Source organism: Rutidosis leptorrhynchoides, chromosome 6 (assembly GCF_046630445.1).
Source record: "Rutidosis leptorrhynchoides isolate AG116_Rl617_1_P2 chromosome 6, CSIRO_AGI_Rlap_v1, whole genome shotgun sequence".
NCBI classification, from domain to species: domain Eukaryota; kingdom Viridiplantae; phylum Streptophyta; class Magnoliopsida; order Asterales; family Asteraceae; genus Rutidosis; species Rutidosis leptorrhynchoides.
In genome coordinates, this window is record NC_092338.1 from 438,203,232 (window position 1) to 438,275,320 (window position 72,089).

The window sequence follows — 72,089 nt, forward strand, 5'->3', positions numbered from 1 at the left end:
CATCGCGGTACGGGCGCCCCTGTGGATATTGCTACTCAAATCTGTTCCGAGCATCCTGCAACGCAGCGATATTATCATAAATCGGGTGAGGCGGAGGTGGGTTTTGAGGATCCGTGTAATATTGGGGTGTCAGACGTGTCGTCCCATAGTACTGCTCGGGGTTGGAATAAAACAACTCTGAGTTATGGTTATTCCAATCAATACCATAACTCATCCATCCCTGATCGTGCACTTGAGCAATCTGTCGTTGCTCCATTCGCTGCTGACTATCCCACATTCGATCGTTGTGTATCCTTTGTTCGTTCAGGCTTAACCTCATGTTATTAACACTACCAACCAAACTGTCCCAACTTGATTGGGACGGATGCCACGGAACCTGTTCACCAACATTAGTTTGTGCCTCCATTTCCGCCTCCTCTTCCTGTTGCTGCTCTTGCTGAACACCACTGCCACTTGCGCCACCTGCACCAGCTGCCACAAAGGGTACCAAATGCCCATTTCTGTCTTTCATAATGATTTCGGCATTAATATAAAAAACCTTTTTTAATGGTTTCATCACACTCGTAAATTCCTGTAATCTGTCGAAATCAATGTTAAAGTGTCGGGCAAATCGGGTTATGTAGTGCCCCCCCAGAAGTGGCTTCCGTAGCCGTGTCTCAGTCGCAATGGCAAGGAAATAATTACCGATTAGCCCAGGAATGTCGGTATAGGAACCCCGCTTGATTTGATCCATAATCCACAAATCTAATGTTTTCACCTTCTCATTACCCTCAATCCTCGCATTAAACGTGCATGCGATGAGTCGATGAAGCAGCCTATCATCCCGGGCTGCGATTTCGTTGTACCGGTGTTTGCTTGATCGAAAATGTGCAGGCGCATTATTTGGCTTACAAATTCTGCGCCAATAAGAAGTGTCATCAAACTGATGTCGGCCAACATAATCAGAAGCCCTCAAGTATTCACCTAACTGTGTGTCGGTGAGTTCCTCAAAAATACCCAGAATTCGACAAAGCTGAAAACTGCTCAAACCCCTGTCTTGGCCTCCTAGACGAAACCGTAGAAACTCAGTCGACAAATAATCACTTACATTGCTAAACCGCATAGTAGAGTAGAATTCTTTAAGAAGCACCGGGTAGATTGGTTCATTGATGCTAAAAACATGTTCCCAGGCGTGGGCTACTACTCTACCGTAAGGAATGGTGAGTAAATTAGTAACATGTCAGCGCATGCCCGCCTCCTCCAATGGCCCCCAGAAAAAATACCAAGTGGCATTAATCGGCCTACGGTTTATTCTCTCAAAAGTTTCGGTGTAGTCTTCGTCATTCTGTACCTGTGTTAACCAAACTCGAGGATCGTTTAGATCCTCCTCCGCTTCTTCTCCGGAAGACGATGATGAATGATGTTGTTGTTGTGGAGGTGGTGGTTGTCGTGGAGGAGCCAAACCTGCTGTCCTTCCTCTTTTTACCGGTCCTCCTCTGCTTGATTGTCCCTGCAAAACATTATACACCAAACCAAAAGAACATAGAAACCGTTGTGTTAATGTTAGCTAAAAACATAACCGAGTAGCAGGAGAACTTCATCATTCAATTCCTAGTTCAAAAGCATTATGATTCATTTACACCAAAAGTGCATGTTCACAAGTTTATACCAGAGTCAACCAAAGTCAACTTGAATTCATTAACACACTTTCAAAAACGAAAATCACAACTTAACAAAGTAGCACAAACTTAGGACCTAAAGGATTCAAGTATGTTGTGTCATAGGTCATAGCATTTAACCTTGCATACTAATCATATTCATCACAAATCATAATACAATTTTCACAACTTTTAGCTCAAATGACCTTATAACATCATACATTATGGCATTCCATTCCCTTATTTTGATTCAACAAGCCCTTACAAATGAAAAACAAGCATACACATTTCATAAATTCATTACAATTCAACAATATGCTTAGAAATTCACTAACATTCAAAAATGACCCGGCCAAGTTGACATCAACATCACCAACACAATCATATACTTCACAAGAATCATAAACATCATACATAAACTCAACATCATAAATTAAGCATTCCAAATTCGGATTTAATTTCTACAAACCCTATAATCATGAACAAACCCTTAAAAACATGTAATCTTTGCAAAATAAACACATTAAGGGCAATTAAACTACTAAGGTATGTTAATCTTAACAATAATCATGCAAATCAAACACCCCACACTTATTCTTCACCAATTTATAGATATAGACATACAATTCAAGTAATGGATAAAGAAAAGTGTAAAAATGGAGTATCCATACCAAAAAGTTCATGATTTGAAGCTTGAATTTGAAGAGGAAATCGCGAATTTGAAGTAGAAATTAGGGTTTTTGGAGTGTGGTTCGGGTTAGGGCAGAGAAAAATAGAGAAGAGTGTATTTTGTGGATGAAAAATGAGTGGGTAGGTCTATAAAACGCGTATTATTTTTCTGACTCGGGGTTCGAGACGGCGTCTTGTGAACCTAGACGGCGTCTAGACTTTTAAAGTGGGACGGCGTCTAGGTCAGGAGGACGGCGTCCCGGTTTGTATAATGGGACGGTGTCTAGGTCAGGAGGACGGCGTCCTGTAACACTAAAACTCACTGACCTGATTTTCTGAGTCGTTTGCGTTTCGGGGTCATACGTTAATCATTTTGTACCAAACAAAAATTTATAGCACACACAATACAAACCTAATTACAAATGTGAACCATTTTTTTACGAGTCGTTCACCAAACTCGTCCCCGTTTTGATTTAGGCGTTTTTCTTGAAGTTGAGGCTAACCTCATCCTCAATTTCCAGGGGACCATCAACGTAGTGTTTGACCCGGTGGCCATTCACTTTAAAAATATCACCTTTCCCGTTCTCCATTTCGACTGTACCATAAGGGTACACCTTTCTAACAACAAACGGTCCCGTCCACCGGGACTTAAGCTTTTCGGGTGATAACTTGAAACGGGAATTATAAACAAGGACACGATCGCCTTCCATGAATTCCTTTGGACGTTTCAATCTTTTGTCGTGCCATTGTTTGGTTTTTTTCTTGTAAATTAGAGAGTTGTCATAGGCTTCAAGCCTCAACTCGTCTAATTCATTTAGTTGGGTCAAACGTAACCGACCCGCTTCTTGGTAATCCAAATTGCATGCCCTTAGCGCCCAATGTGCTTTATGTTCAATCTCCAACGGGAGATGGCATGCTTTTCCGTATACCATACGGAAAGGAGTTGTTCCAATCGGTGTTTTGTAGGCCGTGCGAAAGGCCCACAATGCATCGTTTAACTTGGTTGACCACTCTTTTGGATTGGCACCAACGGTCTTTTCAAGTATGCGTTTTAATGACCGGTTGGTGTTTTCTACTTGCCCACTCGTCTGAGGATGATAGGATGTCGAAATTTTATGGATTACTCCATATCTTTTCAACACCTTTTCCATTTGCTTATTGCAGAAGTGGGTGCCCCGGTCACTTATAAGAGCTTTTGGCGTGCCAAACCTAGAGAAAAGTTCCATCAAAAAGTTTACCACTACTCGGCCATCATTTGTTGGTAGAGGTTTTGCCTCCGCCCATTTAGAAACATAATCTATGGCGACAAGTATGTAGAGGTAAGAATGAGATTTTGGAAAGGGGCCCATAAAGTCAATTCCCCAAACATCGAACACCTCGCATACTTGGATGCTTTGTTGAGGCATTTCATCCCGTTTAGTTATTTGACCGGCCCGTTGGCACGCGTCACAAGCTTTACAGACAGCGTAGGCATCTTTGAATATTGTAGGCCAATAGAAACCGGCCTCATAAACTTTCTTCCCCGTGATTTGAGGACCAAAGTGCCCACCTGTTGGACCAAGGTGACAGTCAAGCAGAATTTCGGTGCATTCCTTCCCCGAAACACACCGACGGATTATCCCATCGGGACACTGTTTAAAGAGATATGGGTGTTCCCAAAAATAGTATTTTAAGTCACTAAAGAATTTCTTTCTTTTCTGGTGTGACATACCGGTTTCTAGGAATCCACCCGCAAGATAGTTGGCAATGTCTACAAACCATGGATCATTAATTTTCTCAACTCTCATGAGATTTTCATCAGGAAAATTATCTTGGATAACGGTCTCATGTAGAACCCCAAGATTCGGGTTCTCAAGTCGAGAAAGGTGATCGGCAGCTAGGTTTTCGGCACCCTTTTTATCTTTTATATTGATGTCGAATTCTTGCAAAAGCAAGACCCAACGTATTAAACGGGGTTTAGCATCTTGCTTAGAAAGCAAGTACTTTAATGCCGAGTGGTCTGTGTAGACAACCGTCTTTGCTAGCACTAAATAGGATCGGAATTTGTCAAACGAAAAGACGATTGCAAGGAGTTCCTTCTCGGTGGTAGTGTAATTAAGTTGGGCTCCTTGCAGTGTCTTACTAGCATAGTAAATGGGCTTGAAATGTTTTTCTATTCTTTGCCCCAAGACGGCACCAATAGTAAAGTCACTGGCGTCACACATAAGTTCGAATGGTATTGACCAATTCGGCGATATGAGAATCGGTGACTGCGTGAGCTTTGCTTTAAGAAGATTAAAGGCGGTAAGACACTCGTCTGTAAAGACAAATGGAGCGTCCTTCTCAAGAAGTTTGTTCATGGGGGTTGCAATTTTGGAAAAATCTTTAATGAACCGCCGGTAAAAACCGGCGTGCCCCAGAAAACTTCTAACACCTTTCACATTCGTTGGTGGTGGTAATTTGGCTATTACTTCCACTTTAGCCCGATCCACCTCAAGACCTGCACAAGAAATTTTATGACCCAATACAATTCCCTTTTTTACCATAAAATGGCATTTTTCCCAGTTTAGTACAAGATTTGATTCTTCACACCTAATCAACATACGCTCAAGATTTTTAAGACATGAGTCAAAAGAATCACCGAAGACTGAGAAGTCATCCATGAATACTTCCATAAAATCTTCAATCATGTCATGAAAAATAGCCACCATACATCTTTGGAAGGTAGCAGGAGCATTGCATAAGCCAAAAGGCATACGCCGATAGGAGAAAGTACCATAAGGACATGTAAAGGTCGTTTTCTCTTGGTCCTCGGGTGCTATAGGGATTTGGAAATATCCCGAGAAACCGTCAAGAAAACAATAAAAATTCTTTCCCGCTAATCTTTCCAACATTTGATCAATGTAAGGAAGGGGAAAATGGTCTTTTCGGGTAGCATCATTTAATTTCCTGTAGTCAATGCATACCCTCCAACCCGTGATAGTCCTGGTAGAAATTAATTGGTCGTTTTCATTTGTGACAACGGTCATGCCACCCTTTTTGGGCACGCATTGGACCGGACTCACCCAAGGACTATCCGAAATTGGATAAATAAGACCCGCATCTAGGAGTTTTACAATCTCCTTCTTAACAACTTCTTGCATATTGGGGTTGAGTCGCCTTTGTCTTTGTACACACGGCTTATAGTTATCTTCCATTAATATCTTATGTGTACAATAAGAGGGACTTATACCCTTGATGTCATGAATTTTCCATGCTAGAGCCGTTTTATGGGCTTTTAACATGGAAACAAGCTTCGATTTCTCACTTACAGAGAGTTCGGATGAAATGATCACCGGGAGAGCAGAACCTTCTTGTAGATAAGCATATTCCAAGTGACTTGGAAGTGGCTTTAGTTCCAAAACGGGAGGTTCTTCAATCGATGTTTTACATCGGTATTCATTCCCTAAATCCAACTTTCTGTACTCTTCATCATTTGGCTCATACCCGTTAGCCATCAAAGTGGTCAACATCTCCACTTCTTCCACCATTGTTTCATCATCACCTTCCGCAAAAATGCATTCTCCTGTACCTTTCAATTCTGGAAATTCCTGCAATAACTCCTAATACGTGTTTACGGTTTGCAAATAATAACATTGATCATCAGTAGACTCGGGGTATTGCAAGGCATGGTCAACGGAAAAGGTAACCTTCATATCCTCAATACTAAGGGTCAATTTCTGCCCATGAACATCTATCATAGCTCTAGCGGTATTGAGGAAAGGTCGACCTAATATAAGAGGCACACGTGTGTCCTCCTCCATGTCTAGAATTACAAAATCAGCCGGAAATACTAGGGTACCGACTTTTACTAACATATTCTCTAAAATTCCACGAGGGAATTTAACAGAGCGGTCTGCTAGTTGGATTGCCATTCGAGTTGGTTTCAGTTCCCCGGGGTTTAGCTTAACATATAATGAATAAGGCATTAAATTTATGCTAGCCCCTAAATCCGCTAATGCTTTAATGCATTCCAAATCTCCCAGGAGACATGGTATGGTAAAACTTCCAGGATCAGCTAACTTTTTCGGTATTTTGTTCATCAAAATTGCTGAACAATTTGCATTCATGGTGACGGATGAAAGTTCCTCCATTTTCTTCCGATTAGTAAGTAAGTCTTTTAAAAACTTAGCATACTTGGGCATACCTGAGATTACATCAATGAAAGGCATGTTTATGTTAATTTGTTTAAACATATCTAGGAATTTTGACCTTTCGGCCTCTAGCCTCTCTTGTTGTTGTTTTCTTGGGTATGGGAGCGGTGGTTGATATGGTTTCACTACGGGTTTTTCCCGTTCTTCCTTTTCAACCACTTTTTCCGGCTCCTTAACCGGTTCATCATTTTGGTTCAATGGAACCCTGAAATCAGAATTTTCGGGCATTTTTGGAGCATCGTATGCTAGACCACTCCGTGTGGTGATAACATTTGCGTGCTCGTTTCGTGGGTTTTTACTGGTATCGCCCGGTAAACTACCTGGTTTCCTCTCGCTCAGTAAATTGGCTAAACCACTCATTTGTTTTTCTAAATTTTGAATTGATGCTTGTTGGTTTCTAAATTGATGTTCGTTTTTCTCGTTGGTTTGGTTTATATTTGTGACAAGCTGAGTTTGTGATGTAATTAACTTTTCCAACATACTCTCTAAATTTGACTTTTTCTCTTCCTGTTGGGGTTTTTGGTAAAAACCCGGAGTTTGTTGTTGGAACCCACTACCTGACCCTTGTTGAAAATTGGAAGTTTGACCTTGAGGGTTGTAGGGGTTGTTAAAGTTCCGGTTAAATTGGGCTCTTCCCTGAAACTGGTTATTATTTCTTTGGCTTATGAAAGCCAATTCTTCTTTTTGAGCCATGGTTAACCCGGCATCACAATCTTTTCCTAAGTGGAGACCTCCACAGAATTCACAACCTACTTTCATACTATGGATTTCCTTGGTGATTTTGTCCATGTTTCGGACAACACCATCTATTTTTACACCTAGGGAGCTTAAGTCATCATAAGCACCGGCGCTTTGGACTTGAGCATTTCGAGTAATTGGGCGTTCTTGATGCCACTCATGAGAATAATCGGCTAGTTTCTCAATTATCTCATAAGCCTCTTGCTCGGTTTTGTCCATAAGAGAACCACCGGCCGCTTGGTCAATTGAAATTCGGGTTGCTACATCACAACCTTTGTAAAAGATTTGGACCTTTTGAAAGGTATCCAAACCATGGTTTGGACAACCTCTTAGCATTTTGGAAAATCGATTCCATGCTTCGTACAGGGTTTCCATCGGCTTTTGACAGAATTGGGTAATTTCGTGTTGGACTCTCGCGGACTTGGATGCTGGAAAATATTTCTTAAGAAATTTTTCCAACATACCATCCCACGTTTCTATCGTAGCCTCGGCCAATGAATCTAACCAACTTCGTGCTTCCCCTTGGAGTGTCCAAGGGAAAAGTCTTAATAATATGGCCTGGTCAGTTTCTGGTTTAAGTTTAAATAGAAGACATATCTCTTGAAAGAGACGAATATGTTCGTTTGCATCTTCATTCGGACCACCACCAAATTGACACCTGTTATTAATCATTTGAAGAATAGGTCCTTTTATTTCAAAAGTTACCTCACCAGTGGGTGGAGTAATAGCACTACCTTGTCCGGTCCGGGTTGCTTTCATCTTTGCTGCCATTGATTGTCGTGGTACCAACGGTCTTTCTCCTTCCATTTCAAAATTTGGGGGTTGAACGGGTTTACCAAAGTCTGAATATCGAGGCTTGGTCGTACTTGATTCTGAATCAAAGGTTTCTTGCTTTGATGAAGATTCAAAAATTTCAAGTACTTCTTTTGAAATCCTACCAAGCTTTCTATCAGGTTCTGTAAACGGTGTAAGTAATGGAGATTCTGAACTTCGGGTATGTGGCATATGCGACCTATAAACTGTCAATCACACAACTAACAAAAATTATTAAACATACCGATTCTATAAGTTTAACAATCAAAGATTATTAAAAATTTAAAATAATTAAGAAACTACTTAATCACAAATCAGTTAATAATTCTATTTTGACACAAAACTGTCCCCGGCAGCGGCGCCAAAAACTTGATGTGTGAAAAGTGTCGTATAAAATTGTCTTGTAAATAATATGGAAAAATACCGATTTAAGATTGCTACACACTAACGGGCAGTGTACCCGATCGTGTAGTAGTATAGAAACTGGTTTAGTTCCGTGTATCGTTCCAAGGACAGTTATATCAGTCAAACTAGAATTAGAAACTATATTATGATTAACTAAGTGAATTAAAGTAAAAGTACAAGTTTTATGTTTTGTGGCTGTTTTAACGATTTAGCCAAATCAAAGAAGGTTAAATGTAAAAACAATATTTTTAGTCTTTTGGTTTATAAGATACAAATAAATGCAAATAAAGCAAGTAAGATAGTTTTGAATTAAATCAAAGAGATGAAATGTTTATCTAGATATTTTACCCTCGGTATTGGATGTAAATTAGATATTAAGCCCTGATTGAATAATTATGTGTGTAGTTATCTAATAGGTTCACTAAGAGTTCTCTCGGATAAACACGCAAATACAATAACAAGATCAAGGGTTCCCTTTTCACTATAGTTCTTGTATTTGTAATCAAATAACTATAAGTATGCTAATCACCTAAATCGACTCGCCAAGAGTTCTCTTTAGCAAGTACTCAAACTAGAATTACTAAGCGAGGGTTCCCTATAACTTAGACCTTTTCGTTTGTGACTAGTTGATCAACAAGATCAAAGACTTGAATAACAATTGTCTTTGCGTTCGCTCTACACAATTCATTCCTATTTTGTTTAACCGTTTTAATCTAGTTTACCCCCTTGGTCCGGTTTAGCAAACAATCAATCTAAGACAAGTTGATTGTAAATCAATATGATACATCAACAAGAGTTCTCTTTATCATGTAAGACCCAAATATTTATTGTAGATAATGTATTTATGGTGTACTATGCATGTATGAAGTGTACGAAGCATGTACGTGTTGCTTGCTCGAACGTCGAAGGAAACTGGACGTTGTCTGAAGGGACAAGGAGTGTACGTATCTTTTCAACTCCAAATAAAGTTTGTGTTAATGTTTCAAAGCCTTACCATTGGAAAGGAAATCTTATTACGTTTCCAACGATATTTGATTCATCGAAAACGGAGCTACGGTCAAAAAGTTATGGCCAAAACAAGTTTCTGAAATCTGACCTGCAGAGTGGAGCGGCGCTCCACAAAGTGGCGCGGCGCGCCGATTGGTGCAGAAGCAATTTTCAGCCTTTTTAAAGGCTTTAAATGAAGGGTACTTTGGTCTTTTCACTTGGGGACGGTTTGGGGTCATCAAAACTGATCCTTTGATCAGTTTGGATCACATTCTCACCCACCACAAACACTCTCTTCAAACCCTAGAGTGAGAGGAGAGTTTTAGAGAGAGAGAGCTCCAATTGGAGAAGAAGAAGGGTGTTTCGGGTCAAACCTCGGGTATTAAAGTTGTTCCACTCGTCAACGGCATCATTTTGGCGGTATTGGTAAGTTCTAACTCCGAATTTCATTGTTGATTTTGCTATTCAAAGTTAGGGTTTGAACTTGATTTGTTGATAAACCCATTTAGACTCATGAAGTGACTTTAGTGATGCTAGTAATCGGGTTTATTGTTATTGTTGGTGGATTTCGGTTTGGTGAACAAATTGGTTATGTTTAGAACTTGAAATTGGGTTTAATCACTAGGTTTAGTGATTGTGGAAGTATTGAAACCTATTTAGGGTTATTTGGTTGACTAACTTTGACTTTGGGTCAAATTAGGGTTTGGTGGTGATTATGACCCAATTGGCGATTTAACAAAGTTTATAAACTTAAAATGGATTAAGTTGAAGTGTTAAACCGAGTTAAATATGTTTTGGTGTCAAAACTTGCTAATAGCGTGATATTGACTTCTTATGGGTCAAACTAGGGTTTAAGTGTCATTTTGGGCAAGATAGGTGTTTAACACCTATGATCGGGTTTAAGTGGCGTATTAAGACCATTCTCACTTGTGTTAGTGATTATTGGTTAATTTTAGGCGCGTTTTGTACTTGGAAGTGCATTTGGGTCAAATTTGCACTAAGTGTCAATTTGGGTTGATTTGTGAATCCATTCTAAGTGTATTGTTGTAATTATGATAATGGAATAGGTATTTTCCATTGGCGAGTTGCAGATTATTTGGAAGCTTTCATCAAGACTTCAAGGTGAGTGTTAATATCCTATATGCATATGTATGTGTAGGATGGGTGCGGGTCGGGTGAAGTGATTCTCGGCTATAGAGCTCACTTCACATATAGGTGGATTTGATGGACTTGTGCATAGGTCCAATTGGCACGGTTGTGCGTTTTGGTTGACTACCTTTGGCAAAGTACACATTTTGGGTGTACGTTATCACACGTGGTTGTGAGTGGAATAATTATGCGTATGTGTATATAATGTATTTAATTGTGTCGTATGAATGTGGCATTGTCGCGTTGCTTAAGACACCACATTGTAAAGAAGTGGATGTCGCGTTGTTTAAGACACCACATGGTAAAGAAGTGGATGTCGCGTTGTTTAAGACACCACAATGTATTGGAGTGGATGTCGCGTTGTTTAAGACACCACCCATCGTATCGAATGGCATGTGGAATCGTCGCGTTGTTTAAGACGCCACATTGGAAAGGGTGAGTGAGTCGCGTTGTTTAAGACATCACCCGGGGGATTAGTGACTACGCGTTGATTAAGTAGCACTAACGGATGTTATGAACTCCAACGGTCTTGTATGTACCGTTTCCCTTGTTCGAATTGGTTAACCATGGTTGTATGAATTATGTATTGGCATATTTAATTATGAACTATATGCTATTGGTATTGCTAGCTAATGTGGATTTGCGGTTATTGGTATATGCACGATATGTTGCATGATTGTCGAATTGCTAATTCGTGATTAATGTTGTATTGTCGTGATGTAGTTAACCCTCCGGGTGTAGTTATTGGCGTTGTTCACATTGACGTTGGTGAACTTACCTTATTGATGGTATTATTAGCTTGTTGCTTAGTGATCGTACGGTATACTTAGATTAGCTTGCCTTTAGGCTTGGACGCTCCGGTATGCGGTATTTGTTTATTTATGTGGCGTGTCCATTTTATGCATATATATGTATGTAGTATATTATCATTCACTAAGCGTTAGCTTACCCTCTCGTTGTTGACTCTTTTTTTATAGATTGCATGCGGATTGGTGGCTCGGGTAAGCGCGAGGACTAGAAGACGTGCATAGTTGCTTTAGTGACTTACTTTTGGATCATTTAGGATTGGGTAGCGTATTCCCAATCGCCATGCTCGGCTTTGTTGTATTAAAAGTCTTTTGGTCAAATATTGTATTTCGGTACTTAAGGTGGTAAAATGGGTCGTTGTGGGACCCGCTTCGTAAACTCAATTTTATTAATTAAACGTGCTAGTTTTATATATATATGAATTTATGGTTAAAAGCGTTTTGGCTAAAAATGTCGGGAACTAGTCAAACATTTTCGTTAAATTGACTTCCGGGGACAGCGGGCTGTCCAGGTGGTTTGGCGCGCCGCGCACCCACCTGGCGCGCCGCGCAAATGAACTGCACCAGAAATTTTTTTTTTTATGTTGTGAAATTTAACGGGAATTGTCGTGGTTTGGTTTGGGTTGTTACAAGTGGTATCAGAGCATGGTCTAAGGGATTTAGGTGACTTGAGATAGGTGCCTAGACTTAGACTTTTGTGTGTGCTTAAATTGTTGCGGGACTTGTAGGATTTCGGGTCGGAATGGGTTTAGTTAGTGCCTTGTTTATAGGTCGACTAACGTATATATTAGTAATGCGGATATTATTAATATGCTTTTGTGTTGTGATAATAATTCTCGCGTGTGTTTGTATCGCGTAGAATTTTGGTTGTGTTTGTTCTTATCATCGAGCGAGGCGGTCGTTGTACTAACGAGTCGATGCGGCGTGTGTGCGTAATAAGAACTTGCAAACCTTATTACGGGTACAAATCGTGTCTAACAAGTGATGTACGACGAGTGGTTAGCAAGATGGGACGGTGTTGTGCGTGCGGTTTTATACGTTCGTGGACTAATCGTTTTGCATTCTTTTGAATGACGACGCGAAACGAGATCGAGGCGAATAACTTGGAGTTTAACGCTAGAGTTGCGGCCGCCGTTGCGGAGCAAATGAGAGCGTTTCGAGAAGAAATGGATAGGAAGTATTCCGAACTTCAAAGTAGTAGTGAAATGAAGCGTTATCTTAAGAGCTTCATGAGGACTAAACCACCGATGTACGACGGGAAACCGGATCCATTGGTAAGCACAACTTGGATTTCGGATGACGAAGGGCGTTTTCGCACGATTGATTGCCCTCCCGAGAAGAAGACGAGGCTCGCAACTAGTTTGTTGCGGGGTAGGGCAAGGGATTGGTTGGATGGTAAGATTGATCTTGTTGGTGGTGAAACGTTTATGGTCTTATCGTGGGACGAGTTTAAGGAGGAATTCTTCGAGGAGTTCCGGACTTCGGCCGATTTGTGGGAATTGCGTAATGAGTTGCGAAACTTGCGACAAGGATCTATGGATTTGAGTACTCTCAAGACGACCTTTATGGCGAAGGCTCGTTTTTGTCCGGAGTATTTGGGAAGTGATCGTTTGTTAATGGGGGATTTTTATTGGACTTTGAATGACGACTTGAAAAGTAAAATTAGTAGTGGTCAAGCGAAATCGTTTTCGGAATTATTCGACTTGGCTAGGGGTTTCGAGTCGCATACACGATCGAAGAAGGGTGAGCCTTCAAGGGATAGAAGGGTTGTTTCTTATGGTGCTCCGAGTAAGAGGACTAAGGGTCCGAGTGTGAGCACGGGTGGTACGCGGACGAGTATATCGAATTCTAGCGCGTCTAGATGTTACAATGGTGGCATGAGGAGTCACAAGTCTTGGGAATGTTCGATGCCGTTTGAGTTTGAGTTGTTAATGCCTTGTGTTGTGCATATTGTTGTTATGGGTGACGTTCCTAATGGAAGTACCCTATGGTGACGTTTGATTGTCGGGCGAAGGGCGTAAGACTTGGTGCGACCAAGCATTCCTTGATATTTGAGAAATGTTTCTACCAAGCCACGGAAATGGTTTTGGTGTTCGATTGTTAAGCGCGTGTTCGCTTTTATGTTGAAGTGATGAACCATGAGGTTCGTCGGGTGGTTGGAACCCTTGAGATCGAGTGTTTTTAATCTCGATGTGTGTTGGTAATGGAGTCTACATGATGCAACATTAGGTGCCTCTTTTATACCTACTAGCGTGGTGTTCGACTCCGATTGTGTTGCGGTACGCTTTCGTTCAAAGTGTATAAGGATTGGTTAAAATCCTTCGTGAACTCGAGGTTAGAGCGAGATGTGGTGATGGGTCGTGTGTACCCAATCGTTGGTAAAGTCTACATTTGGTAGCACTGTACGGTAGTACGAGTTATGGATATGGAACGTAGTTCCAAGTGGGGGAGTTACACTCCCGCACGAGGAAGTTTTAGGGTGAGATTTCGGATAGTGCTTATGGTAGATCCGAAACTTGTGTTGGGACCTAGTTTTTGGTCGATTTGTGGTGGAGTACAATTTTGGTTCAAGTTGTACTATTGGTTCGGATTTAAATTACCACCGAGGTGGTAATGTGGTAAATCTCATTGTGAGATAATGGATGTGTTTGACGAGCAAGGTGAAATCCCTCGGTTAAGGGATGTGTGTGTGTCGGATTCTCTTTTAGAGAATTATTGTTTGGTTCCTATGTTTAATATAGGTGGTTCTTGCTCGATAGTGTAGACGGTTAGCGGTATCCGTTAGGGTTCACTATAGTGTAGCGGAGCGCGATGTTGCACTACTCGTTGTGTGAGGTATTGTTATAGTGGTGAAGCATGACTTTCGGGGTCCGCTGACTTCATCATGAGGTATTGTTATATCGGTGAAGCATGACTTTCGGGTCCGCTGACTTCATCCGGTGTTGAGTGATCTATCAGTTGTTTTATACTCCTATGGTGGGATCGTGAGGACCGTATTGTGTGATTACTGATGCGATAGCCGTATTTCGCTCACATGTCGTTACGGGCGTGACAATGGTCGATTTTGTACGCCTAGGGTTTTAAGTTGTTATAGTCGATTGGACGCTAGCGGTTCTAGTCGTTCGCTTATGATGTTACGGTAGTTGCGTATTGGTTGTATTATGCGCTACAAGGGATGTTTAGTGATTGATGTTATCCGTAAGGATTCGTTTGGTTCGGTCTTCATTGTTTCGGATTGTTGACTTTAAGTTGAGACTTGGTTGCTTTTAGCGTTGTCCTTGGTAAAGGTACGCTAAGGAATTGATACCTCGGTACGAGATGGGTCGAGTTTTTCCCGATATGGGAAATTGAGCAGGTTTCAGTGCTCGGATTGTGGTTTTGATAAATCACGGTTGACGACTTTAGTTGTTGAAAGTGATCCATTGGGAAGAATGGTCTAGGAAAGTTCGTATTGGGACTTGAGTGAGGATCGTTAAGCAGGTCCGGATTGTTTAAGTGGAGAAGATCACGAGGACGTGATCGAGTTTAAGTGGGGGAGAGTTGTAAGACCCAAATATTTATTGTAGATAATGTATTTATGGTGTACTATGCATGTATGAAGTGTACGAAGCATGTACGTGTTGCTTGCTCGAACGTCGAAGGAAACTGGACGTTGTCTGAAGGGACAAGGAGTGTACGTATCTTTTCAACTCCAAATAAAGTTTGTGTTAATGTTTCAAAGCCTTACCATTGGAAAGGAAATCTTATTACGTTTCCAACGATATTTGATTCATCGAAAACGGAGCTACGGTCAAAAAGTTATGGCCAAAACAAGTTTCTGAAATCTGACCTGCAGAGTGGAGCGGCGCTCCACAAAGTGGCGCGGCGCGCCGATTGGTGCAGAAGCAATTTTCAGCCTTTTTAAAGGCTTTAAATGAAGGGTACTTTGGTCTTTTCACTTGGGGACGGTTTGGGGTCATCAAAACTGATCCTTTGATCAGTTTGGATCACATTCTCACCCACCACAAACACTCTCTTCAAACCCTAGAGTGAGAGGAGAGTTTTAGAGAGAGAGAGCTCCAATTGGAGAAGAAGAAGGGTGTTTCGGGTCAAACCTCGGGTATTAAAGTTGTTCCACTCGTCAACGGCATCATTTTGGCGGTATTGGTAAGTTCTAACTCCGAATTTCATTGTTGATTTTGCTATTCAAAGTTAGGGTTTGAACTTGATTTGTTGATAAACCCATTTAGACTCATGAAGTGACTTTAGTGATGCTAGTAATCGGGTTTATTGTTATTGTTGGTGGATTTCGGTTTGGTGAACAAATTGGTTATGTTTAGAACTTGAAATTGGGTTTAATCACTAGGTTTAGTGATTGTGGAAGTATTGAAACCTATTTAGGGTTATTTGGTTGACTAACTTTGACTTTGGGTCAAATTAGGGTTTGGTGGTGATTATGACCCAATTGGCGATTTAACAAAGTTTATAAACTTAAAATGGATTAAGTTGAAGTGTTAAACCGAGTTAAATATGTTTTGGTGTCAAAACTTGCTAATAGCGTGATATTGACTTCTTATGGGTCAAACTAGGGTTTAAGTGTCATTTTGGGCAAGATAGGTGTTTAACACCTATGATCGGGTTTAAGTGGCGTATTAAGACCATTCTCACTTGTGTTAGTGATTATTGGTTAATTTTAGGCGCGTTTTGTACTTGGAAGTGCATTTGGGTCAAATTTGCACTAAGTGTCAATTTGGGTTGATTTGTGAATCCATTCTAAGTGTATTGTTGTAATTATGATAATGGAATAGGTATTTTCCATTGGCGAGTTGCAGATTATTTGGAAGCTTTCATCAAGACTTCAAGGTGAGTGTTAATATCCTATATGCATATGTATGTGTAGGATGGGTGCGGGTCGGGTGAAGTGATTCTCGGCTATAGAGCTCACTTCACATATAGGTGGATTTGATGGACTTGTGCATAGGTCCAATTGGCACGGTTGTGCGTTTTGGTTGACTACCTTTGGCAAAGTACACATTTTGGGTGTACGTTATCACACGTGGTTGTGAGTGGAATAATTATGCGTATGTGTATATAATGTATTTAATTGTGTCGTATGAATGTGGCATTGTCGCGTTGCTTAAGACACCACATTGTAAAGAAGTGGATGTCGCGTTGTTTAAGACACCACATGGTAAAGAAGTGGATGTCGCGTTGTTTAAGACACCACAATGTATTGGAGTGGATGTCGCGTTGTTTAAGACACCACCCATCGTATCGAATGGCATGTGGAATCGTCGCGTTGTTTAAGACGCCACATTGGAAAGGGTGAGTGAGTCGCGTTGTTTAAGACATCACCCGGGGGATTAGTGACTACGCGTTGATTAAGTAGCACTAACGGATGTTATGAACTCCAACGGTCTTGTATGTACCGTTTCCCTTGTTCGAATTGGTTAACCATGGTTGTATGAATTATGTATTGGCATATTTAATTATGAACTATATGCTATTGGTATTGCTAGCTAATGTGGATTTGCGGTTATTGGTATATGCACGATATGTTGCATGATTGTCGAATTGCTAATTCGTGATTAATGTTGTATTGTCGTGATGTAGTTAACCCTCCGGGTGTAGTTATTGGCGTTGTTCACATTGACGTTGGTGAACTTACCTTATTGATGGTATTATTAGCTTGTTGCTTAGTGATCGTACGGTATACTTAGATTAGCTTGCCTTTAGGCTTGGACGCTCCGGTATGCGGTATTTGTTTATTTATGTGGCGTGTCCATTTTATGCATATATATGTATGTAGTATATTATCATTCACTAAGCGTTAGCTTACCCTCTCGTTGTTGACTCTTTTTTTATAGATTGCATGCGGATTGGTGGCTCGGGTAAGCGCGAGGACTAGAAGACGTGCATAGTTGCTTTAGTGACTTACTTTTGGATCATTTAGGATTGGGTAGCGTATTCCCAATCGCCATGCTCGGCTTTGTTGTATTAAAAGTCTTTTGGTCAAATATTGTATTTCGGTACTTAAGGTGGTAAAATGGGTCGTTGTGGGACCCGCTTCGTAAACTCAATTTTATTAATTAAACGTGCTAGTTTTATATATATATGAATTTATGGTTAAAAGCGTTTTGGCTAAAAATGTCGGGAACTAGTCAAACATTTTCGTTAAATTGACTTCCGGGGACAGCGGGCTGTCCAGGTGGTTTGGCGCGCCGCGCACCCACCTGGCGCGCCGCGCAAATGAACTGCACCAGAAATTTTTTTTTTTTATGTTGTGAAATTTAACGGGAATTGTCGTGGTTTGGTTTGGGTTGTTACATATCAACAACATATCAATTAACTAGATACAAATGGTTTTAACAACAATAAGCATGGTTCTTAATTCAAGCTTCAATCTATCACGCATAATACATTCAATCAATAAGATTACATCCAATACCTTGGTTATTAATCTAGACAAACATTATAGAAACTAGCCAACAATCATGGTAACAGACAACAATACAATCAAATTATTAACTGAAATCATTGCTGAGAACAAGTAAATAACCTACAAGAACAAGAGTTCTTGGATGAAGAAGATGTTGATGGATGATGCCTTGATGTTGAGCCTCTTCAAAGAGGTTGGAATTCTCCAAATAGCTCCTGAAAATCGCCTCTAAAACTCTCTGGTGCGTAACTCTCGTGAAACAGTCCCAAAAATGAAGTTTTAAAGTGGAGAAATTAGGTAAAAAGCAGAAAAGTCGGGTACACCTACTACGGGACGTCGTCCCAAAAGGCAGGACGGCGTCCCGATAAACAGACCTAGACGGCGTCCCGACTGTCCAAGACGGCGTCCCACATCAAAGGGCAGGACGGCGTCCCCATTCCCTGGACGGCGTCCTGCTTAGCTAAAAGGCACTGTTTCGTTTTCTTTTTAATATTAGCTCATTTGGACGAAGCCTAACATATCGAAAGCCTTGTTTTATCATTTTAGAGTGCTACCTTGACCCTAACTCGTATCGGGATCGACCAATGTCATAAATCATCAAAATTCTTTGTAAATCATTCTTCCGATACAAATTTGCGCATCTTGTCTTATCACTTGTAGATTACCTTCATTATCTTCGATTATAGAGCGTTTTAGGTGATATTGCGATAGATAAATATGATGTTATTGAGCAATATCAGTATGTTTTCATGACGATTATGAAGTGATAATGAAGTTTTATCATTATTGAGAGATTTAGATAAAACGATTCGATTATGTAAGGCGCACGAGTGAAGCTATCACAAACAAGTGAGATGAGTAAAAATATACTTGTTTTTACCAATGACGTGTTTAGAATTGATTTCCGAAATTTAGGGAATTAAAGAAAATCTTACGTAATAAGATTTGGTTCTTCAGCAATTTAGAAAACAGGATCTCCTTTGATTTAATGCGGTAATCTGTTTCGATTTCTTTGTCGGATATTTCACTATAAAACTACTCCCTTCGTTTTCTTATTTCCCGTCCTTGAGTCAAGCGAGCAATGGTCCGGAATTCGTAGATATGAAATTCGGAATGAACATAGTTAATGTCCTAAGAAAGAAGTTGTAATGGCACGATCTTGATTTGTTAAATTACCAGAATACCCTTGAAAAGACCGAATCATCAAGAAATATTTTCTTGATAAGTTTAGAGATTAGATAAAATGTAAGAGTCGTGTAACATGGCATATAATGACGGTACTGTGAATCATCACATTCCATTAGAAACTTAACATGGCTTACTGTAATATAATGAAGTTGATCAAGTTTCATTATATTATACTAATTCATGCATCAGTTCCTAACATTACTTCAAAATATTCATATTTTAAATTCGGAGGTTTCAGAATTTAGAAACTAACACAGTTTCTTTTATGATGTGATACAGATAGCGCGAGAAGATAGATGATTTCCGATAAGAATAGTTATAAAAATATCTTCAGAAACATTGAGGATATTTATAATGAAAGATATGATAATATCTTGGAACTTCTAATGCCGAAGGATGATAATGAAAAATAGTGTCAGCAAAGGTTTTAGAGTAAGGAGTAGGGTATGTACTAAGGATTTCAGCAGGCACTGAATCTTTTAAATTCTTTGAAGTCAAACTTATTCTTTGTGATTTGTCCACGGCTTACTTCATAGTTTCGCATAATCCACTTTTTGGTACTAAATTTTCTATTGAGTGTTTCCAATACTCCGTTCTTTATTATCAACTTTTGGCTATTAAGACCATCTACAACATGCTGCTTCGTCAGCATTCTCAAAGTTAACGGATCTGGGTCATCGGTTATCAAACTGAGGTGGTTTCAGGAGAATTGTGTTTTTAGATGGTTAAACGCTGATGATGGAATATAAAAGATTCTCCGGTAACGACAGCGAAAGAATAACGTGTATATATATCGAAACTAACCTTTCTGAGAAGTCGAGGTTAACTTGCTGGAGCTGTGACAAAATTGGCTAATTTGAAAAGGGATTGCAAAGTTATTTTGGGTAATAATAACACTAAAGAAATTAACACTGCTGCGTGTTAAACGTTGACTCAGTCTCCGAGAGTCTTATAGGAGCATAAGTCTTTGCTTCCGTAGATGAAACGCGGTTGGTTCATCCTCTCGATTGAGGGGTTTTCAAGAATCATGAAAGATTTGAACACGCATTATAATTGTCGAGATACAAATGAGGTTTAAGATGAAATCAAGTGGCAAGCTTGAAAAATTATTTAGTTTCATATGTTATAATCAATATTTTAATTTAATTCATTTTAATTGTCCAAAGTTAGCAGTCCAATAGTCCGATGGTTCAATGATTCATATATAATTTAATATATAATATTCGAATTAAATAATACGTATCGTGACCCGTGTACCGGTCTCGGTGTCGATCACAACTCAAAGTATATATATATTTTGGAATCAACTCCGACCCTGTATAGCCAACTCCCACCTTCACATATAGAGTGTCTATGGTTGTTCCGAAATATATATATAGATGGGTCGATATGATAAGTCGAAACCTTGCATACGTGTCCCGTCATTTAAAGTGCGTAAAAATAAATAACAGAAATTAAATGACGATAAATAAAATTGCGAGAATGTAAATTGCGATAAATTAAATGTTAATTAGTTAGCTGGGAACAGTTAGCCGGAACAGTTAGCGTGAAATCCTATCACAATTCCAATTAATTAATTCGTTTGTTTCTAACACTTTTTATTTTTGTCCAATGTTTTCTTCGTTATGCCACTTGTTGGATTCTGATAGGTCAAAATCCAAATATGAAATTTGAATAGAAATGGTTATTCTGTGGTGAACGGATACGTATATCGGTAGTTGTAAGTAGGATAGTAAATGATCGTTGAATCAGATTCGAAGAATGTAATGTACAGTGTAACTTATTAATGTGAATTCTAAATATTCCTCGGGTACTACCCACCCGTTAAAATATTTTCATCATTAACAGTTTGTACAAAAGAATTTTTAATTACAATCTTTATGAAAATATACTTGCATATATATTTTCATCGGATGTAATCATGGATTTAATGAGTCAAAAACTCATCTGATTTACCGTTAATACTAGATTACATAATCTCTAAAACATTAGAAATTACATATTCACCATGTCGAAAGAGGAAAAATGAGGTAGAATGATACGTAAAGCGAAGATAGCCGATGTAGATCGATGTGTAGAACGAAGTTCATACTCGAAGTACAGATGGTGATATTGAGGCGTGTAATGTTGATATTCGAGGTACAGATTGTGATATTGAGAGTTACGGTGCGGTTATGGTTTAGAGATGATAAGGGTACTGTCGACGTCGATGATGGTGGTACTGATTATGCTGCTGGTGCTGCTGCTGGTGTTCGTAACCTTCGCACCAGGTTCTCCAAAGTCGTCACACGAGCGCGTAGTTCGTTAACTTCTTCTAGTACTACAGAATGATTGACGGTTGAAACAAGCGGGTGAGTAAGATTCAAAATATGGGATAGTATGTGATTGTGACGAGATACTCGGAAAAGAAAAGAGAAAATGGTTTCTCGAACAGGTTCGTCGGTAAGTGTTTTAGGTTCATTGCCAAGAGGCAATTTGGTGGATGGAGAAGATCTTTGATGTGAATTAATTTTCGAATAGAGGATGATATTCTAACTTCATAGAATATATATATAATACTAAAAATTATGTAGACCACGGAGCAATTTACGGCATGTGTCAGGCAATTCTACAGATATGCTAAGATATGAATCTTGTCTATACACTATCGATGCACTGAATGCAGTAAGACGTGTCTAGACTTAAGAATGATAAGCAGGCAGTTCCCTAAGGATGATAAGCAGATGGTTTCCGACTAGATATGATAAGCAAAACTTTTGACATGTAAACACGGTCAAAGTCCAGACTCACTAATGTATCCTAACAACTACCAGTTAGACACACTAATTGGAGACCTGGTTCACTAAGACCAACGCTCTGATACCAACTATGACGACCAGTCCTAATCCTCCCGGACGTAGTCTTCAACAGTTGGTCCCATCGCGATGATCGACTCCAAATAGTAACTTTAACATGAGCAAATACACAGCGGAAGACCAAATTCGTACCTGAGAATAACATGCTTTAAAAAGTCAACATAAAGTTGGTGAGATATATAGGTTTGATGCTAGCAGTGTTATAACTATGGACCACAAGATTTCATATATAAAAATATAATACACTCGCAAGCGTATAAAATCATTCTGCTTATGTTGAGGCCTCAGTAACCAACCTTAACAATAATATAATAAGTCATCTTCGCAAAGATGGATATGTACACTCGCAAGTGTATAAATAATCCTCGAAGTACTAAACATCCGCCCACTAGTTCTTATGTCTAGTGCAGCCTACTGGATGGGGGTGTTAAACCCGATAGATCTATCTTTAGGATTCGCGCTTACATGCTATTATAACATATAACTAAATTACCTAGCACATCAATCCGCAGAATATCATTTTTAATCACTTGTGTCCATAACGTAAATCATTTGTAAAAACGGCGCATGTATTCTCATCCCAAAAATATTTAAAGTTCAAAAAGGGACTATATACTCACCATACTGTATTTTGTAGTAAAAATACATATAACATCATTGATCAAGTATAAGGTTGGCCTCGGATTCACGAACCTATATCACGTATATATATTAATACATAATTGAAGTCAAATAATTTCACCTATTAGTTATATAATACTTATATATAATAAATATGAATGTCTATTTAATATTTTATGTAAAATTATTATAATTATGTATCCAAAAATTTTTATATGTATTTAAAGATATTGTTGATAATAATTATAGTAAAATTGATAGTTTAATAATAATGAAAATGATAAAAATAATTGTGATAATAAAAAAAATGATATTTTTGAAAACAATAAGTTTAATAGAAATGGTAATAATAATAGTAACAAACTTTGTAATAATAATAATAATAATAATATCAATAATAATGATAATGAAAACAATACTTTTGACATTAATACTTAATACCTAATAATAATAATAATAATAATAATAATAATAATAATAATAATAATAATAATAATAATAATAATAATAACAATAATAATAATAATAATAATATCAATAATAGTAATAATTATATAAGGTAGCTACCTCAGTAATAAGCTTTCTAAAAAAAAACTACGCCACCACCCAGGCTCGAACTCAGGACCTCTCGAATAATGCAGACACCCTAGACCATTCATCCATTCTAACTTTTATATTTTTAATCACAGCCTAATTTATATAGATTGTTTACTTCGGCCCATCAGAAATTTGATTATTGGCCCAACAGAAAAGAAAGATCCGGTCCAACATAAGAAGAGCTGTTGGCCCAACATCGAATGGTTATGTTTCGGCCCAAAAATCAAATGACTTATATCACAGTTTATATTAGGATTCGTGAAAACAGCTGGGTATTTTCTTTTGGTGGGGTTCGGTGTTGACTAGGACCAACAACATCAATCATCGTTCAATATAAATCATTATCACAATTGTAAATTCGCTGTAACATCATCATCATTATCAAAATCAGTCATCATCGTTTAATATTTACAGGATCTCGAATACAAGCATACAATCAACAAGTGTGTTGAATCGTGGTTATGTGCGTCAACCTCAGATCACAAGAAACAAATTGGTTTCAAACAGTTGTGTAGTGTTATAGAGGTCTGAAACCGAAACAGAAAACAACGGAGGCTTATGGTTTCCGGGTTTGGGTTTTGGGTAGTCTTGAACATAAAATAGCGGCTATAATAGCAGGTAATTTGTTGTGGTGATTTTGAAGGGAAATAAAAAAAATAACTAGTAATAGCGGCAGTATACAGCAACGTTAATTATGATGATTGTGATCTTGGGTGATGGTTTACGGTTTGCTTTGTGTGGCGGTTTGGTTTCACAAGGGTGAAGAGGGTTTCGATTTATTTGATCAGTTTACGATATGAATGGAAAAGGTTTTGGTGATTAAAGATGGTGGGATTCTTGAACCGAAATAGGAAGAAATAGCAGGTTAGTAGTAGTACGAACAGTGATTCATTGATTGTTATTTTGAATGGGTTTCGAGAGTTTCTTGGTGGCTTGATGGCTTGGCAATCGAAAGCATTACCAGTAGCTTAATCGGTTTGTTGTGGGTTTAGTGGTGATATTTGATTATGATTACAACGGAACACAAAAGAAAGAAAGAAAAAGAAACAGAAAGATGATGATTGAAATCGGTGAACCATGGTGATGACTTGAGTGGTTAAACCAAATATAACGATGAAGAGTGCATGATTGATTATCATGAAAGTGGTGACTTGATTAAAGAGTAAGAGAGGTGAAAGATGGTGGTTATTAATGGTTCTTGATGGTGGTTCACAAGGGTGATGGTGTTAGCCGTGTGTTGTAAATGAGTGGTTCGATTGATCAACGAAAGAGATGGTGAATCGGTGGTGGTTTTGAGTTTAGTTCTTAGTATAAGTATATGTTTGTGTGTGTTTATCAAACCATAAGCAAATAGGTCATGTATATATAATAAGAAAACAGTAATCTCAATTGAATCTAAGGAAGTTGTTTTGTAGTTTAGATTTGCTCGACAACAATATCATTCGGGGAAGAAAAATTTGAAAGCAGACAAAGATAAAGAAGACAGATTTTTTTTTTTTATTATGTAAAATTCTTATATGTAATTACTAATAATAATTAAATTAATATATATGATTAATAATAATAATTATACAAAAATCATAATAATAATATTAGTGATATTAATAATAATAAATTGTAATATCTTATAATCATAATAACTATATTAATTTAATAATTATGGTCATAATAATTATAAAAGTAATAATTATGTATCAAAATTAATAATTAGCTCTCAAATACATTTTTATTAAACCTACAATCTATATAACCTATTTTCGGATCACCGTTTATCCTAAAATCATATAAGTTCGAGTTAAACTCTTCTGAATAATAATTGAAACGTCCAACAAGTATTACAATCACTTAATATTTATTTTTAATATACTCTATACATATATTTATATTTATTTTTATATGTATATATATTTATTTACAAATAATAGTTCGTGAATCGTCAGGCTTGGTCAAAGGGTAACTAATTATCTAAATATAAATTTTAAACTTTCTAGACTCAACATTAAGGTTTTTGCTTATCGTGTCGGAACCATATAGAGTTTAAGGTTTAAATTTGGTCGGAAATTTCCGGGTCGTTACATGAGCATTGACCCTGAATGCCTGCAACATGGATAAAAAATAATGAATACATGTATTCTGACAATATACGACGATAAACAATTAAACTCCAGTCATCATTATCGATATTATTATCAATATAATAACAAACTTACAACATGAATAAAAAATGGCAGAACACTATACTACAAATGGCAGTAACTTCTTGACACGTACGTTATCCATATTATGTATAACACTATTCATAATGATCTTAATTAGGTAAAACTAGTGTTCGAGCCCTCGCTTCGCGGCGGGGGTTCGGTTTTCAATGTATTTTATTGCGTTTAGTTTGTAAAATTATTTTGTGGTTAACGATGATGTCGTTGAAGCGCAACTCGAGTCGAACTAAAAGGTATAACTCGTGAAAGATTTAAATGTTATTTTAAATTAACAATATATGTGCATCTCCGCATTTCGCTATGGAATTGTCGACTTTTAAAAATTTAACGGAGAATTAACGTGTAGGAAAAGTACTCCAAATATTTAGCGCTTTTTAAAAAGCGTCCGTTTTGCGTGTAGCTAGTGACATTGTGTTCCTAAAATTATTTTGAGTTTAACGATGGTGACGGAAAAATTTAACTTGTTGCGAGCGCGAAGATATGACCCGTTAAATATTTGAGTGGAGTTTGTTTAAGATTTTTTATGAGAATAAGTATTTAACAATTTATCCCCCTGTTTGGGGGTATGTTTGATTTTTTGGATAAAGTGTGGGGGTTTTGTGGTGCAATTTGGAAAAGAAAAAAAAGCGTCCGTTTTGCGTGTAGATAGTGACATTGTGTTCCTAAAATTATTTTGAGTTTAACGATGGTGGCGGAAAAATTTAACTCGTTCCGAGCGCGAAGATATGGCCCGTTGAATATTTGTGTGGAGTTTGTTTAAGATTTTTTATGAGAATGATTATTTGACAATTTATCCCCCTGTTTGTGGGTAGGTTTGATTTTTTGGATAAAGTGTGGGGGTTTTGTTGTGCAATTTGAAAAAAAAGGTGAAAAGTCGAAAGTACCCCTAGGTACTATTCATTTTTCCTATGTCTTTTAGATATAGTAACTAGTTGTGGAGCCCTCGCTTCGCGCCGGGGACTCCGTTTTGAATGCGAGTTAAAAAAAAGTCTTGATATATTTTGTAAAAAAGAATTTTTTTCGACATCTAACATTGAAGGGTTGTTCCTTTTGTGAAAGTTGCTTCTTTTAGCGTTCGGGTTTTATTTATAAAAAAAAGGTTAGTAAAGTGGGGGTTCGATTTGTATTTTAATAAAAGTTAGGGGGTTAAATTTGTAAAATTTGAAAAAAATATACGTATAAAGTGGGAGTTCGATATCTATTTTAATAAAAGTTAGGGATTAAGTTTGTGAAAATTGAATATTAGTAAAAAAAAAGTTAGTAAAGTGGGGGTTCGATTTGTATTTTAATAAAAGTTAGGGGTTAAGTTTGTGAAATTTGGGAAAAAATATACGTATAAAGTGGGGGTGCGATTTGTATTTTAATAAGAGTATAAAGTGGGGGTGCGATTTGTATTTTAATAAAAGTTGGGAAAAAATATACGTATAAAGTGGGGGTGCGATTTGTATTTTAATAAGAGTATAAAGTGGAGGTGCGATTTGTATTTTAATAAAAGTTGGGGGGTTAAGTTTGCGAAAAGTGAAAAAATGAATAGTACTATTCATTTGGCCTAGAATTTTTTTCGACATCTAACATTGAAGGGTTGTTCCTTTTGTGAAAGTTGCTTCTTTTAGCGTTCGAGTTTTATTTAATAAAAAAAAGTTAGTAAAGTGGGGGTTCGATTTGTATTTTAATAAAAGTTAGGGGGTTAAGTTTGTGAAATTTGAAAAAAAAATACGTATAAAGTGGGAGTTCAATTTCTATTTTAATAAAAGTTAGGGGATTAAGTTTGTGAAAATTGAATATTAGTATAAAAAAAAAGTTAGTAAAGTGGGGGTTCAATTTGTATTTTAATAAAAGTTAGGGGGTTAAGTTTGTGAAATTTGGGAAAAAAATATACGTATAAAGTGGAGGTGCGATTTGTATTTTAATAAGAGTATAAAGTGGGGGTGCGATTTGTATTTTAATAAAAGTTGGGAAAAAATATACGTATAAAGTGGGGGTGCGATTTGTATTTTAATAAGAGTATAAAGTGGGGGTACGATTTGTATTTTAATAAAAGTTGGGGGGTTAAGTTTGCGAAAAACGAAAAAAGGAATAATACTATTCATTTGGCCTTTGCCTTTTAGATATAGGTATATAAAGTTGGGGGTGCGATTTGTATTTTAATAAAAGTTGGGGGGCTAAGTTTGTGAAAAGCGAAAAAAGGAATAATACTATTCATTTGGCCTTTGCCTTTTAGATATAGGTATATAATAAGATTGAAAGCAGGATACCTTTGTTGCAAAAATATCGATTCACAACCTTGAAACCCACAAACTGAAACCCTAATTTTTATGAGACCATGATATTTGGGTAAACGATTGAAGTGACAGAATTGATAATATAGACATTCTTGAATTAGGGTATGATGAAAAAGAAATTTAAATAAAATCAAAAACAAATCTTAATCAAATTCCATAATCCATGATTTAACAAATTAAGATTTGTGAAAATTACATACCTGATCCGACGGGAATGAATTTTCCAATTTATATTCTGAATAAACCGGAAACAATTAGTTTTTGACGATTATGAAAGTTTTGCAGTATTAGAATTGATAGATGATCTAAATTAAACACAAACCTCTATGATTGATCCTTGCAGAAATTGAGTCCGCATATAGCTTTCGGGTTTAGATCGCTGCTGTAAGAGGAATAGACGAGAAACTTTAGGTTTTTAGGGAAGACGATGAAACAGGTGTTGATGATCAAATCGCCAGAGAAAGATCATCAGATGTATAATTTTGTGTAATGAGAAAGATCGTCAATAGAGAAATATTGAAAGAACGACTAGGTTTTCTTCTTTTTGTCTGGAGGTAGGTTAATTCTTTTATTCTTTCATTTTAAAATGTCTTATTTCAAGTATTTACTTTTATTTCAATTAATTAAAAAGGATTGTCGTGAAATGAAAAAAATATTTTGTTGATGAATAGTGAAGTTAACGAATTTTTTTTAAAAATAATACTCCCTCCCTCCGTATTATGCAATTCGAAAATGTACACTTAGACCACTCCCTACAGCTAGTTATCCGTTAGTTACCCGTCATTACCCGTAACTAACCATAGGCACGAACTAGTTACCCGCTTTAGTTATCCGCTTTCACCATGGATTTAATGGAAGTATGAGGTTTAGTTATAGATTTGTGGGTCCCAATAATTTTTTTATTGTTTGGACTTAATGCTTTATTGCTTGTACGTTGTATATTAAGAGGGTTATTGTTTTAGGCATGATAGGGAGTGTTTAGTTATGGGTTAGTTATAGAATATTAGTGTTGATGTGACGATGTGAAAGGTTAAGAGGATGAATAGTTTAGTTACAATAGGAGTCATAATGTGATTGACAGAATATGATAATTTAATAAGATGGACCAGCAACGAAATGTGGCCATGTGGATTGTGGGAGCCATCACACTCGTTATCTATTACTATCTATATTGATAAATTAATATTTAATATATTATTAAAAAACCCGGCTACCACTATACCGTATTTATTTATCTATCTATCTATAGTCAAATTATATATCTCATATCTCATACTTTTTTAAAACTCTAGGCTATTACTATAATTTGATGTTACGAGGATGTCGATTTGACCGGCTTATATTATACAGTATATCCACTATTATTAAAATAAGATTTTCTTTTGGCTTTAGAAATCAAGACGTGTTCAATTTTGAATCAACCTCTCAATTTAATAACCAGATTCTAGATCTTTAGGACTTGTTAAATATTCGAGATCCATGATTGGAGTAAAATTCACTATTTTACCCAATGCGTACACGCAACCAGGCATCTAATTTGAGGTGATATTTGCCTTTCAAAATTGAAGAAAAATGGGAAATTAAATGCAATAATATTCGGACCGTACATAATAGTCGATTATGTAACATAAAAAAAAGTACAACAAAATAAATTGATGACTCTGAACGTGTATGCTTTTAATCCTTCATCAAAGAAACGAACAAAAGCTTCCATTTCATAATCCATAAGCGTAAGACCTATCTCCAGATCATCGTTCAATTCTCTACTAGCATTCATCTAAATCGACATACTATAATCAATCGAAATCGTTTCAACATAAAATAAAAAGTACAACAAAAATAAATCGATGACTCTAAACGTATGCTTTTAATCCTTCATCAAAGAAACGAACAAAAGCTTTCATTTCATGATCCATAAGCGAAAGACCTATCTCCAAATCATCGTTCGATTCTCTACTAGCATTCATAGAAAATGACATATTATAATCAATCGAAATCGTTTCAACTTTTTTCGGTCTCCCCCACCCGAAATCGGTCTCATCATAAAATTTAAGCTTGGGCGTACCCGCAACCCCTATTATAGTTTTCGGCATTCCATTTTTAATCAAATCTCCAATCTCACCTATATCTTTTATAATCCCACCCGATTCGGTTAATGTTTTATGTAAAGTTTCTCCAAGCAACTTTGCCGCCGTTAAAAATCCGTCATCTCCCGATAACTCCGTTACTTTTGCAAGCGCCATACAACCACCGACACAGTTCCCAAAATAAGTCGACGGAACCGGTGGATCCAAACGTGCCCGACAATCAATAGTAAACCCGAATAGTTGTGGATCATCATTATGTGATTTTGCAATACAACTCCAAATATAACCACATGCAACAGTAAAAGATGACACGTAGGGTAAAGTTGGTAAAGCAGTTATTACACTTTTTTTCAACTCGTTTAGGACTTTTCGTGTTAAAATAAACGTGCCACGAAGTTTATTAGACGGTTTTGAAAGACTTAAAGGTTGATACTTTTCGTAAAGTTCATCAATTTTGGAAAATTTTAAATAATTCTGATCGAGTTTTGGGTTATTTATCACTCTGTCGTAAAAAGGTTTAGCTCCATTAGCTAAAAACAACTCATCAGAATCAGATCTTGAAATGGATGTCCACGCGTTTAAAAAACAAAAACGCGTGCTTGCGTCACCAAGACTATGATGATTCGTCATACCAATTGAAACGCCCTTTTGTGGAAAAACTGTTACTAGGACCGAAAAAAGTGGGATTTTTCGAAAATCCGATGTTTTCAGGCTGTCGGGTAACGGTGGGGTTAGATCGTAAAACTGGTCGCAATCTCTAGGATGGTTTCCTACTAGATCATTGAAATCAAGGTCAGATTTTGCGAACGTAATCGGTACGGAATCACCTTCAAGGTAACGAATTTCGGGTTTTTTGTTGTCGGGAAATAAAAATAAGTTTCCTGCGAATGGGTAAAAATGTTGGAGAGTGATTGATAACGAGTTTTTTAGACTTGGAATGATGGTTTCGATGAAATGGGTTTCGTCGATTGAAAGATCGTAAAAGAAAAGATTGTGAATTGGAGGTTGAGTTAGCCAGAGGAAATCGAAATATGTTAGCGACAGTGATTTTTCGACTCCGGTGGCTGACGGCGGTGATACGGTGGCTTTTTCAAGAATAGTTAGAAGAGGAGGATGAGAACCCATATTTGATGTTTGAGGATAGAATTGATGTGCAGCTGGTTCGTCTCTATTTAAGGTTGCTTTATTATACTTCTATGTGGTATATACGTATGCATCATCTTGATAAGTACTCGCTAATTTATTTTAATTATTATAATATAATATAATTTAATATTTATAACGAGGGTGTCGGAAAAATTTAACTCGCTGTGGGCTAGAAGATATGACCTGTTGAATATTTGAGTGGAGTTTATTTAAATTTTTTTATGAAAATGTTTTTTGACACTTTACTCCCTGGTTGGGGTCAATTTGAATTTTTGAATAAAGTGGTGAGCTTTTTTTGGGGGGAGAAAATTGAAAAAAAAAAGTAAAAGCACGAAAATGCCTTCGATATTATTAATAGCTTTGTCTAATAGATATTATGATAATTTAAGCTAATTTGTAATTTATATTTTTATTTATATTTAATTTACTTTTATTTACACTCCTTAGTCCTAATTTAATAGCTACATTATGAGTTATCCTAAATTATTTGTTAAAATCTAAAAACATATATTAACAATATGCTGAGGTTTTTTTATATCTTTTTTTTTAAAAGCCAATAAAATTATTATTATTATTATTATTATTATTATTATTATTAAGCATGAAAAAGTACTTGTCGGGGTAGAAACCCCAATAACAAAAATTCGAAACCATATACATCTAGGCTATAGGTTTTTTTTATACCTTCGCATTATACACGTAAAAAGGTAAGTAAAATTTAAGTAATAAACAGTAAAGTAAATAAAAAATATAGTGTAATAGTTATATTTTTAATTATGTATTTTTATCAGATTAATTAATTGTATTAATACAAAATATCCCGTAATAAATTAAATTTAAGTACTTGGAGTTGGGAATATCAATGTTTGAATGTCGACAGCATATATGAGGATAAAAATGAAATTAGAAAATTTTCTTTGTTCTTCTATGATATTTTAAGATTATTATATAAAAAAACTGAATGTTAGAATATTCAAATGATCACAATATATACTCCGTAGTATTATATTTTAGGTGAAATGACCTGTAAATTGATCTGTGAAATTACGGGTTTGTTTAAACGAAATAATTTAATGATATATTTTAGGTATTACGTGAATGTAAATGCTAAAGCCATTTATTTTAATGATTCGTTTGACTAATAAATTTGTCGTTGTTTTTACAAATATATAGAGACATGTATTTTTTCATACATATGTAACGTAATTAATTTCATAAAAAGAATTCATATTTGAATATTAATAATATAATAATTATAATTATAATTATAATTATAATTATTATATTAAAAGTAAACAATAATAATAAAGTTCGTTCAGAGTTGAGTATTCATATTTTTAATAATAATAATAATAATTGTTAGTAATAATAAATGCCTTTTAAATTTTTTTAGAAAATTAAAATACAATGATTATATAAAATTTGTACAATATGCTTTAAAATTTGGGTATTCTGTAGAAGATTTTTCAATTTAGGAGAGATTAGTATTTTCTTTTATAAAAGATTTCGGATTATCCTATCCTATCCTATCCTACTATACATTAAAAGAGAGTCTTTATTAACTAATAATTATTTCTAAAACTCCCTTAATCACCGTTAGATTAAAAAATTACATTACAATACCCCTTAATCCAACGACCATTAATCATCCTATAAAAATATTAGTTAATAAATCAATTTTAAAAACACTTATTCCTATAATACCTTTTTCTAATAAATAAAAAAACACGGGAAACAAATTTGCGATCTCTGTTTCTTTTATATTTTCCTTCTTTCTTATTTGTTTTCTAGGGTTTATAACTCACCAAATCTTTCAAGCTTCATCACTTCTCTCCAATTAATAGTGCTAACGATTCTAAAATTGCATGGTTCATGGAGTAAAATCTCTACAATTGTTATTCGAGGTTTGTACTGTTGTCTCTTAAACTTGTTCAGTACTCATTTTTTTTGCTTATTGTTGTTTTTTGTATTCAAATTTGTAGTCGGTATGTATGTTTTGTGATGGATTTGTTAGTTAGGTTTTTGCTTAAGTACGGTATTAATATTAATTTTGATTGCTCTTAATTTTAAAATACGCGGAAGAAAATTAACAAAGAAGGGTTTCATCGAGGTCATTCATTCACGACACTCAGAAAAAACAAAACCCTAATCATCGACACTACCTCTTATCTCATTTTCTTTGATTCAGGTTAGAAAATTGTTTAATCGAAACCCTAAATCTAGCGCCCCAAATCCTCTATTCTTTGTTAATTATTTTTTTTGCACTTTATCATAAATATATGGTCTAATGAGTTAAGAAAGTGTATCGATGCTAAATCTTTCATTTTTAGATACGTTAACTAATGTTGATGATGTGTAATTGTCTACTTTGTTCCAGGATTCTTATCGGTTCAAAATGCTCTCTTTAGCAAGGTAAATGAGAAGGACAATTGATGAGATTTTGGATGCTACAAAGGTAGTACATGTTCAATTAAATTTCTTAAGACTTTTAGTTTTTGATCTTAAATATTCGTTAAGAACCTCTAAAAATAAAATTCCTTTACCCTATTATTTGTGTTCATATTCAATAAATGAACTTATTTATCATCTCAAGTTGCGTAGTATTTGTGCAGATAGTTAAGAACCTCATACGTAAGATATGTATCTTGCTTCAGCCATTAAAGGTTGTAAGACTTTTGCTAATATTGTAGACATTGTACAAGAGAATTATTTAGATATGTTATGTCTTGGCCCATTTACACAGTTTTGTAAGTGTATTTATATAATTTACTTTGAGTTCGAGACCACTTCAATGAGACTTACATGTATGTTTGATTAACTTTTCCATTTGAAAAGCTTTCCACATTATTTATTATTTAGATATATATTTTACATTTGTTGAGTATCTATACAGAGGTTAACTGAAGATGAAAAGTATCCTAGAATGACTCTGACTGCTACTCTTTGTCTCACACCCCATCTAGAATGCATCCTACAATGAGCCATGTTTTGAAAAATAATCAAGATTGATCTATAAGTTTTGATCGGGTTGGTATTGTGTGCTATGTTTAGTGGTAAGTTTTGATTCTTAGTTGAGTTGCTGATGTTAATTGTAATAATCACCTTGACCATCTCTTCATTATTGATCCTCATATATCTATGTTATGCTCACTAATATGATTATAATAATGAGAGATTGTTGTGTTTTACAGATAAGTTTGCTATAGAAGTAGACAGATGCAAAAATACCTATACAATCTATTCTTTGCAACACATTTTTATCTTAGAAAACAGTTGTAATATTATAAAATGAGACAGAATACTAATTGCGTGTTTAGGGTTTAGGATTTAGTGTATAGGGTTTACAGTTTACGGTTTAGTGTGTAGGGTTTAGGGTGTAGGGTTAAGGGTTTATGGTTTAGGGTTCTATAGTTTACGGTTTAGTTTTTAGAATTTATAGTATAGAGTTTAGGGTTTAGGGTTTTATGGTTTATGATTTAGGGTTTAGTGTTTAGTGTTTACATATAGGGTTTAAGGTTTAATGTATAGGGTTTAGTTTATAGGGTATAGGTTTTAGAGTTTAGGGTTTAAGGTTTAGATTTTAGAATTTATTATTTAAGGTATATATAGTGTTTAAGGGTTCGGGTTTACGATTTAGTGTGTAAGGTTAAGGGTTGGTGGTTAAGGGCTTAGGGTTGATTTAGGGTTAGGGTTTAGATATAGGGTTTAGGATTTAGACTTTAAGGTTTATATTTTAGAATTTATGGTTTAAGGTTTAGGGCTATATGTTTTGTTTATACAATTTATGGTTTAGAGTATAAATATAGTGTGTAGGGTTTAGGGTTTATGGTTTAGTGTATAGGTTTTAGGGTATATGGTTTAGGGTTTAAGGTTTAAAGTTTAGGCAAGAATTTATCTGGTTTAATTTTTCTTTCGTTAGTTAAGCCACATTTTTCTAAAAGAGATTAAGGTTTAAGGTTTAGGGTTTAGTGTGTAAGTTGAAGGGTTGATGGTTTAAGGTTTAGATATTGGGTTTAGAGTTTAGTGTATAGGGTTAATAGTTTACACTTTAAGGTTTAAGCTTTGGATTTTAGAATTTATGACTTCAGGTTTATGATATAGGGTTTCGGGTTTAGGGTTTTGTTTTTACAATTTATGGTTTAGAGTATAGGTATAGGGTTTAGGGTTTAGGGTTTAGTGTATAGGATTTAGGGTTTAGGTTTAGGGTTTATGGTTTAGTGTATAGAGTTTAGGGTATATGGTTTAGTGTTTAGGGTTTAGGGTTTATAGTTTAGAGTTTAGATTTTAAAATTTAAGGTTTAGGGTATGGGGTTTAGGGTTTAGAGTTTAGGGTTTAGTGTATAGCGTTGGTGGTTTAGGGCTTAGTGTTGGTTTAAGGTTTAGATATAGGGTTTAGGGTTTAGAGTTTAGTGTATAGTGTTTATGATTTAGTGTTTGGGGTTTATGATTTACAGGTTAGGGTTTAGGGTATAGAATTTATGATTTAGGGTTTAGGTTATAGGGTTTAGGGTTTATTGATTAGCGTTTAGGGTTTAGAGTTTCGGGTTTAGTATGTTTAACGTTTAGATTTAGGGTTTAAGTTTAGGGTTTAGTGTTTATGGAGCGAGATTTGCTGATGAAGCTGAAAGTTAAAGTACAATTTGGGTTATCTTTTGACCCACTTGATTCCTGTTTTTTTACCCTTATGTTCCAATTGACCCATTAAACTAATTTAAGATCAAAACTTCTCCAATCAACCCATATTATATAAAAACATAACCCAAATTCGGTTATCAATGTGAACCATGTTTTAGATCTTCTCTACAGTATGGAAAGTCTAGATACAAAGTTAATATTTTGTTATTTGCGTTTCATTTCAAAGTCGCTTGTTCGGTGGTTGGATAACTTTCTCACGGGCGTCGATTGAACTCCTAACAACTATAATTTTCAATGTTGGATTAGAAACTAAGTTATGAGTTAATTTCTCAACTTCGTGCTGATTACCATATAGAAAACAGCAATGCAGGGATCGATGTGGTTACTCGATGTGTAAACAGAACACACTCTTTAAATCAGTAGCATGTACAATTAATCATAATTTAATGATGTTAACATATATATAGGAAAAATCAGTCGAATCTCGCTAATAGCTATAGGTAGCAAGATGGGCATGTTAGGTGACTGGTAGCTTTTCTTAATAAGCATTAACTGCATCTGGCTCAATTGGCTACATTTCACTTTTTAGGAGACCACGTCAATAAGACTTACATGTATGTTTGGTTAACTTTTCCAATTTTAAGGTTTTCCACATTATTTATTATTTAGATATATATTTTACATTTGTTGTGTGACGACCCGAGAATTTTCGACCAAATTTAAACTCAATTTTACTATGATTCCGACACGATAAACAAGGTTTGTAACGTTGAGTCTTAAGATTTTTTTGAACTGTTTACATATATTCAATTGACCTTCGACTGCTCTCGACGATTCACGAACCATTAACTGTAAATAGATATGTGTGTATATATATATATGTATAAATTCTATAAATATTATTATATGAATACTGTAAAATATATATATAAGATATAAATACTATGTGTTGGAAAATTACACTATTTCTATTAAAAAATAACATAATATCCTAAGTAAAAAAAATATGTTATTATACATAATAAATAATTATTAAATTAATACTACGTAATATCAATCTACTAAACTTACTTACAAGTTAAAATATGGTTATTATATTAATAATGTTATTTTTACTTTCATTAAAATAAATATTAATATTAATGTCAAAATTATAGATATTATTATGTTAATATTATATATAGATATAGAATCTAATACATGTAAATTGTTACATTAATGTTGTTATTATTATTTTAAAATCATTATTTAGAAAATAATACAATTTATTATTATCACTAATAATATTATTATTATCATATTTATTATTGATATCATTAAATATTAGGAAACTTATTAAAATCATTATCATTGTTATTATTATTAATATTACTCATTTATCCTTATTAATATTATTGTTATTATTATTATTATAAATACTTTGGATTAATATTAATTATAAATATTAATTGTGAATATTAATTATAGAAAGGAACCGTAAAAATCTGATTTAGAATCAGAATCAACCTTTATATAATCTTGGATTCTTGTTTAAAAACCAATCACGATCAATACTGTAAAGGGTACGGTTCTGTTAAACTTCATTGTCTAGGATATATTTTTTTTTTACAAAACTGTCTGCTTCCTCTTTTTCTTCTCTGGTCGACGTAACCTTGTCTCAATATTGTTATTAGTCGATCTCAGTAATCACATCAGGTTTTACTTTAAATATTCAGTCCCATTTATTTATCAAACCACGTTATTGTGTAAAGGAAAAACAGAAAACACAGATTCTTATAAAGCTCGCTACCCTGTTCTTCATTTTTTTTTTTTTTATCATTTTTCAATTTCGAACCAAATTCCAAAAAATAATATTGCAACTTTGTTAGGAATCCTTTAGTGAAACTGATGTTAAAGCGAAGGGGTACAAAATACTATTAATTTTTGTTGCAAAATACTATTAAATACGATACAATTTTACACAAGTTATTTATTTAATTTACGGATGTGGATATACCTAAACCTTGCTACAACACTTATAGGCAGTGTACCTAATCGTACAATAGTGTAGTTTTTAGTAAGTCCGGTTCGTTCCGCAGGGATCTAGCCAAGTTTAACGCTATATTTTTAAAACTATATTTGTAAATATATATATATATATATATATATATATATATATATATATATATATATATATATATATATATATATATATATATATATATATATATAAAAGTAGTATTATTATTATAAAAGGGGATTTTTTACTGTTTAATGACCGGTTTGTCGATTTTAAAACTTTAGTCGCAGTTAAAACCTAATGTAAAATATTAAAAATATAAAAGACTTAATTTAAAGCGTAAAGTAAATAACGATAATAAAATTGCGATAGTTAAAAGTGCGATAAATAAATTGACAGTAAATAAAAGTTGCGATAATTAAAAAGTACGATAATAAAAAGTGCGATAAATAAATTGACAGTAAATGAAAGTGCGATAAAATATGAAATAAAGGAATTATGCTTATTTAAACTTCCGTAATCATGATGTTTGACGTATTGATTTTAATTTATTACCATGGGTTAATTGTCCTTTGTCCTGGATTATTCAATATGTCCATCTGGTTTTTGTCCATAACAGTCCATCAGTCATAAAAATAAAGTGCGAGTGTCCTCGTCAAATTATCCTTATATCCGAAGTCAAATATTCCAACTAATTGGGGACTTAAACTGTAATAAGGTTTTAATACTTTATTATCAATTACACCAAGTGTCCTTGCATGTAATCCACCCCTGTTTTAATGAGTCCATTAACTATTAATCCATTCCCGTGTCCGGTTAAATGAACGATTATTAGTATTTATAAATATCCCGCCCATCGTGTCCGATCGAGTGTATGTGGTTATTTATAATTACGTCCAATTGTAAATCTTTATATTAAATTAACGACCTATCATTCAATTAAACAAATATAAAGCCCATTAATAGCCCCATAGTCTAATTTCCACAAGTGTCGTTCTTTTGTCCAAACCCCAATTATGGTACAAAGCCCAATTACCCCGTCTTTAATATTTAGCCCAACATCATGATTACTTCGATTTAAATAAGTATAATAATAACTTAGCTACGAGACATTAATTCTGCCTTTTATAGGAATGTGGCCAGAAAAAAAGTAGGCCATGCGATCGCATGGGAATTAGGCCTCCAGGCCATGCGATCGTATGGAGCAAGGATCCAGCTCATAATCGTTTGTCTCCTAGTTTGCCGACGGTTTTTAATATATAATATATAATATATATATATATATATATATATATATATATATATATATATATATATATATATATATATATATATATATATATATATATATGTATGTATATATATATATATATATATATAATTTTAAGAAATAATTATATATTATATTATATTCATGTGCATAGTTAACTTGTAATTTTTAGTCCGTTGCATCGAGCGTTGAGAGTTGACTCTGGTCCCGGTTCCGAATTTTCGAACGTCCTTTCGTACTATTTAATATCTTGTACTTTGCGTTTTGCGGTTTGTACTCTTGTAATTTTTAGACGTTTCTCATCAATAATTTGAACCTCTTGGATTGTACTTTGTACTTTTGAGCTTTTTGGTCGTTTGGGTCTTCAATTCGTCGAATCTGTCTTTTGTCTTCACCTTTTATTATTTAAACGAATATCACTTGTAAATAGAACAATTACAACCAAAAGCTTGTCTTTCTTGAAGGATAATGTTATGAAATATATGTTCGTTTTTAGCATTATCAGAAACTCTCTGCAAAATTTCAAGTTCCAATTCCTAGTATCAAGTTCCAATTTCGAAGTCAAAGTTTTAAAACTAAAAAGTCAATATTTGTTCTTCAATCAAATTTGAGTTCTAATAGATGTTTCTGTTGAAATTGACGATTCGAAAGGTTTATATAAACAATTTAAAACTTAGTTTGTGTACAAGTCTTTGTCCAAAAATTGCTCGAAAATGAAGAACATTATTTTTTTTTGCAACAAGCTGCGACAGCAGCCTTTTGCTGCAATTCTTTTTATATTTTTTTTATTTGTTTTCAAGTAACATTACATTTGATATTAGTTTGTTAATATTTTGAAGTAGTTAAAACCTCTGTTTTGATTATTGATACGTTCCTGGTTGATTAGTAATTGGAAGAGAAGAAGATGAGTATAAACGAAATCAATACTGGTTAAATAAATACAGGGAGCTTATAAATCAGAAAAACGAAAATGGTTGAGTGGTCTGGGTGTTTGCTACATAAACTTGAGGTCTCGGGTTTGAGCCCTGCAGTGGTCTATTCTTTTTAGAATTTGTTTTAAAGGTAGTCCTTACTAGTAATATTTATTATTATGATTATTATTACTATTATTGTTATTATAAATTAATATTGTTATTGTTACTATTGTTATTATCATTACTTATTATTATTACAACTAGTATTATAATTAAAATTATTATTATTATCATCAAAATTAAAAGTATCATAAACATTATTAGTATTACAACATTTAGTAGTATTATTATCACAATTATAAGTCTTAAAACCATTATTATTATTATTAACATTACTAATGTATTTATTATTATAAATTTTGTCATGCAAGTACTAGTTATCATTATTATTATTATTATTATTAGTAACATAAGTAGTATAAATATTATCATTATTATTATAAACATAATCATTAGTATTATTATGATTAAACTTATTATCATTATTATCATTCTTATAAAATTAATATTTTGTTATCACTAAAACTATTAATATTATCATAAAAAGATACTTTTATATAAAAACACATTACGTTATACTTTTATTACTAAAAAGATATTAACTAAGCTATATCAATTAATATATAAATATATACTAAACCTTAATATATAGTTTTTATTATTAATCATAAGTAATAATTATATAAAACATATAAACTAAATATATTAAAATTATCTAAATAACATATAGTATAACAAGTATATTATTAATAACAAAAATATATATATAATTGATCGATTACGATTACGTGTATTAATATATCCACAAATGATATAGGTTCGTGAATCCGATGCCAACCCTATACTTGTTCAATGTCGTTCTATGTATTTTTACTACAACATACAGTATGGTGAGTTCATTTGATTCCGTTTTACTCTTTACATTTTTGAGACTGAGAATACATGCGCTACTTTTACAACTGCTTTATTAAATGCTTTTGAAATACATTTTGAACTGCGAATACATGAAATGCTTTTATAAATGTTTGACGAGATAGACACAAGCAAAACATTCCTCGAATGAATTATGCGGAAGTGATAATTGCCACCATTGAATTATGTGGACGTGATAATTGCCACAATTGATATGCATATTTTTCCCCTGATTATTATTGCTTGGTAACCTAAGAATTAGGGAACATCACTAATTTTGAGAATTAGTGCACGCCTAATTGACGCGAATCCTAAAGGTAGCTACCAGGTTTAACATCCCCACCCAGAATGTTCACTAGACGGAAGGGCTAGTGGGCGTGGTGTTTAGTACTTCGAAGTTTATATGATTATTATACAGACGAGATGTTCTGTTTTGGGGATATTATTATGCGCATTATATGTTAAGGTTGGCTACCAAGCCAAGCTATGAAAGCAATGAAAAGTGAATGTTATATATCGAGAGAATGATTTTATACACAGGTTATGTGTATGTTATTTTTGTGCACGAGATAGGTGTACGGTTACTAAGATTTATGAAAGATGATTTCGTACACGAGAAAGGTGTACTGTATTTAAAAGATATCGCATCTACATTATAGGTGGGTATAGGATTCGGGCTCATTTGTACCATGCAGCATTTAAATCTTGTGGTCTATCAAAATGATGAATTTTATTGTTTTATGATAAACCTATGAACTCACCAACCTTTTGGTTGACACTTGAAAGCATGTTTATTCTCAGGTATGAAAGAAATCATCCGCTGTGCATATGCTCATTTTAAAAGACATCATTTGGAGTCGATCATCGCAATGGGACCAGATGTTGGTGACTTCATCCAGATGGATTAGGACGGGGTATGACATGTGGTATCAGAGCGGTGGTCTTAGCGAACCAGGTCTTGCATTAGTGTGTCTAACTGATAGTTGTTTAGATGCATTAGTGAGTCTGGACTTCGACCGTGTCTGCATGTCAAAAGTTTTGCTTATCATTTTAGTGTCAAAAATTATTTGCCTATCATCCTTAAAGTCTAGACACGTCTTACTGCCTCTTTTGCATAGACAGTGTATAGATAAATTCATATCTTAGCGTATCTGTTATTGTTACCTTTGCCTGACATCTTTCGTAGATTTCTCCATAACTTATGGGATTTTAGTATTATATATGCATATGTAAATTATGGATTGCAGGGTACTAATCTACATCCTATAATCTATTTCTTATCAAAAATCCTTCATCTGATCGTACGAGATGAATCCCTCAACCAGTTCGAATTCCTCAGATTCCGACAGCTATTCCGATATGGAGTTTCACCTAAGCTCCGAAAGCAGTGTCACCAGAATGAATCAACCAATCATCCATCCCCAATTCATCTGATGGGTTCGTAGTCGACTTAATCACTGAAGACAAGAAGAAGGTGATCCCTTCAACCCACCTTATTGCCCTCTCAGCGAGGAACCTGAAGCACCTACCGGCGAACCTATCCGAAACACCATTTTCAGCCTCATTTCCAGGATATCTCACAATGATTATATGATATCCCAAATTTCGAACCTTATTCATCCACTCGTTTTGACCGACAATCATTCCGAAATAACCAAAGAAGTCAACGAGCTTCGCGCTCAGGTAGTGGCTTTGGAGAATATGGTGCAAAGGTTACAAACACTAGCAGCAGCACCAACAGCATAACCAGCACCACCATCTTCAACGCCAACCGTACCATTACCACCACCAACAACAACCGCATCGCAAACCTCAACTTCACAATCTGTCACACGAACATCAACGTCATATGCACCATAGATACCAAGGAGTACCAACAACAATGAACGATGAAGTATTAATTCGTAACTTCATTGAAGAAATATTCTGCGAAGAATATGTGGTTTCTAAAAGTTTTAGAGATTATTTATTCTAGCTCAAATTGAAAATCAAATGAGTTTAATATCATATTGACTCATTAAATCCATAATTACCTCTGAATAAAATATATATGTATATATATTTTCATAAAGATTGTAATTAAAAATTCTTTCGTACAAACTGTTAATGGTGAAAATATTTTAACGGGTAGGTAATACCCGATAAATATTTAGATTTCACATTAATAAGTTACACTGTACATTCTTCGAATTTGATTCAACAGTCATTTACTATCCTACTTACATCCACAGATATACGTATCTGTTCACCGCATAATAACCATTTTCACTCAATTTCATATTGAATTTTGGCTTATCAGAATCCAACAAGTGGCATAATGAAGAAACATTGGACAAATTAAAATTTGTTAGAAACAGACAAAATTAACTATGAGAAATTTTGTTAAGAATTCACGCTAACTATTCTTAACTAACTGTTCCTAGCAAACTGTTAATTCCTTATTACATTTATTTATCGCAATTTAATTATCGCAATTTAAATTCTCGCAATTTTATTTATTGTCATTTAATTCCTGTTATTTATTTTACGCACTTTAAATATCGGGACACGTATACAAGGTTTTTACATATCATATCGACGCATCTATATATATATTATTTGGAATCACCATAGACACTCTATATGCAGTAATGATCGAGTTCTCTACACAGGGTTGATGTTGATTCTATAATTATATATATACTTTGAGTTGTGATCGAGTCTGAGACATGTACACGGGTCACGATACGTATTAATTAATTCGAATATTATATATTAAACTATATATGAATTATTGGACTGTTAACTGTGGACTATCGACTGTGAACTAATAACATTGGACAATTAAAATGAATTAAAATATTGATTATAACATATGAAACTAAACATTTCTTCAAGTTTGCCACTTGATCTCATCTTAAACCTCATTTGTATCTCGACGATTACAATTTGCGTTCAAACCTTTCATGATTCTTGAAAACACTTCAATCGAGAGGATGAACCAACCGCACTTCATCTACGGAAGAAAAGATTGATACATATAGTTATGCACCTGAAAACACTCGGAACCTGAGTAAACGTTTAACACGTATCTGTGCTAGCTCCTTTGGCGTTGTTATTACCGAAAATAACTTTGCGATCCCTTTCAAAGTAGCAAATTTTGTCACAGCTCCAACAAGTCAACTTCAACTTTTCATTCGAAACAACCTTATTATAACCTTGATATATATGCGTGCTCATTTATTGTTACCGAAGAACCTTTTATATTCCACCATATTATCATCAGCGTTTAATCATCTAAAAACACAATTCTCCTGAAACCACCTCGGATTGATAACCGATGATTCGGATATCGTAGCATTAAATGCAGAGGAAACAGAAAAATGGTAGATGGTCTAAACGCCCAAAAGTTTGATGATAAAGAAAAGAGTGTCAGGAACGCTCAATAGAAAATTTAGTACTGAAAAACAGATTGAGCAAACCATGAAGGGACCAAGGTCAAATACAAGGACCATACCATATATTCAAAGAATCCAAGTAATTTTGGATCCGATGAAACCTTCAACGAATATCTTACTCCGTACCCATGTTAAAATCTTGCGGAAAATTTTTTCTTTATCAACTTTCGAACTTAGAAATTCCAAAATATTATCGTAAATATCTTCGATATTTCTGAGAATATTTTCATAAATATTCTCGTCTGAAATTATATACCTCTTCGTGCTATCTGTAATACATTATATTGGAAATTTCTGTAAAATCTAAGTATAAACTATGAATGAATTCTGAAATAGTGTTGGGAACTGAAGCATGAGTTAGTATAATATAATGACACTTGATCAACGTGATTATATTACAGTAAGTCATGTTGAGTTTATAATGGAACGTGATGATTCACAGATCTTAACGTCATCATGTACCATGTCACACGACTCTTACATTCTACCTAGTCTCCAAACATAATAAGAACATATCTTTTTGATAAATATATTTTCCAGGATATTCTGGTAATTTGATAAATCAAATCGTGCTAATACATTCTTTCCTATTTAGAACATGATGTTTATCCGAAAATCCATACTTACGAATTCTGGATCGTTACTCGCTTTATTAGAGATCGAGAGGATAATAAAAAGATAAAGAGCTCCAAAAATATAAGAGAAAAATATAAAGCCGGTAACAGTACATAAATTACAAACCGTGTATATCAATGTTTATCGCAACATAAAGACACGGGAGAATTAAAAATACTATAACCCCAAGGGCGAAGTAGAAGAAAACAGATTCCTCCGGTGGAAGTTGAAAAAGGAGAATGAATGTTGCGATAATAAGGATAAGGACAAGGATTAGAACTGGATTAAGCATTTTCACAATCTTTTGAAATTGGGAATTGGGTATAGAAGTGGTGAAAACTAATGGAACGGAAGAAATTTATTTATAGTAAAAATACCAGACAAAGTAATCGAGACAGATGATCACATTTAATTATAGAGATCTTAATTTCCATAAATCTCGAAGATTTAAATCTTATAGATTTCCAAGATGTTCTTTTAAATCCCTTGAATTCCGAAATTCAATCGTGACTACGTCACCGGTTAACTCGAATCTTCATTTACTCATTTCACTCTTTTGTGATAGCTTCATTTGTACTCTTCGAATAATCGAATTGTTTTATCCATATTACTCAATGATGATAAAACTCTATTTATCAACTCATATTCGTCATGAAAACATTTTTATGATTAGCCATGACGACCACGATCAAATTTCGGGACGAAATTTCTTTAACGGGTAGGTACTGTGAAGACCCGAGAATTTTTGACCAAATTTAAACTCAATCTTACTATGATTCTGACACGATAAACAAGGTTTGTAACGTTGAGTCTTAAGATTTTTTTGAACTGTTTACATATATTCAATTGACCTTCGACTGCTCTCGACGATTCACGAACCATTAACTGTAAATAGATATGTGTGTATATTTATATACGTATAAATTCTATAAATATTATTATATGAATACTGTAAAATATATATATATATATATATATATAAGATATAAATACTATGTGTTGGAAAATTACAATATCTATTTCTATTAAAAAATAACATAATATCCTAAGTAAAAAAAATATGTTATTATACATAATAAATAATTATTAAATTAATACTACGTAATATCAATCTACTAAACTTACTTACAAGTTAAAATATGGTTATTATATTAATAATGTTATTTTTACTTTCATTAAAATAAATATTAATATTAATGTCAAAATTATAGATATTATTATGTTAATATTATATATAGATATAGAATCTAATACATGTAAATTGTTACATTAATGTTGTTATTATTATTTTAAAATCATTATTTAGAAAATAATACAATTTATTATTATCACTAATAATATTATTATTATCATATTTATTATTGATTATTGATATCATTAAATATTAGGAAACTTATTAAAATCATTATCATTGTTATTATTATTAATATTACTCATTTATCCTTATTAATATTATTGTTATTATTATTATTATAAATACTTTGGATTAATATTAATTATAAATATTAATTGTGAATATTAATTATAGAAAGGAACCGTAAAAATCTGATTTAGAATCAGAATAGATTTCAAGTTACTTTCAACCTTTATATAATCTTGGATTCTTGTTTAAAAACCAATCACGATCAATACTGTAAAGGGTACGGTTCTGTTAAACTTCATTGTCTAGGATATATTTTTTTTTACAAAACTGTCTGCTTCCTCTTTTTCTTCTCTAGTCGACGTAACCTTGTCTCAATATTGTTATTAGTCGATCTCAGTAATCACATCAGGTTTTACTTTAAATATTTAGTTCCATTTATTTATCAAACCACGTTATTGTGTAAAGGAAAAACAGAAAACACGGATTCTTATAAAGCTCGCTACCCTGTTCTTCATATATATATATATATATATATATATATATATATATATATATATATATATATATTTATCATTTTTCAATTTCGAACCAAATTCCAAAAAGTAATATTGCAACTTTGTTAGGAATCCTTTAGTGAAACTCTCTGCAAAATTTCAAGTTCCAATTCCTAGTATCAAGTTCCAATTTCGAAGTCAAAGTTTTAAAACTAAAAAGTCAATATTCGTTCTTCAATCAAATTTGAGTTCTAATTGATGTTTCTGTTGAAATTAACGATTCGGAAGGTTTATATAAACAATTTAAAACTTAGTTTGTGTACAAGTCTTTGTCCAAAAATTGCTCGAAAATGAAGAACATTTTTTTTTTTGTAACAAGCTACGACAGCAGCCTTTTGCTGCAACTCTTTTTATATTTTTTTATTTGTTTTCAAGTAACATAACATTTGATATTAGTTTGTTAATATTTTGAAGTAGTTAAAACCTCTGTTTTGATTATTGATACGTTCCTGGTTGATTAGTAATTGGAAGAGAAGAAGATGAGTATAAACGAAATCAATACTGGTTAAATAAATACAGGGAGCTTATAAATCAGAAAAAAGAAAATGGTTGAGTGGTCTGGGTGTTTGCTGCATAAACTTGAGGTCTCGGGTTCGAGCCCTGCAGTGGTCTATTCTTTTAGAATTTGTTTTAAAGGTAGTCCTTACTAGTAATATTTATTATTATGATTATTATTACTATTACTATTATTGTTATTATAAATTAATATTGTTATTGTTACTATTGTTATTATCATTACTTATTATTATTACAACTAGTATTATAATTAAAATTATTATTATTATCATCAAAATTAAAAGTATCATAAACATTATTAGTATTACAACATTTAGTAGTATTATTATCATAATTATAAGACTTAAAACCATTATTATTATTATTAACATTACTAATGTATTTATTATTATAAATTTTGTCATGCAAGTACTAGTTATCATTATTATTATTATTATTAGTAACATAAGTAGTATAAATATTATCATTATTATTATAAACATAATCATTAGTATTATTATGATTAAACTTATTATCATTATTATCATTCTTATAAAATTAATATTTTGTAATCACTAAAACTATTAATATTATCATAAAAAGATACTTTTATATAAAAACACATTACGTTATACTTTTATTACTAAAAAGATATTAACTAAGCTATATCAATTAATATATAAATATATACTAAACCTTAATATATAGTTTTTATTATTAATCATAAGTAATAATTATATAAAACATATAAACTAAATATATTAAAATTATCTAAATAACATATAGTATAACAAGTATATTATTACTAACAAAAATATATATATAATTGATCGATTACGATTATGTGTATTAATATATCCACAAATGATATAGGTTCATGAATCCGAGACCAACCCTATACTTGTTCAATGTCGTTCTATGTATTTTTATTACAAAATACAGTATGGTGAGTTCATTTGATTCCCTTTTACTCTTTACATTTTTGAAACTGAGAATACATGCGCTACTTTTACAACTGCTTTATTAAATGCTTTTGAAATACATTTTGAACTGCGAATACATGAAATGCTTTTATAAATGTTTGACGAGATAGACACAAGCAAAACATTCCTCGGATGAATTATGTGGACGTGATAATTGCCACCATTGAATTATGTGAACGTGATAATTGCCACAATTGATATGAATATATTTCCCCTGATTATTATTGCTTGGTAACCTAAGAATTAGGGAACATCACTAATTTTGAGAATTAGTGCACGCCTAATTGACGCGAATCCTAAAGGTAGCTACCGAGTTTAACACCCCCACCCAGAATGTTCACTAGACGGAAGGGCTAGTGGGCGTGGTGTTTAGTACTTCGAAGTTTATATGATTATTATACAGACGAGATGTTCTGTTTTGGGAATATTATTATGCGCATTATATGTTAAGGTCGGTTACCAAGCCAAGCTATGAAAGTAATGAAAAGTGAATGTTATGTATCGAGATAATGATTTTATACACAGGTTATGTGTATGTTATTTTTGTGCACGAGATATGTGTACGGTTACTAAGATTTATGAAAGATGATTTCGTACACGAGAAAGGTGTACTGTATTTAAAAGATATCGCATGTACATTACATGTGGGTATAGGATTCGGGCCCTTTTGTACCATGCAGCATTTAAATCTTGTGGTATATCAAAATGATGAATTTTATTGTTTTATGATAAACCTATGAACTCACCAACCTTTTGGTTGACACTTGAAAGCATGTTTATTCTCAGGTATGAAAGAAATCATCCGCTGTGCATTTGCTCATTTTAAAAGACATCATTTGGAGTCGATCATCGCAATGGGACCAGATGTTGGTGACTTCGTCCAGATGGATTAGGACGGGGTATGACATGTTGAGTATCTAAAGAGAGGCTAATAGAAGATGAAAAGCATCCTAGAATAAATCTGGCTGCTACTATTTGTCTCACACACCAGCTAGAAGGCATCCTACAATGAGCCATGTTCTGAAAAATAATCAAGATTCATCTATAAGTTTTGATCGGGTTGGTATTGCAATAATCATTTTGACTATCTCTTCACTATTGGGCCTTATATATCTATGTTACGCTAACTAATATGATTATATTAATAAGAGATTGTTATGTTTACAGATAAGTTTGCTATAGAAGTAGACATATACAAAAATACCTATATAATCTATTCTTTGCAACACATTTTTATCCTAGAAAACAGTCTTATAATATTAAAAAATGAGACAGAATACTAATTGCGTGTTTAGGGATTAGGATTTAATGTATTGGGTTTACGTTGGGTGAGTTAATTTTATTTTTCATACAAAATATACTTTACCAAATATGATTTAACCATTGATAGATCACATTCATAAAGTACATTTGAGAATCTTCCTTTTTTTTTTTTAACATGTTATTGACAAATGTTTATGGCTTGTTTAACGTTAAAATATGAATGTGATTTAGCGGCTGCCGGAAGAGCTTCAAAAACTACATGAACTACAAAGTAATTGTGACTGTGAGTGTACAAAGTAAATGTGACTATGAGTGTCTCGATCTGAACAACAAAACTCATATATGGAGTTTGAAGCAAGAAAAAATATCCAAGAAAAAGTATGTTTCTAAAGGGTGGCTAAAGTTAATTGTAAATGGGTATGTTCCGGACGACAAGTGTTTGATTGCGTTCCTGCGTGACGAACGCAAGTTCATCATGGTCTTAGATGGAACTCACCCGGTGTAACAGTTTGTTTCGGTATCAAAGTCTTTTGATTCTGCAGGTTTACCGTTAGTTTGTGTAGAAGTGTTAATGAATATGTTAAATGATGTATCTATGGATTTAATATCTTTCTATTTTGATGCTTACGCATGTAATTATTAAACACTTTTAGATGTAACTTATGGTAGTTTAGTAACCATTGAATAGTTTGGCATGTAATTGAACTTTATGATATGCCAATCGATGAATCATGGTAATTTTATGCGACAGATCTTATCAATAAACACGAGTTGGAATTAAGCAACTAAAATGTATGATCTTATATTTGTATAATCTTGTTCTTCTGTATATTAAAAAAAATTGTCAATATAAATATGTTACAGATAGTATTCTTATTGAAACATCAACTTCATATTGATTATCTTCTATTGTTAGATTGTTTAGATAACCAAATTCAAAGCAAAATAACAAATACAATACATATAATATAATATGGTATTAATAAATGATTTCACCCCTTCAAAATTCTCGCGAAATCGCGGGTCTTTAACTAGTTTTTTAATTAAATTAATATGTAATTATGACATCATCATTATAAAAATTAAAAGATAATTAGCTTAATAATGACATCATCATTTTAAAGCTTTATATGACTATATAGATATATATATATATATATATATATATATATATATATATATATATATATATATATATATATTATTAATTATTATTAATAAACTTATACGGAGTAGTAAAAAAAAATTATTTGATAGACGGCAATGAGAAGTCAGCACCAATGCAATAAATACGTGTGAAAAAACAATGCCCAAGATATTTGATACACTCCAGGCACCCACAGTTATCCACTCATGGCCACGGAGGTTCGTCTGCAATGACTCCGGGCTGCTCGCGTAGCGAGTAGTCGCCCTGAGATTAGTCAAGTTGACCGTTTGGATACCCAGATTTTTAAAAAAAGATATTTGATACAATGTTTAACGTGTTTCTGTTTGGTAGCTTGTTTTATTTTTGAATTTTGTTTAGCTTTTGTGGTTTTATTGTTGGATCATAGTTTTTGTCTATTTGGACGAATACTATGCAGGGGTGGATCTACCTTGTATTGACTGGTAGCACGTGCCACCAGTCAATCTAAACGACCAAGGGTAAATTTTTCAGAACTCTTTTTAATTATATGAAAGTGCAACCGATGAAATTTAATAATATGACAGCGTGGGTGATGCACGGATCAACAATATATTAGGGCCATCAAACTGAGAGAAAATTATACATATATTTAATTGTGGTAAATGGTGTCAACCTATGATTGGTTGACACCATGCGTTAATAGTAACTTTTTTTTTTCAAAACATGATTTGCCCAACACCCCTCAAAACACTAACCCAATACCATCCGGATCCCCTGACCCGCTCCACCAACCCGACCCGAATACCCGCTACTGTAGCTGCTACTGTAGCTACAGTACCTTTTTTTTCAAACCAACTTGCAGCGAATGCGCGGGCCAAAAAACTAGTTTTATATATTTTATGTATATTATTGTTAGAAATAGTTGGATGAACTCATGAACATCAAGCAGAGACGATCAATTCAAACTGAGACGATCAATCTTTCATATTAGTACCCTACACTATTTATAACTTTATACTCCGTAGTAGAACTAACTATGTTTTTGTCCCTTATTAAATTATATATTTACATATTAACCCTTGTTATTTGCAAATTATAGATTTATTTATTTACTACTCCGTATAAGTAATGCAAACAAGAAAGAATATGTTTACAAATTAACCCCTGTAAACTATACTTTTATTTGGTTTACTTTAGTAAAACGGTTAGACATTTATCATAAGAGTTTTAGTTTCTATCATAAGTTTTATAATAATAATAATACAAAAGACTTTAAATGCGTTTGTGGTTTTTTTATTATTTTTTAAAACCTTTTCCTACCATTTTAACCACGTTTTAACCTAACTTCCACTTATATTTTGCCACATCACTCACAAACGCCCAACAACCTTTGACAAAAGCCCCCATTACAATTCACCCTTTCCCTGCCATGGTCCAGTCACTAAATTGCCTCAAAAAATGCACCTTACCCACTACACGTTATAATCACCATTATTTATGGTCTTATGGATTACAATACTTACTAATTCGATTTGAAAAATTCCGGAGTCCCACAATTGATTTAGTAAAGGCATTTTTCAAGGAATCGCCATAAATAAAACTTATCTTAATTTAGAAACAAAAATATAAATATAAAATTTAAATATTTTTAAGAACTTTTTTACTGAAATTTTACTTAAATTTTTGTGTGGTATATATAAAATTCTTGGATGCATATAGGTTAGCCTTTTGATTTTGGATAACAAGATTTTTAAAAAGTTGAAAGTTGATCATAATTTTTTTTTGCTACCAATGACAAAATGTTCTAGATCCGTCACTGATAGTGTGATATATCTATATACAAGTTAATGTGAATGGATTACATAAAGGAATTATGGTTTTTTTATATAGTATGAATACCAAATGTTGCATTCATTGGTAGCTTTCATTCAAGGACGTCGACAAAATCAATGCACTGGCCCCGCAAGGTATGTAATGCCCCGTTTATTTTTTTTTCTTATTATTAAGTTTTGTTGTTGAATTTAAATAAAACATTTGTGCGGAATAAGTGATGAATAAATAATTAGTATTTGTTTTATGTGCTGAATAACTATCAGAATAATTTAATTTACCAAATTAACCATTTACATGGGCAGTTACTTGAGCAGTTACTAAAACGTCGGGATCTAAATGGAAATTCACACTTATTTGAATTTTTTATCAATAAGCAGTGGCGGAAATAGACACTTTTTTCACTGGGGGCGAAATTTTTTTAAAAGCGTAGCAATTTTTTTTTTGACAAAATACGAAGGTTTTTAGGCAAAATTTGTAGTTTTTTTTGCAAAATCTGAAGGTTTTTGGGCAAAATTTGAAGGCTTTTAAGCAAACATTGAAGGATTTGGGGTAAAATCTTGAGACTTTGGGGACAAAATATGAAGACTTTTAGCCAAACAAAATTTCACTGGATTCGAAACGAAAAAATCTAAATTTTGCACTAAAAAAAAAATTTCACTGGGGTCGGGTTACCCCATTTGCTCCATGTCATTTCCGCCCCTGTCAATAAGATGTGACTTATTTAATAAGTCAAAAACAAACACTTGTCAATGACTTTTCATATTAAGTTTTATACTATTAAGTTCATTAAGTCTTAATCAAACATGACCTAAAAGAAGTTATGATAACCTTGCATAAAGGGGGTGCTTTCTATGTAATCATAACGTTATAATTTTGAAAGAACTACAACATAGTTGTATTGAACATGAGTTAAAAACATAAAAGTTGTAAAATAGTATATAGACATTAAGTTATAATTTAGAACATTGTATGTAATAAATTCATTACCTCCTAGTTTGATTTTATCGGTTGGTCTTGTTTGAGTTTTATTTTCAGTCGTATGTATATGAATGTCAGTATGTGTATGCAGCATGATACATAATAGCTAAATAGTAAAAGTCACAGGCATTAACATAGTGGAGTATTAGCCTACCATCGATCCTCTCTTCTTCTATAATCATTCAAACACTCAATCTTTCTATTCACAGTCTACAATCAACACCCAATTCTAAATCACAAATCAATAACATTCGAAATTTCATACCTATCATCTTGGAGATGGATAACGCTCAGTATGAATCTTGGGCCGAGCTTTTCCAGATCCACTGTCGAGCTTTCTTAGTCATCGACCACATCATCCCAAAAGCACCAGACTCCACTGCCACACCATCTGTTCCAATCACAAAACCTGACGATTGGGATCATTTAGACGCAATCGTATTACAGTGAATATACGGTACGATTTCCAAAGACCTCATGAACAATATTCTCAAGAAAAATTCCACTGCTCAGGCAGCCTGGGAACGTCTGAAAAACATGTTCCACGATAACAGACACACTCGCCTTGTACACCTGCAACATCGATTTAACAATCTTAAACTCGATGATTTCCCGAATGCTACTTCTTACTGTCAAGAACTCAAATCACTTGCGGATCAACTCTCGAATGTTGGTCCCGACATCGAAGACGATCGTTTGGTCCTGCAAATGGTTACCGGGTTAAACGATGCATATGATAGCCTTGCATCCCACATCAGCCACATGGATAAACTCCCATCCTTTTATGAAGCTAGATCCAAGCTATTGTTGGAAGAAACACGGAAATCGAAGCAAGCATCTTCCACCGCTACTGTTGCTGGAACCGCACTGGTCACCACTACACCTCCACCATCCGCTAAAACACCATCATCGTCCACCACCAACACTCGCACAGGCGGTCAATTCAGAGGACGGGGGTTCAATCGAGGTAATTACAGAGGTCGAGGTTACTTTAATCGTGGTCGTGGTCGATTTCAATCTGGAAATCAGTATCATCCGGGTAACAATGGAAACCCTTATTATCAGTATCCTAATTACAATCCATGGACCTGGCAACAAAATTGGGCTTCGGCCCCTTGTCCATATCCAACAACTAACTGGTCCAAGACTCCACCTCTTAATGGGCAAGCTGGGCTTTTAGGCCCAAGACCACCATATCAGAATTACACGCCATCTGTTTCATCTTCCACTCCGACTGACATCGAATCGGCTATGTACACCATGAGTTTAAACCCGCCAGAGGACAATAATTGGTACATGGACACGGGTGCTTCATCGCACATGACGGGTTCACAAGGTAATCTTTCGTATTATTTTCATTCAAGCCATCCTAAGCATATTTTAGTTGGTAATGGACATCGTATTCCAATAAACGGGACTGGCCAATCTTACATACCCACTAACCAAAAATCGTTACTTTTATCAAATATTTTGTATGCACCACAACTTATTAAAAACCTCATATCTGTCCGACGATTAACCACTGATAATCATATTTCTATAACTTTTGATTCTTTTGGTTTTACTGTGAAGGATTTTCTGAAGGGGACCACCATTCTGCGGTGTAATAGCACCGGTGATCTCTATCCGCTCCACTCTTCCATGCTGCGTCAACTTTCTTCACCTTCTACCTTTATTGCTTTATCACAAGATTTGTGGCATCATCGTTTGGGACACCCGGGTGGTGATGTAATAAAATCTCTTAGGAATAATCATTCGATTTCTTGTAATTCGAATTCTAGTAATAAAATTTGTCAATCATGCGTTTTTGGCAAACACATTAAGTTGCCTTTTAATCCATCATATTCTAATACTTATTGTCCTTTTGATATTGTGCATAGTGATTTATGGACTTCTCCCATTGTTAGTAGTAGTGGCCATCGATATTATGTCCTATTTCTTGATGATTTTACAAACTTCTTATGGACATTTCCAATCGGACACAAATCTCAAGTTCTCTCCATTTTTAAAGCCTTTCACTCTTATGTATATACTCAATTTGGTCACAAAATTAAACAAATCCAATGTGATAATGGAACCGAATATAATAACAAAGCCTTTCACGATTTCTGTAAACTTAATGGCATGACTTTTCGTTTCTCTTGCCCTTATACATCCTCACAAAATGGCAAAGCCGAACGTAAAATACGAGCTATCAATAATGTTGTCCGCACCCTCTTATCTCACTCTTGTGTTCCTCATCGATTTTGGCATCATGCACTTGAAATGGCCACGTACTTACTCAACATCCTTCCTAGTAAACTTCTACACAACACTTCACCAACTCACAAATTATACAATCGATTTCCCTCATACAACCACTTACGAGTGTTCGGTTGCCTTTGCTACCCTCTATTTCCTTCCACTAACATACACAAACTTGAATCTCGCTCAACACCTTGTGTCTTCTTAGGTTATCCACCTCATCATCGTGGTTACAAATGCTACAATATCTCTACTCACCAAATTATCATTTCTCGTCACGTTATTTTTGACGAAACGACTTTTCCCTTCTCCCAATCACTCCCTACCAAACCAGAATCATATCATCCCTTTACAGATGAACCATTTCCTCATATTCACACATCTCCGTCTGCTCCCCATGACACAAGCCCATCCGACCCACCTAGTCCAACTACTCCTACATCTCCAAGCTCATCATCAAATACATCATCCTCTACCGAACCTAATACCTCTGGCCCAAATTCTCCAAGTCCACAAACCTCTCCTAATCACGGTTCAAACTCTTCATCCACTCACTCGAACGAATCCAATACTTCACATTCTGCCTCCTCTTCGAATACTACCTCTCCTGATTCGTCACCACATGTTCCACCAGGCCCTACTCGAACTATTCATACAAGAAGTATGTCCGGAATCACAAAACCAAAAACACTTTTCAATCTCTTGGCAACCACCTCTCTCTCTCCTCTTCCGTCCAACCCTAAAGAAGCTCTTGCTGATCCCAATTGGAAACGAGCTATGCCCGACGAATATAAGGCTTTAATGGATAATAATACTTGGATACTTGTACCCCGTTTATCTAACATGCAGGTTATTAGATCTATGTGGATTTTCAGGCATAAAATGAAATCAGATGGTTCATTTGAAAGATATAAAGCACGGTTAGTTGGTGATGGACGCTCACAACATCTTGGTATAGACTGCAACGAGACTTTTAGTCCGGTTGTCAAACCGGCGACTATACGCATGGTTCTAAGCATTGCAGTGTCAAAATCATGGCAAATACACCAACTAGATGTGAAAAACGCATTCTTGCATGGTCACCTTCAAGAAACCGTCTACATGTATCAACCTACGGGTTTTAGAGATCCACGATATCCGAATCACGTTTGTCTACTACAACGTTCGCTTTATGGCTTGAAACAAGCTCCAAGGGCTTGGTATCAACAGTTTGCCGACTATGCTAAAACAATTGGGTTTATTCATAGTAAATGCGATCACTCCCTTTTTATTTATCATCATGTCAACGACATCGCATATCTCCTTTTATACGTTGACGATATTGTGCTCACAACATCTAGTAACCAGTTGCGACTTTCATTGCTTTCTCTTCTATCTAAAGAATTTGCGATGAAAGACTTGGGTCCTTTACACTCATTTTTGGGCATATCCGTCACTAGATCCTCTCGTGGCTTGTTTCTAAATCAAAGTACGTATGCTCAATCTATTATTCTTCGTGCTGGTCTAACGGGCTGTAATCCCGTATCCACCCCCGTTGACACAAATCGCAAGCTTAGTGCCAAACAAGGTAAGCCATATGCCGATTCCTCCAAATATCGTAGCTTAGCCGGTGCATTACAATACTTAACATTCACGAGACCCGATATCTCCTACGCCGTGCAAAAAGTATGCTTGCACATGCATGATCCAAAAGATGTCCATATGAATGCGTTGAAACGCATTATTCGGTATCTACAGGGTACTTTGCATCTTGGTTTACACATTAATCCTTCTACCACTAATAATCTTGTTGCATATACGGATGCGGATTGGGGTGGATGTCCTGACACTAGACGATCGATGTCTGGTTATTGTGTATATTACGGAGACAACTTAATTGCCTGGTCTTCAAAACGACAAACCACACTCTCTCGTTCTAGTACCGAAGCCGAATACCGAGGAGTTGCCAATGTTGTTTCCGAGTCGTGTTGGTTACGGAACTTACTATTAGAACTGCATTATCCGATATCTAAAGCTACACTCGTTTTCTGTGATAATTTAAGTGCTATTTATTTATCTGGTAATCCAGTTAATCATCAACGGACTAAACACATTAAGTTGGATATACATTTTGTTCGAGAAAGAGTGGCAAAAGGACAAGTTCGCATTTTACATGTTCCAACTCGCTATCAGATTGCGGATATATTCACTAAGGGTCTTCCGAGATTATTATTTGAGGAGTTTCGGTCCAGTCTCTGCGTTTCTTTACCGAAGGCTTCGACTGCGGGGGAGTAATAGCCGTATATATTTATGAGATATATTATTTATATAGATTATCTTGTAATATCATTTATAATTAGCATATGTATCCATTCCATGAATGTAGGCAGGCTAGTTTGGAATGTGACAGCAAAAACCGTGTATTCCTTGTACTATATATAGGGTGTTAATCAATCAATAAAAGGCACGACCTATAATTCTTTCAATTAGATTGCACTTTAAAGCATGCAACGTATCGATGGATCTTTTGGTAATTTCAAAATATTACTGTAATAATCTTTACTTTTAATCATACTTGTTTGACCCGTTAATCAAGCCGGTGACCCGCCCTTTTTACTTCACTCTCACTATGCAATTGCTCATCAAATCTCACGCTATAAACAATTTATTATGAAAACTTCAGAGTGAGGAAGATCCAATAATAAAAAAATAAATTCTAATTAAAAAAAAAGTAATTGAAATAACCGAATTGAAAAAATGGAGTAAAGACTAAACCAAGCAGTTTCTTTCTAATAATGCAATAAGGGAAATATGTCATTTCGATTAATGTTGTTATCAATTATCGAAGTACAAACTTTACAAATTTATATTGTGGATTTAACTTATTTTTAGGTAAAGTTTTTGACCGTGAATACATCTACTTGACTATAAATATGGTATTCAAATTTTGAAAATATTTATCGACATATTATTTATTTTTATTTTTTTGAAAAGCAAAAGGAATTCTATTATATGAGAAACTATAATACAACAACATGTTGACCTACATGGACATGCCAAACATACAGACACGGGAGCTATACATGCATACACAAAGTGCTGTAAAGGAAACAGCAACAATAAAAGAAAAAGAACAGACACTACACGAACAAACTACCCGACAGTTACATCAAGTTGAGATACACATTTGGATTAGACAACCATGTAAGCCAATCGATCTTCCTTCCTTTTGCCCTAGACGAAATCCATTCGAAAGATCTAATTTGAATCTCGTTTAGTGCAACCGGGGTACTTCAATGTTTTCCTTGGAACACCGTATTGTTCCGATTCTTCCAAATTAAATACGTGCTTGCCCATTTTAGAGCTTAACAATTTTTTTTTACCATAACTCGACATTGAGTGAGGTCCTTTATTATCCAATAAATCAATTAGATCGAAGCTCGCGAAGTTCCCAACGCCCCACCATTTATAAACCCGATCCCAAATATCTTGTGCATGTTTGCAAAAAATAAATGAGTGATCCACCGACTCTAGCCCATCGTCACATAAAGGACAACGCACACTATGTAGATCAACTCCTCTTTTGTCCAACTCAACCCTCACAGGTAACTGTCACTTAAGAGCTCGCCATATAAAAATCTTAATTTTTTTAGGCATGAGGTTGTTTTGGAGGGTACCTTGATGAGAAGAGTGGACTTAGAGAACCTGATCATCAATAAGATTAGACAACCTTTTAACAGTGAATATGCCATTTGATGCCAATCTCCAATGCCACTTGTCCCGAGTGCTGCTGTTGAGAGTGACCGAAGACAACAGGCTTGATAAGGACTGCAGCTCACCTAAAGTTTGACCCGAGGGGACCTGAGACCAACTCCAACTTGCACCACGATTCTCTGATGAAACTCTATCCTTTACTAATGCATACTTGTTTGTTTCGAGCCTGGAAAGTCTTGGATATAAATTGAAAAGCTTATCTCCCCCGATCCATACTTTGCCAAAACATGGTAGAATCACCATCACCAATAGCTTTGAGAAACGAGTTCCTAAAAGGAATCTGCAAATCATCTAGAATAGAACCTGTTGACATAATATTAAGCCAAGTTCCTAATGTTGAAGAGTGAGTAGACCCACTTTCCAACATTAAGCCACCATTTAAGACCATGAATGCTTCTAATAACTTTGACCCAAAGTGATTCGGTTTCGGATTTGAACCTCCACCACTACTTTCCCAATAACGTAAGGTTTTTACTTTTTAAAGACCCAATATTAAGCCCCCCGTTTTCATACGAATTAATGACATTTTCCCACTTTACCCAAGAAATTTTGGAACCCGAACCCGACCCACCCGCTCCAAATGAAAGATCTTCTTACACTCTCAAGTATTTTTAACACACAAGGCGGCGCGCGAAAGAGTGAGAAATAGTACAACGGGAGACTTGTGAGAACCGCTTTAATAAGGACTAATCTTCCTCCAAATGACAACGATCTCGTTTTCCACCCTGAAAGTCTAGCATTAAATTTATCAATGACCGGACCCCAATCTTTCACCTTTTTCATCTTTGACCCGATTGGAAGACCAAGGTAGGTGAACGGGAATTTTCCAACCTGACAACCCAAATAATCAATGACCGGACCCCAATCTTTCACCTTTTTCTTCTTTGACCCGATTGGAAGACCAAGGTAGGTGAACGGGAATTTTCCAACCTGACAACCCAAATAATTCGCAACAAGGTTAACTTCACTATGGTCGACACCTACGCCGTAGACGCAACTTTTTTGAAAATTCACTTTGAGGCCCGAAGCTAGCTCGAAACACTTTAGCAGATTCCTTAGATTTAGTGCATTTGATCTACTCCACTCTCCGAAGAATATAGTGTCGTCCACATATTGGAGGTGCGAAACTAACACTTTATCGGCCCCGACTTCTACACCTTTGAACAAGCCTTTGTCTAAAGCTGCTTTAACAAGTAAATTTAATCCTTCTGCTGCTAGGATAAAAAGAAAAGGAGATAGTGGATCGCATTGCCTCACGCCTCTTTCAAGTGAAAATTCTTTAGTAGGGGACCCATTAATAAGAATAGAAATGGAGGCAGAACTAAGGCATGCATGGATCCATTTTCTCCATTTACACCCAAACCCCATACACTTCATTACAGCAAACAGGAAAGACCAATTAAGGCTATAGAAGGCCTTTTCGAAGTCGACTTTGAAGACAATGCCTTTTTTTTCGAGAAATCTTAAGAAAGTCAATAGTTTCATTTGCAACGAGTGCTCCATCCAAAATGAACCGACCTTTTAAAAACGCACTTTGTTCCGGGCCCACTAGAGAAGGCAGAACCTTGCGAAGATGATTAGCTAGGATTTTGGCCACTATCTTGTAATAGCTACCTATTAAGCTAATCGGCCTATAATTTCCTAGTCCCAATGGGTCCGATCTTTTTGGGACAAGGGTAACGAAAGAAGCATTACACCCTCTTGAAATTTCCCCCTTCTCCCAGAACCAATTAATTGCATCAACTAGCTCTAACTTAATTACATTCCAAATTTTTTTAAAGAATCTCAAGTTAAATCCATCGGGCCCTGGTGCTTTCGTACTGCCACAATCAATGATCGCCTCATGTATCTCAGATTCAAGGATTGGTCTTTCTAACTCATTCGCTTCATCAACAGAAATTGAAGGATAGTTTAGATCCTCCATGAAAGGTCTCGAACAGTTTGGTTCTTTGAAATGCTCAAAAGCTTCATTCTTTATGTCTTGGGGATTTTCATTCCAACACCCATTTATTATAAGTCCTCGAATATTACACTTGTTGAACTTATTTCTTATAAGGGAGTGAAAAAATCTTGTGTTTTCATCCCCCTCGAGATGCCATCGAACTCTTGCCTTTTGCTTTAACATACTCGTCTTGGCCTTTTCCTTTTTGAACCATTCTTTCCTATAATTCTGCCACAGTTCTAACTCAGTAGCATCTAACCTTACCGTTTCTGCTTTTAGTTCAAGGTTAGTAGCAGCGTTTTTGAGCACTTCTATCCCACCATCTAACTGACCAAATTTGTTATTGCTCCATGATCGAAGTGTTGCTTTAAGATTTTTCAATTTATTCATAAAGTAGCGATCTTTACGGTCAGATGGAGCAGTCTGATCAGCCCATGAGTCACCAATGATACAATCAATGTCATCTTCGTCTAACCACACATCAAAGATTTTAAAGGGTTTCGGTCCGAAGTTTTTTTCTCTCATCTTTTAATACAATTGGACAATGATCAGAGCTAGTTCTATCCAACGCAAGTGATGACAGATTCACCTATAAGCTAAGAAATTTCTCCGTAACCAAGAATCAGTCTAATTTACTAAACTTTAACCCGTCGTCGCTAACCCTCGTGTAAATCCTACCCCCGATTGGTATTTCTACCAAGTTGCAATTGAGTATGAAGTTGTTGAAACACCTTGCTCTACTTTCAATGAATTCGCAATTGAAATGTTCTGACTGATCTCTAACCTCGTTGAAGTCACCACAAATAACCCATGCATCATCCTGCTCATCTAAAACACTTGATAACGAATCCCATAATTTTTGCTTTTTAACATCATCATGCGGCCCGTACACGTTAACTACATTAAGATTAACCCCATTACTCTTCCATTTCCCCTTTATGCCCAAAACACCCTCAAAGTCAATTACATCATTAGCCTCGAAAACATTTTTATCCCAGATGAGGAGTTGTCTGTCACACCCTCCAAAATGGACCAGGGGTAATTGTGACCAATCATATCATAACACAGTTGTATAAACGAGAACGAATCTATATGAAACTTTTTAAATAAAACCTTTGTTAATAAAATAGCGGAAGCAGTAATACATGTTTACATTATTACTAAAACGTAAAATAAATGTTTATGAACTAAAATATAATATGCGATGTGGTCTCCATGCAAGCATCAAATCTATCATCACAAAGTTGCAAACAGCTAGCTCAATCATCACCTGAGACAAAACATGCTTAAAGTGTCAACCAAAAAGGTTGAGTGAAATTCACAGGTTTATGAATGATATCCAAAGTTTTAGACCGCAAGATTTAGTTTAAAGTTGATTGATATATAAATATCAATCTAAAAGTATTGCTGCATTTTGTAATATCGCTACTAAACAAGTTTACCCTATGACACCTTGTACTGTCAGTGTCGTGGAATCATTATTATGTAACCAAAGACCAACGGTCGAATGGTTAGAGACATTACTCTCAATAGGCCTATTCACAATAATTAAGTTTGCATTTAAACGTAGCAATTAACGATATTACGGTAGGGATTTAGCATGAATCAAAGCATGACATCATAGTTAACAATTTAGTACTTGTGTCTAAGCGTAAAACAGTTATAAAGCAAGCATGTGTCTCACCCCAAAAGTTATAAAACAGTTATGAAACAGTAAAAAGTGGGGCTATGAAGTTCACCTTAGTAGCACAAAAGAGTATTCCATGAAAGAATTGAACGGAAGGACGTGACCGAGATCTCAACCTAGAGATAGAACGTATGATCAGACATTGCCTAACAGACAATAGTATATAGTACTATATTGATAGTAATGGTTCACTAAAGAATTTCCATTTTCGGAAGGTTACAATTTATGGAAAGTTTCCACTTATAGTAATTTTCCAATTTTAGAAAGTTCGGGTTAATCTTTAGCAAGACGTTGTATAACTTTACTCAAACTTCGTTGCTATCAAATAAGTCAGGAATGACCAGATGTAACCGGGGGCCCAGGACTCTTGACCAGAATCTAAGTCATGGCATTCGAGATCCACAAGCTTACCCATAAATGGCAACCTAGACATCATTCACTTACGACCGTGAGTAGCGATGAAGTTCACATGAATTGTACATTATCTTTGATTAACCTTCACTTTAGGTTTATATATATATATATATATGTTATATTATATTTATTAATGTATTAACAATTTGATTATCTTATATTATATACTATATGTTATTATTATTAAATTAGTATAGTTATAAAATAAGTGTTTATTAATAATGTATTGTTATTAACTTACATTATAAGCATTATACTTTATTATATAGTATACTTAGTTATTAACCGTAAGTTATAATAATAATATTAATTTAGTATATGTAATATACTTATGTTAATCGAAAATCATACTAATATATGTTAATTCAAATATTAATTCATTAAATATTATATTTATAATTTTTATAAACTTAGTTAATTATACAATTCAGTAGGATATTTTATAAAAATAATTTTATCAAGTTTTTGTATTTATTTCCCACTTTTCTTTATATATATACTCGGTTTATATTAATCAAATTTAATTAGGTAATAAATATTAAATCGACCTAAATAAATAATTTTATATTTTTTACAGGTTCTATATTATGTAAAAATTTTATATCAAAATATTATTTATTTAATGTTTTCTAATTATTTAACCATTGTAATCGGTCTATAATTAAATAAATAGGAAAAATAAGTTAAAATTAATTTTTATATTTTTTTAAAGTATTTAGTGATGCTACTAATCATATAAAAATTTTATAAAAATATTTAATACACGTTTGTATTTATTTTGTATTTTCTTTATTATTTCTCTCGGTTTAGAATAATGCAAAAGTAAATTCTTTTTAAATACTAATCGTCCCATTTATTTAATTTTTATAATTTTTCCTTGTTTATAAAAGTATAGTAATCTCAAAAAAAATTATAATTATTTTTATTACTGTTTAATATTTTATTACGAATTTTATATTATTTTTATGTTTAAATACTACATAATTCGTATTTAATTATAAATAATATTCCATAAATTATCAAAATTATTTTTATACATCATAATACTTATAATACTAATTGTAACATGTAAAAATAATTTATATATATTAAATTTGAATTTTTAAAGAATATACAAAAAAAAAAAAAGCAATTCGATAAAAAATATAGAAAATACTTCAAGTACTTTCCCAAGTTTGTGAGAGAGTTTTTCCAAAGATTTGATACAAGTTTTTATGAAATAGAAGTGGGTATTTATAGGAAAAAAATGGTTGGTGAAAAGAAAAAATATAAATAAAATAAAGGTGCCAATTTTGACAAAAAATAAAAACATGTTAAAAATGTTTTTAATAAGTTTTTGTTTTTGAAAATATTTAGCCAAAATTCATGGGCTCATTATTTAATTTATAAAAAAATCTCTTTTTTTATAAGCTAAATATATATATATATATATATATATATATATATATATATATATATATATATATATATATATATATATATATATATATATATATATATATATATATATAATGATTAAAATAACTTATCATTTAATTAATAATTATGTTTCATATAGTTTTAAATATAATACGCATTAATATTAATATTAATTAAAGTTATTTTATATAATTAGTATAAATTTTAGTTAACAAAAAGTGTCGACTAAAAATAAATATTTGATCAATGTCAAATTTAATTATATATTACGTATGGATAACAACCCTATAGTCAAATTAGTCAATTCAGGTATGGAAATATGAGGGTTGTTATATTGTCTCCCCGATTTGCCAACCATAGCCTTTTGGATAAAGTCACACTCATTAGAACCCCATAGTGAATGAATCCATACATCGTTAACCACGTGCAATTTTGTTTCTTGTAAAGCTAAGAACGAAGGTTTCTCCTTCAGGATCAATTTCTTTGTAGGACCAAATTTGCTATCTTTACCCACACCGAAGCTTCTAATGTTATAAGACAATATCTTCATATTAGAACTCAGGTAAACGAAAGATGACTTACAGAAGCTTATTGAGTAGTTGGCTTCTTCTGCCATTTCAGACCCGATCGGCAGCCATAATCATATACGCTCTCCATATTGATTGAACTGTAGGAATCTGAACCCCCATGATTAACCCCTGCACTCCTACGATCCTCAACACTCTGACCTTTTGCCCTACACGCTTTGCTTAGATTATCATCGTCTTGATTCACTTGCTTGTTACTCTCTGTACCGGAATTGCGCTTAGATCGAATTGGTTGAATAACCCCTTTACTTTTTCTAGCTGCCACATTTAAGTTCATCGATCGACCCGTACCCCCACGATTAACCCCTGCACTCATACCGTTGCCAACACCCTGACCTTTTTCCTTACTCACCCTGACATATTATCATAATCATAATTATAATTAAATTAACTTATAATTATATTAAACTGTGTAACGTATATCTATAATAATCATATTTGGTTTACCATGTTTATGTTTATACAAAATGCTCCACAATACATGTTTGTTTAGTATAACCCAAACTTATAATTAGCTTTATAGCTCATTATGTAAAAGGGAATAATATATTCACAAAGCATCAGAGGAATATGGGATTACACGAGACAACTTATCGAGGGTACAAATGGAGAGCTTGAGGAATTACTCAACCTGTTATCTACATTTTCTTTTGATCGCATGAAAAGGGATACCTGGAGATGGACACTTGCTTCGGATGGAGTCTTCACAGTTAAAAAGCTACTAACTGCCATTGATGCAAAGCTGATTACATGTCATGTTTTGGGTCAGCAGACGTTATAAAATAGTATCCTTCCGAAAAAAGATCTAGGTGTATGTTTGGAGAGCATTGAAGAAACGACTGCTGATGACTCGGTGAGGATTGAACTTGATAAAAGAGGGATCAATTTGCACGGTGTTCATTGTCCCATTTGCGATGATGAGCTTGAAACCGTCGAACGCTCCTTGGTATTTTTAAAACATTCATTAGAGATTTGGGAAAAAGTTTGGAAGTGGTGGTACCTAGGCTCATTTGCTAATTTGAGCACGAACGAAATTTTACGTGGTCACGTCACAAAACCTATGACGGAAGCAATTCGTTGAATGAGTTTGTGATTATATGCTTTAGAAAAACCGTAATAACTAAGTGTTCGAGGCCAAAAGTTGAGACGTACTAGTTGCAATCAATGAAATTCAAGTTAAATCGACCGAGTGGTTTTTGTGAAGACTAAAGAATAGGAAGATCGAATGGCAAATTTGGCTAATGAATTCGGAATCTTACAGCAGCTGAATCGTATACGGGTTGCCATCTCTGCAACCCTCTGAAGCTATTGTGTGTTGTGTTTTTATTCGTGGTGTGAGATTATTTATGTATGACTAGGTATTGGGGCATGATCAGTGGCGGAACTTGAATGAACTTATAGGAGGGGCAAAATAATTTTTTCATGAAATGTTTTTTTTTTTTTATTTATTTATTTATAGAAACTGATTGTTACGATATAATTTAAATCCTCTTCCTCAACAAACTTATTGCTATCACAATTATTTTTTAACATAGATGCTATAAAATTACTTATAAGTAAATTGAATCTATATATGGATTGATTTTGTATTGTATATTGAAAAATAAAACAAAAATACATATAAAAAATATGGGTAATATGTACACTATGTCCGCATCACTATAAAATGGGGAAATGCGATATACTTAATAATTATCTTATTACGTATTATTATTTTGAGTAAATAAAAATATAAACATTAATAAATACTCCCTAGTAATATAGAGTACGTCAGTATGCATACAGACATACAGTGTGTAAATTAAGATGTTGGTCAAAAGAGCCTATAACGTGTTTCAACTTTCAAGAACAAATAGTACAGGAATAAAAATAATCTTATTCTCTTTCTTCAACCTCTATTCTATCATTCATATTTCTAAGACCACTCCCTATAGTCAATTACCCGCTCATTACCCGCTAGTTATCCGTCATTACCCGTAATGAACCATAGGCACGGATTAGTTATTCGCCTTAGTTACCCGCACTCACCATGGATTTAATGGAAGTATATATGTTGGTTATAGCAATTGTGGATCCCAATAGCTTTTTATTGTTTGAACTTAATGATTTATTGCTTGTACATTGTATATTAAGAGAAGTATTGTTTTAGCCATTATAAGGAGTGTTTAGTTATGAGTTAGTTATAGAATATTGGTGTTGATGTGGCGCTGATGTGGAAGGTTAAGAGGATGAATAGTTTAGTTACGATAGGGAGTGGCCTAACTTTTCTTTCTTCAAAATACTACCTTAAGATTAATCTTCCATGAATCATCGCTATAAATATAACACTAGTTACTCAAAATCTAGTGGGGGCGGGTGCCCCTCCCTGCCCTCACTAAAATCCGCGATTTTTCCATGTACCCATATTTCTACCGTATAATTTTGTGGGTTCAAGCTCAATTGTGAGCAATAACATATTAGTGTATAAATTCTTGTTGAGTGTGAAAAAATCTATTTTATTTTTCAAATAACAAATTGTTTAAAAACTCTATGTAATTGCCTTTTAGCTTCTTTTTTTTTTTTTTTTTTTTTTTTTTTTTTTTTCATGTTTTATTCTAAAAAGAATGCTAATAAAAATATAAATACCACTAAAGTATTGATTGAATGGTAAAAAGTTTCAATAGTTTTGGGTCCGTATCCCCTAAAATAGGTGTAGGTTCAAATAAGGAGAGGAGTTTTCTCCAAGTTTGTGCATTTTGTATCATTCACTCTGTGCGGGCCAAACAGTTAACCTAAAGCATTTCGGGTACGCTTTGCGCGATGGATGCGAGGAGTTTCTTTCTAACGGGTGTTTAAGTGACAAATGAGAGAATTCGATCTTAAAATTGCCGTTTGAAAAGAAATAATAATAATAATAATTAATTGTAGTTATTAAATAACAAATAATTATAAATAGTTAAATATTGGGTATGCTGTTAAACACTCAGTGGGTAGGTCAGGCGTTTTACTAATGATTTGGGACGCAAGTGCTTTCTCTGTCACTCAAGCTTTTGAAGGAGAATTTTTCATTGCCATTAAGGGTAAACTAACTGGTTCTAACATGGAATTTACAATAGTTAATGTGTATGGTCCTCATGGGGATGAAAAGAAAAGACGATTCTGGGCGAGCCTTGATGATTTCTTGAAAACGGATAATGGTGCTTGGGTCTTATGCGGGGATTTCAACGAGGTTAGATATGGGGATGAAAGGCAAAACTCCACCTTTAATGCTAGAAGGGCTTCTCTTTTTAACAACTTAATAAACAATAATGGGTTGTTAGAAGTACCTCTTGTAGGGAGAAGATTTACTCGTATAAGTGACGACGGAATTCAAGTTAGCAAAATTAGATCGATTTCTTGTATCGAGCTCTTTTATTCAAATTTGGGACGACCTATCTATTATTTCACTGGACAGGAAACTTTCGGATCACTCACCACTCCTCCTTAGGAATGGGCGAGAAGACTTTGGGCCCAAGCCGGTTAGGGTTTTTGATTCATGGATAGATGCTGAAGGTGCCGAGGATATCATCATCAACGCATGGAACAAACTAGTGCTCGGTCACAGGTATGACAATTTTTCGGCTTAACTCAAATAAGTCAAAGATAGCTTGAAAGATTGGAGTAGGTAGTTGTGACGACCCGGAAATTTCTGATCAAATTTAAACTTAATCTTTATATGATTTCGACACGATAAGCAAAGTCTGTAATGTTGAAGTCTCAAAAACTTTGAACTAATGTTATATATCCAGTTAACCTTTGACTATAGACCGACGATTCACGAACATATATTTGTAATATATATATATATATATATATATATATATATATATATATATATATATATATATATATATTGGTAGGATCAAGAGGGAAGTAACCATTCGGGGGGAAGCGGGGGGAAGCAAAAACTTTTTTTTTTCATTTTTTGAAAAAACTTTGTTCACGAACATTATAGATGAGATGAAAATATGAACATTTAGTAGAGACACTTTGTGATAAATGTTTTTATTTTGGCGGAAAAACGCTCGAAGAAGTAATATATAACAATTATCGTGTTTTTCGAGCGTATTTTGAGGTTTTAGCTATTGAGGTTTAGATATTAGGGTTTAGATATTAGGGTTTATAGGATTTAGATATTAGAGTTTAGAAATTTAGGGTTTAGGGTTTAGATTTAGGGTTTAGATTTAGGATTTAGATTGAGTTTTTAACACGAACGGTTTAGAGTTTAGGGTTTAGGGTTTAGGGTTTGGTATTTTGGGTTTATTCCACAAACCCAAAACACCAAACCCTAAACCCTAAACCCTAAACTCTAAATCGGGCTAAATTTTACTTCACAAAACATGAAAAAAAAAAACGTTCATATTCTTCACGAACAATATTATCTTGAATGTTATTTTTGTCGATCGTTTTTCCGCCTAAATAATAACATTCATCATGAAGTGTCTCTTCTAAATGTTCATATTTTCGTGTGATCTTGATGCCGAAACTTTTTTTTTCAAAAAAAATGAAATTTTTTTTTTCTTCCCCCCGCTTCCCCCCGATTGGTTACTTCCCCATTGATCATGCCCCTATATATATATATATATATATATATATATATATATACAATAAGTTGAAATATTAATTATTAAAATTAATTATAAATAACTTGCAATGTGTATTTAAAAACTGATTTATGTATATTAAATAAAGATATATACATATATATAATTTCAAGTTATTTAGTAAACGATAGTAACATTCGATTATTGATTCGATTGATATTTAGATAAGTTAACTAAAACGTTTAAGATGAAAAAGTAAAACACTAATTTGCTACAGTATTTTCGAATTGCTACAGTATCGAAAAGCTACAGTGTTTTTGAAAACCACTATTTGCTACAGTAAAAATCATTTTGCTACAGTAAAACACTATTTCAAAATGAAAATGTATGTATATTTTACAAATGTTATAAAATATAATATTAACTTAGATATAAAATGTTTTGATTTAAAAATAATATTATTATATATTAAGACGTGAATTTATAAACGCAAATGACCATAACACTCAAACATACAAGTTACATTATGAGTGAGATAGTTTTTCATTGATTTGAGTCTTGTTATTGATAAAGGTACAATAAACGAAACATAAAATACTAGTTTTCTAAGCATACGAAAATGTGTTCGAGAAACCGAAACCGGGACATAAGTCGAGTGACAACGTACGAGTCATTGGAACAAAAATTACAAATCAATTATGCACTAGAATATAATATAATATGTAATTAATTAATATAAATTATATATATTATATATATATTTAAATAATATGTCGACGAACAAAGAGACAAAATCATTGTGAGCTGGACACTAGGGCCATGCGATCGCATGGCCAATGCCCTTCGAAACCATGCGATCGCATGGAAGGGTTGGTGAGGCCAGGTCTATAAATGATCGAATTCTCGCGCAGTTTTTCACACTCTATCTCTCTGATCTATATTATACTCCGTAATATTTCTTTAAATTATTATTTTTATTATTATTATTATTAATATAATTAAGATTAATATTATTATTATTATTATTATTATTATTATTATTATTATTATTATTATTATTATTATTATTATTATTATTATTATTATTAGTATTATTGATAGTGCTTCAAATGAACATATATTTAGGTGCAATATCCTTCAAATATATAAAGCTTTTAGTTGCAATTGTTCTATTTTTATGTAATATTCGTTTAAATAAATAAGTGCGAAGACAAAAGAAGAAAACGACGATTTGAAGACGCAAATGACCAAAAAGCTCACATGCACAAGATACAATCTAAGTGGTTCAATTTATTGATGAGAAACGTCTAAAAATTACAAGAGTACAAGTCGCGAAACGCAAAGTACAAGATATCTACGCGTACGAAAGGACGTTCAAAAATCCGGAACCGGGACATAAACCGAGCATCAACGCGCAAGTGAACGGAGCTAAAATTACAAGTCAACTATGCACAAGAATATAATATATATATATATATATATATATATATATATATATATATATATATATATATATATATATATAATTAATATAAATTATATATATTATATATATATTTAAATAAAACGTCGGCAAACTAGAAAACAAAAGCATATGAGCTGGATCAGAGGGCCATGCGATCGCATGGCCAGAAGGCATAAAATCTATGCTGTCACACCCCCCAAAATGGACCAGGGGTAATTGTGACCAATCATATCATAACACAGTTGTATAAACGAGAACGACTCTATATGAGACTTTTTAAATAAAACCTTTGTTAATAAAACAGCGGAAGCAGTAATACATGTTTACATTATTATTAAAACGTAAAATAAATGTTTATGAACTAAAATATAATATGTGATGTGGACTCCATGCAAGCATCAAATCTATCATCACAAAGTTGCAAACAGCTAGCTCAATCATCACCTGAGACAAAACATGCTTAAAGTGTCAACCAAAAAGGTTGAGTGAAATTCATAGGTTTATAAATAATATCCAAAGTTTTAGACCACAAGATTTAGTTTAAAGTTGATTGATATAGAAATATCAATCTAAAAGTGTTGCTGCATTTTGTAATATCGCTACTAAACAAGTTTACCCTATGATACCTTATACTGTCAGTGTCGTGGAATCATTATTATGTAACCAAAGACCAACGATCGAATGGTTAGAGACGTTACTCTCAATAGGCCTACTCACAATAATTAAGTTTGCTTTTAAACGTAGCAATTGACGATATTACGGTAGGGATTTAGCATGAATCAAAGCATGACAG

The 72,089-nt window shown here is 33.9% G+C and overlaps 2 protein-coding genes across 2 annotated transcripts; both read right to left on the reverse strand.

Moving 5' to 3' along the window:
- Window positions 1-29,124: 29,124 nt before the first annotated feature.
- On the reverse strand, window positions 29,125-30,799 carry LOC139851599 (malonyl-coenzyme A:anthocyanin 3-O-glucoside-6''-O-malonyltransferase-like). Its single transcript, XM_071840680.1, has one exon. It carries the CDS (start codon window positions 30,763-30,765, stop codon window positions 29,407-29,409), a length of 1,359 nt encoding a protein of 452 aa, XP_071696781.1. The 5' UTR covers window positions 30,766-30,799; the 3' UTR covers window positions 29,125-29,406.
- Window positions 30,800-58,704: 27,905 nt separating this feature from the next.
- Window positions 58,705-60,597, reverse strand: LOC139855306 (uncharacterized). Its single transcript, XM_071844537.1, has 3 exons — window positions 59,873-60,597; window positions 59,152-59,500; window positions 58,705-59,055 (listed from the first exon to the last, which is right to left on the reverse strand). The coding sequence occupies exons 1-3, from the start codon at window positions 60,595-60,597 to the stop codon at window positions 58,705-58,707; spliced, it is 1,425 nt and encodes a 474-aa protein (XP_071700638.1).
- Window positions 60,598-72,089: the final 11,492 nt, after the last annotated feature.

Excerpts from the sequence above, each read along its gene's own strand:
- LOC139851599 (XM_071840680.1), bottom strand. The coding sequence starts at position 30,765 with ATGGGTTCTCATCCTCCTCTTCTAACTATTCTTGAAAAAGCCACCGTA.
- LOC139855306 (XM_071844537.1), bottom strand. The coding sequence starts at position 60,597 with ATGAAGTGTATGGGGTTTGGGTGTAAATGGAGAAAATGGATCCATGCA. Across the intron at positions 59,501-59,872 it reads GTTCTCACAAGTCTCCCGTT|ATTCCTTTTAGGAACTCGTT; the intron begins GTACTATTTCTC and ends GATGATTTGCAG. Across the intron at positions 59,056-59,151 it reads CTAATCTTATTGATGATCAG|TTACCTGTGAGGGTTGAGTT; the intron begins GTTCTCTAAGTC and ends CTTAAGTGACAG.